This window comes from Dioscorea cayenensis, chromosome 17, assembly GCF_009730915.1.
Source record: "Dioscorea cayenensis subsp. rotundata cultivar TDr96_F1 chromosome 17, TDr96_F1_v2_PseudoChromosome.rev07_lg8_w22 25.fasta, whole genome shotgun sequence".
NCBI classification, from domain to species: domain Eukaryota; kingdom Viridiplantae; phylum Streptophyta; class Magnoliopsida; order Dioscoreales; family Dioscoreaceae; genus Dioscorea; species Dioscorea cayenensis.
This window is the reverse complement of record NC_052487.1, coordinates 1,411,426-1,481,619: the sequence shown is the minus strand read 5'-3', so window position 1 is coordinate 1,481,619 and position 70,194 is coordinate 1,411,426. Positions and strand designations below refer to the sequence as shown.

General features: G+C 33.2%; 9 protein-coding genes across 12 annotated transcripts; 4 read left to right on the top strand and 5 right to left on the bottom strand.

Moving 5' to 3' along the window:
• Positions 1-836: 836 nt before the first annotated feature.
• On the bottom strand, positions 837-5,052 carry LOC120280109 (13-hydroxylupanine O-tigloyltransferase-like). Of its 2 annotated transcripts, XR_005542251.1 has the most exons (3): positions 4,558-5,052; positions 3,493-4,482; positions 837-1,136 (listed from the first exon to the last, which is right to left on the bottom strand). XR_005542251.1 is itself a non-coding variant. In XM_039286846.1 (2 exons), the coding sequence occupies exons 1-2, from the start codon at positions 5,002-5,004 to the stop codon at positions 3,559-3,561; spliced, it is 1,371 nt and encodes a 456-aa protein (XP_039142780.1). In that variant the 5' UTR covers positions 5,005-5,051; the 3' UTR covers positions 3,219-3,558. The 2 variants fall into 2 exon arrangements, 1 of the variants encoding a protein (XP_039142780.1); XM_039286846.1 differs by lacking the exon at positions 837-1,136 and having other exon boundaries at positions 3,219-4,482; positions 4,558-5,051.
• A 10,050-nt stretch (positions 5,053-15,102) lies between these two features.
• LOC120280232 (13-hydroxylupanine O-tigloyltransferase-like) lies at positions 15,103-16,645 on the bottom strand. Its single transcript, XM_039287007.1, has 2 exons — positions 16,179-16,645; positions 15,103-16,103 (listed from the first exon to the last, which is right to left on the bottom strand). Exons 1-2 carry the CDS (start codon positions 16,623-16,625, stop codon positions 15,162-15,164), a joined length of 1,389 nt encoding a protein of 462 aa, XP_039142941.1. The 5' UTR covers positions 16,626-16,645; the 3' UTR covers positions 15,103-15,161.
• Positions 16,646-26,518: 9,873 nt separating this feature from the next.
• On the top strand, positions 26,519-28,153 carry LOC120281401 (uncharacterized GPI-anchored protein At4g28100-like). The gene is made up of 2 exons (XM_039288244.1): positions 26,519-27,187; positions 27,718-28,153. The coding sequence occupies exons 1-2, from the start codon at positions 26,543-26,545 to the stop codon at positions 28,078-28,080; spliced, it is 1,008 nt and encodes a 335-aa protein (XP_039144178.1). The 5' UTR covers positions 26,519-26,542; the 3' UTR covers positions 28,081-28,153.
• A 6,894-nt stretch (positions 28,154-35,047) lies between these two features.
• Positions 35,048-36,437, bottom strand: LOC120281400 (senescence-specific cysteine protease SAG39-like). The gene is made up of 2 exons (XM_039288243.1): positions 35,980-36,437; positions 35,048-35,812 (listed from the first exon to the last, which is right to left on the bottom strand). The coding sequence occupies exons 1-2, from the start codon at positions 36,410-36,412 to the stop codon at positions 35,220-35,222; spliced, it is 1,026 nt and encodes a 341-aa protein (XP_039144177.1). The 5' UTR covers positions 36,413-36,437; the 3' UTR covers positions 35,048-35,219.
• Positions 36,438-38,554: 2,117 nt separating this feature from the next.
• On the top strand, positions 38,555-47,088 carry LOC120280597 (ATP-dependent DNA helicase homolog RECG, chloroplastic). 3 transcript variants are annotated; one of them, XM_039287473.1, is made up of 18 exons: positions 38,555-38,645; positions 39,004-39,089; positions 39,190-39,272; positions 39,362-39,497; positions 39,909-40,451; positions 40,536-40,648; positions 40,821-41,055; positions 41,420-41,583; positions 41,816-41,897; positions 42,714-42,803; positions 43,003-43,236; positions 43,498-43,569; positions 43,697-43,849; positions 43,937-44,080; positions 44,472-44,630; positions 44,807-44,890; positions 45,559-46,131; positions 46,898-47,088. In XM_039287473.1, the coding sequence occupies exons 2-18, from the start codon at positions 39,051-39,053 to the stop codon at positions 46,988-46,990; spliced, it is 2,997 nt and encodes a 998-aa protein (XP_039143407.1). In that variant the 5' UTR covers positions 38,555-38,645; positions 39,004-39,050; the 3' UTR covers positions 46,991-47,088. The 3 variants fall into 3 exon arrangements, with proteins under 3 accessions (XP_039143407.1, XP_039143409.1, XP_039143408.1); XM_039287475.1 differs by lacking the exons at positions 38,555-38,645; positions 39,004-39,089; positions 39,190-39,272 and having other exon boundaries at positions 39,476-39,497; positions 40,264-40,451; XM_039287474.1 differs by lacking the exons at positions 38,555-38,645; positions 39,004-39,089; positions 39,190-39,272; positions 39,362-39,497 and having other exon boundaries at positions 39,907-39,992; positions 40,264-40,451.
• Positions 47,089-47,454: 366 nt separating this feature from the next.
• Positions 47,455-48,673, top strand: LOC120280933 (protein MOTHER of FT and TFL1 homolog 1). The gene is made up of 4 exons (XM_039287903.1): positions 47,455-47,649; positions 47,748-47,809; positions 47,899-47,939; positions 48,236-48,673. Exons 1-4 carry the CDS (start codon positions 47,455-47,457, stop codon positions 48,454-48,456), a joined length of 519 nt encoding a protein of 172 aa, XP_039143837.1. The 3' UTR covers positions 48,457-48,673.
• Positions 48,674-50,716: 2,043 nt separating this feature from the next.
• LOC120280390 (heat shock 70 kDa protein 17) lies at positions 50,717-57,623 on the top strand. The gene is made up of 14 exons (XM_039287233.1): positions 50,717-51,681; positions 51,752-51,984; positions 52,513-52,672; positions 53,377-53,622; positions 53,720-53,856; positions 53,982-54,318; positions 54,439-54,600; positions 54,867-54,941; positions 55,032-55,132; positions 55,223-55,292; positions 56,180-56,236; positions 56,345-56,406; positions 56,867-56,939; positions 57,032-57,623. The coding sequence occupies exons 1-14, from the start codon at positions 50,914-50,916 to the stop codon at positions 57,257-57,259; spliced, it is 2,709 nt and encodes a 902-aa protein (XP_039143167.1). The 5' UTR covers positions 50,717-50,913; the 3' UTR covers positions 57,260-57,623.
• A 2,299-nt stretch (positions 57,624-59,922) lies between these two features.
• LOC120280460 (transcription factor RHD6-like) lies at positions 59,923-60,575 on the bottom strand (the record flags this gene model as incomplete). Its single annotated transcript, XM_039287313.1, has 4 exons — positions 59,923-60,051; positions 60,158-60,223; positions 60,327-60,392; positions 60,513-60,575. Coding segments are annotated over 4 exons (324 nt in total), but the record flags the coding sequence as incomplete, so codon positions are not given.
• Positions 60,576-62,478: 1,903 nt separating this feature from the next.
• LOC120280736 lies at positions 62,479-64,352 on the bottom strand. The gene is made up of 4 exons (XM_039287680.1): positions 64,096-64,352; positions 63,894-64,012; positions 63,005-63,130; positions 62,479-62,905 (listed from the first exon to the last, which is right to left on the bottom strand). Exons 1-4 carry the CDS (start codon positions 64,309-64,311, stop codon positions 62,803-62,805), a joined length of 564 nt encoding a protein of 187 aa, XP_039143614.1. The 5' UTR covers positions 64,312-64,352; the 3' UTR covers positions 62,479-62,802.
• Between the last annotated feature and the right edge of the window lie 5,842 nt (positions 64,353-70,194).

Here is a 70,194-nt window from a genome sequence, read left to right as displayed (position 1 = left end):
CAACAAAAAAAAAATAATGAAAGATATAAAAAATTAAAATGATAAAAAAAATCAGTGGAGCACATTAATGAAATCTCGTAAACAACTAGAACCGTAGAAAATAAAAATAATAAATAATAATATGAGCCCCGGTTGAGGAAAAAAATATATTTTTTTAAATATCATTGTATTTTAATCCCAAGTTAAATAATAATATCATTGATTAATTTAAACCTAATTAGTTTTCAATTTACTTGTTGAGTTTCCAACCATTTTTAGTTTTTGTTTCTCATACATTAACCACAAGAACATCAGAAGTTTAACCAAATGAGAGGAGATGGTCTTAACCATGAGTATGAGTGAAAAAGAGTGCAACTCAATTTATAATGAAAAACATCACAAAATGGCATGACACCTCCAATTATATATTTTTTTTTCTAATAGCTTTAATATCATTTTAAAAAAACACATATATTTGGTTCAATTAAGCTTCACAGCTTAAAAACATCACAAACTTAAAATAAATAAATATTATGAGCCTAGTTACCTTCCTCAGTTTTCACTAATCTCATAGTTTATTGATACAGGTTCTCTTAAAGTATTCATTTTAAAAAGATCCGAGATTGAACTTCATATCCATAGAAGATGAAAAAACATATGTTTACTGAACTTGCTCCACGCCTGTGTTGGAATAGAACAAAAACAAAGATTCAACTCACTGAATTGGCCTTGAAGCTCTTGACCTGCAGAGATTGGAACCCTTGCTACTTGAGTTGAAGCTTCCTTCAATGAAGCAAATCTGCAGGAAAACTAGAGATCCACACAAGAACTCCAATTGCTTAATTGAGAGAAAAGAGAAGACGAAGGAGATGAAGGAGAAGAGAAGAAGTTTCCATTGATTTCATGATTAAGAGTAACAATGAAAAGAGAGCTTTATATAGCTTCTCTCTGATTGTACAAAGCTGATGATTCAGTTATAACAACTTGTGCTGATGTGGCATAATGTAACGGTTTAGATGCCCATGTGAGTTGCACGTGGGAATGAAATGAGAAGGCTTTCAAACAGAACAAGATCTCTTCTTTCTTTACTTCAGTAAAAACTGTGAATTACTTCTTCATTCTTCTCCTCTTTTTATTTGTTTTGAAATAAGCTTAATGTCTTCAACATCATCATCTCCAACAACCCCCCTCAAGTTGGAGGGTTTGTTAATTTAAGACACTCCCAACTTGGACAAAATTTTGTGATGATGAGGGCCAGACAAAGCTTTGGTAAATATATCTGCTAACTGTTGCTAACTTGGAACATAATGCAAAGATATTAAACCTGCCCGTAATTACTCACGAACAAAATGGCAATCCAATTCAATATGTTTAGTTCTTTCATGATATCATTTGGGTTTTTTTAGCTATGTGGATTGCAGCTTGACTGTCGCATTTCAAAGGAACTAGAGCAATGGAAGATACAGTCAATTTATTGAGTAATCTTGTGAGCCAAGAGAGTTCTGCACAGACTCTTCTCATTGATCTATATTCAAACCTGCGAAGAGAGTGCTATAGTTGTTTACTTTTTTTGGATTTCCGGGGATATGGGTGAATCTCCCAACATAACAAAAAAACCCACTCACTAGGTGTCTTGTTTGAGGACAAGATGCCCAATCGAGTCACAAAAAGGCTTGAAGTCGAGTAGAAGAAGTAGAATTCATCAAAATACCTTGATCAGGTTTGGACTTCAAATATTGTAATACATGTACTGTTGCTTCCATGTGTGCTTTGCACGGTGAAGACATGAATTGGCTTAAATGTTGAACAGAATAGGCCAAATCTGGTCTAGTATTTGTTAAGTAGTTCAGTTTTCCTATTAGTCTTCTGTATGTTGTAGGATCAGATAAAAGATCTCCCATATTAGGCTTCAATTTCAGTCCTAGAATTAATGGGCTTGAAACTGTTGAAAGAGAAGTGCAACAGTATGGTGATATCTTGGATATTGAATGCATTAACAAGTGACATTTCTGAAACTGTGGTGTATATGAAGACAGCTAGTGATGTATGGCTTGATTTGGAGGAAAGATACAGTCAATCTAATGGGCCTCAATTTTATCAAATGCAAAAGGAGTTGAGCCAGATCAGTCAAGGTTCTAGTTCTATTATCACCTATTATAACAGGGTTAAGAAGATTTGGGAAGAAATCCAATCTCTTGATGGTTTACCCTATTGCACATGCCCTTGCACATGTGGTCAGAAGCAAGAACAAAGGAAATTGGAGGAAAAACACAGGTTGATGCAACTACTGATGGGTCTGAATGAAAGTTATTCTACTGTAAAAAGCCATATTCTTCTGATGAAGCCTTTGCCTACCGTTAGAGAAGTTTACTCTTTGCTAATTCAGGAGGAAAGACAGGGAAATTTCTTCTGGGATGCAGTTTACCACAAATGTTGTCTCACTGAACGCAGGAATGCCAAGATATACAGCAAATCTTCTTAACCCTGTTATAATAGGTGATAATAGAATTAGAACCTTGACTGATCTAGCTCAACTCTTTTTGCATTTGATAAAATTGAGGCCCATTAGATTGACCGTATCTTTCCTCCAAATCAAGACATACATCACTAGCTGTCTTCATATACACCACATTTTCAGAAATGTCACTTGTTAATGCATTCAATATCCAAGATATCACCATACTGTTGCACTTCTCCCAGCTTTCTAAATCTAGTGAATCAAGCTCCGGTTTCTTACAAGAACCAGTCACAAAACCTATTTTACTCTTGGCAGATAAAGCCAGCTCCATGGCTCTCATACAAGAACCAAATCCATTGCCATCAAAGGGCTTGGAAACCAATAGCATTCCAGGACTATCAGATGATTGCAAAGACAAAGCATGTGATGAAGTTCTTCCAAGAGAACTTCCAGCCATGATATCAATCAACAATCAGAAATTCAAACAACCACTCAAGAAATGGCAGAAAAGAACTTCAAGAGCACAAGATCTTGATGAAATCAATCACAAACCCGAAGAGGAATACGAACCAGCTCTGATACCATGTTGGAATAGAACAAAAACAAAGATTCAACTCACTGAATTGGCCTTGAAGCTCTTGACCTGCAAAGATTGGAACCCTTGCTACTTGAGTTGAAGCTTCCTTCAATGAAGCAAATCTGCAGGAAAACTAGAGATCCACACAAGAACTCCAATTGCTTAATTGAGAGAAAAGAGAAGACGAAGGAGAAGAGAAGAAGTTTCCATTGATTTCATGATTAAGAGTAACAATGAAAAGAAAGCTTTATATAGCTTCTCTCTGATTGTACAAAGCTGATGATTAAGTTATAAGTTATATCAACTTGTGCTGATGTGGCATAATGTAACGGTTTAGATGCCCATGTGAGTTGCACGTGGGAATAAAATGAGAAGGCTTTGAAACAGAATAAGATTTCTTCTTTCTTTGCTTCAGTAAAAACTGTGAATTACTTCTTCATTCTTCTCCTCTTTTTATTTGTTTTGAAATAAGCTTAATGCCTTCAACATCATCATCTCCAACAGCCTGTGCACGGCCTTCCCGAATTAATACTTGTAACCAAATCTAGAGAGAGGATGTGAAGGCATAAGAGCTATCAATCTCACGACGCACCTCCTTTTGAAACACATCCACAGCCTGAGGAGGCAATGAGACAATGGCAAGCAAACCCTCCAACCCATCCTCCTCTCTTTTATACCTCACCAATGGTGCCACCATCAAGCCAGGCACATCCCCTACACCTGCCCTTGCAAACCCACCATACAAACATTGTCCCCATCCCATGTCCACTTTATCAAACCTCAGCTTACTTAGATCCGACACAGCAAACGCCACCTTGTTACAGAACCTAGACCTTCCATTCATCTCAATGAAGTCTATGGCCGAAGACCGGTACTCTTTGTGATCTTGTACTTTGCTTTTCAACTCTGATATCAGCCCCACTGCAAAGCTCAACGGCTGAGACACAAGCTGCTTGGCATGGATAATGGTGCATGGGGTGATCAAGGCCACACCGTAATAGCCAACAGGTAGGACAGGTGTGTGGCTCCTTCTTGTGTCTATTGGGAATACAAGCCTTGTTTCACAATCTAAGGCTAGAAAACATGCCCATGCACGCCAGAGCAACGCTGTTATCACTTCAAAGGTTGTGGTTTTGGGTTTGTTGATCTTGGATTTGAGTGCAAATACATCATGTCCAGTTAAAAAGATTGAGGTTTGTGTTAGTTTCTGTGTTCTCATGAGTTTGGATGTGTCATGTTTGGAGTTTATGTTTAGATGGTACTCTGTGTGGGGGAATAACGGACAAGGAGTGGAGTTTGGGACGAGTAGTTCACGAGACCAAACTGGTGGTTGGGTTGGACTAGACCGGTTGGGTTCACGAACCAATTCAGAGAGATATTTGATGAATTGAAAAGCACCATATGCATCACATATGCAGTGATTTACTCTGTATGCTAGCACAAATCCTCCGCATTTCAACCTTGTCACCTGATTAATATTTAAAATCTCAGTAACTGTGAATTACAACGTAAGAGCTATATATTAACTATATGATACACTTACTTGCATGCACAGCAATGGAGAGTCAGTAATAAAGGCACCACCCTTAACATCATCAACTAAGAACTCACTTAAATATGGGGATGGTGGCCGGAGCCCTCCAGCCACCATCTTCAACTGCTCCAAAGTCACATCAGCTTCAACATCTCGGAAGACAACACCTTCAGCACAACAATCCACAACAAGCTTCCCATTCTCACCATGCCTTAGCCGGCCAGCGAGTGGGTAGTAATGCACCAAAGCCTTAGACAAAGCTCTCCGGATCACTGCTGCAGGGTCACACAGTTCACCTTCATGCCTTGAGTTATAGTAATGAATGAAAGGCATGTGATGGCGAAAGAAGATAAGGTCATCTAAGTTTGATAAGTATTTGAATTCCACCGGAGTTGGAGAATCCGGCAAGATGAGCTCTGCTTCTCCAATCACTACTGGAAATCTTAACTTGGCCATATATGTTTGAATGTGTTCTCTTGTTACTTTAGGGATTGACAACCTCGGACTATGGATAGATATAACGTCATTTTCTATGTTGTTTTGAAAGAAGGATTAATTTATTATTATAATTATTATTATTTAATTGGTCTACATGAATTCATCAGAGAGTATCTGGTTGGATCAAGCTTAGCCAATAACGTGTATGGTGATGAAATGTGGCACGTGAAAGGGCAGGTGACATAAGCATCATTGACGTAACTTTCATGTTTCTTCAATGCAAGAGACGTTCATGTCTTTCCGATTTGGTTTTCAGCCATGAGTTCTTTTTTCTCATGTGTTTTTTGTTTTTGTGGTTCTGGCCGAGAAAAAGATCTCATCGTTTTTGGGTTTTTATGTAAAAGATCTTTTGTTTGGTTTAGGAAAAAATTTATTTTTTTTTTAATTTAATTTTCAATAGTAACAGAGACAAGCGACTGATGGTTGAGTGGCATTGTGACAATAAAGTGATGGGTAAAGCACATAGCATTGTGTAATGTGTTGTTGTAGTATTGTTAATTTATCATTATTTCATGGATTTAAGTATTGTTTATAGTGTTGTTGAAATAAGTCCAAATGCTGAATTTTTTTTTTTAGAGTTGTATGACAGGTATTTATTAGGTTAGTTAAGTTTTTGAAAATTCTCTCGGGTTAATAAATTTTTAAGTAATCATTAAACCATTGTACATGTTTATCTTTTGATAACATTTAATGGGGTGGTACCTGTTACCTTTATTTAAATAATAATAATAATAATAATAACAACAGAAGTCTTTATTGAATATAAGTGATCTAATATAACTAAGATTGTGTTTGAATGAAAATAATAAATAGAATAGGAATCATTATCAATAGTAATTTATATATACCCAAGTTTCATTGCACAACTTTTACAATGAGAATGAAATTGGTAAGAAATAAATAATGATAATGTAAAGGAATTTTTTTTTCTGCTAAAAAATTGAGGGGAATGATACTGTTTAGGGAGGAATGAATAATATTGCTTTTGAAATGACATATTTGCCCATTGAATATTTAATTAAATAAAATTTATAAAATTAAATAATTAATTATAATGATTAAATTAAATAATAATTAAAATAAAAATAGTATATATAATTACAATAATAAAAGTAAAAATGAAATTTTTACCCATAAAAAATATTTAATTAAGTAAAATAATTAAAATTACACTTTTGCCTCTATATATTTAGTTAAATAAAAATTATTGATTAAAATTACTAATTATAATAATTAAAGTGTGGTAACACTTTCTCTTATTGAGATTTAATTATATAAAAATAACTTATTTAAATCAATAATGAAAATAATTAAAACTAAAAATAATTAAAATGAGATATTTAATTTGAATATTTAATTATCATAATTATTTTAATAATAACATTTAAAATATTTTCTAAATAAAAATTTTATATATCATAAATTATATGTAATTAGATTTATGCGTATCATGGGTATAAAAGTAATTTTTTCATACTCCCCTCTTTTTTTCCATTTCTAATAAATATTTATCCAATCAAAAATAATTTTCATTTCCATTTATATTCACACAATGTCATTTCTGCTTTCATCTCATGCTCATCCTATTTTCATTCTGCGAACCAAACACAACCTATGTGTTTTGATATTATTATCAAACACTCCGGTACATGTTATGGAACTATAAGAGTTGATGGAGGATCTTGATATAGAACAAATCACATGCATTGCAGAGGAAAAAGGATCAACACATGCACACACATATATATATATACATATTTCAGAAGTTTGTTGAATTCAGCTCATACATATTTTCTTGTTTACTTATATGTTCCTATTTTTTAGCTGCATTATTTTTAAAGACAAATTCAAAAACAAAGCGGTTTGGTTTAATATAAAAGACAATTTCTTTTTCATTTGGTTATCAACCCACCATTTATATCTTCAGTTTTAGCTACTCTTCCAACATATTGAATGTTAATCTTATTAGTTTCCCCTTTAATATAGTATGAGCGTTTAATAAAATCCACTTGTACGTTTTTAGGCCGACCAGATATTGGACCAAAAGATTAGGAAAAATTTGTAAGTCTCACAAATAGTGCATTAGGAATATTTGATCCTCAACATTTCAATTACATACCATTAAAGCAAGTGACAGTTAAAAAATTAGTTAAAATGAAGAATGCTGCTACTTGCTAGTAATATGTGATCCAATTCATCTACTATGGCAGGATCTTCCTCAACCTCTCTCTATAGTAAAAATCTTGGTTTTTTTTTTGTGTCTTCTAGAATTTTATATGCCTTATACATGCTTTGAGAATTGAGATCTTGCCTTGCTGGGCCTTGTCCTGCGCGCCCAATAATTTATGTTTATGCTTTTGTCCAAAATACACACAATTTTTTAACATGTGACCAAAGACAAAGAGTGCCCAAGTTGTGAAAAAAAATTTTGGGTGGAATCGTACTATAATTATTTTTTATTTTGAATATTGAACTTCAATCGTATAATTTTAGTTACTCATGTTTAATTTGTGTTCATCTAGAAGTTACAAAATTGATTCTAGAGAGAATTTGATGGCATATATGCCAAATTTGCCATGCCAACACCAGTTCACGAGTCATCTACATACATAGATATGTCTCACATCAAGGAGAACCACATATATGGTCATTCTTATTGATTAGTTTGTCGGGTTGACAAGATATGTACTGTGTTAAGAAGAGTGACCATGTGGCCTTCTTTTATGCCATGTCATGTCCGTGAATTAAGATGGTGCAATGATATAGGGATGTCAATACGCCCCGGCCTCGACTGGGAATCCGAATCTCCCCGCCCCGTGGGGGCCGGGGTCGGGGAATTTTTTTGGGGATTGGGGCCGGGTTCGGGTCCGGGCCCGGAGCCCGTCGGGGTCGTGGCCGGGGTCGGGGAATATCCTCCATCAATAATAAAACTAATAAAAACTAAAACTAATGTCTATTTAAATTTATTTCATCGCTAGGGCATTATAGCAAAGATAATAAAATAAAAAAACGACAACTAAAAAAATTAATAAAATAATTTAAAATAATTTTCACTTTCATATTATTTAATCATTTAATTAATTTTAATATAATAATTTAAATAATAAGAAATAAAAAAATAGTGGGAGAGGTTGATAACCCCGCCATCGGTTACTATCTCCCATTATTATTTAATTATTTTATTAATTTTAATATAAAAAATTAAATAAGAAATAAAAAAATATATAGTGGGAGAGGTTAATAATCTTGGCATCGTGGTTATATTGGGGTTAGTAACCCCAATGCCGGCGTTATATCTCCCATTAAAAAAATATATTATTTAATTATATAGTTGGAGCGATTGATAGTAACCCCGATGCCAGGGTTACTATCTCCCATTAAACCAAATATATTATTTAAAATTATTTTCACTCTCATAATAATAATATTTAAAATATTAATAAAATAATTTAAAATAAGTTTTAATAATTAACAATAATAATTATAATTTAAAATAATATTTTATATTTAAATAATAATTTTTTTTAAAAAAATTGTCTTAAAAAGATCAAAATCAAAATTGTCACTCTCATAATAATAAAAATTGTCAAGTAGCGTTGTTGAATTTTCATTGAGTTATGGAAAATTTATAATATAATATAAAATTTATATTAAATAATAATAATATTTTAATTTATTAATCGGGGCGGGGAATCCCCAAACCAAAAAATCCCCACGGGGACGGGGACGGGGAAAAAATATTCATGTTTTCGGGTTCGGGGCCTGGGTCGAGGATGGGAGTGGAAAATCAGGGCCGGGGCCGGGGAATGTGCCCCCCTGTGAATCCCCACCCTGTTGACATCCCTATGCAATGAATTGGTATTAACATAGTAAATCAAGCTTAAATACAATTAAATTCTCCCTGAAATCCCTTCGGTACTCTCCCGGTGAAGACAAATTAAAATTGAGTGACCAAAATTATACAAATTGAAGTTCGATGCTCAAATTAAAAAATGACCATATTATAGTACCCACTCAAAATATTTTCCCACGCAAATCCTTTGATATTTAATCTTTTTAATAAAATAATTATTAAAATTTATTTAAAAATAAAGTTTAGACTATTTAAAATATAAATTCAATAACAAATTAAATTGGAGTTTTGATAAAAAAAATTAATTGTACTAAATTTTACAAGTTTAAATTAAAACAGACAAATAAATTGTTTAACTTTATTTTAAATAATTATAAATAACATATTTATTTATTTTAAATAATTCGGCCGACCTAGTCCTAAAACATTATAAGCTAGGCTTGGCCCATTCTTTTAAACAAAGTGTGTTTTTGTTTGTACAAGTTATGAAAACAGGGCTTAATGTCATTGTCCAAATCCTTCTATTTTTTGAGTGGGCCTTTAGGCTTGTATGGGTATAAGCCTGTCCCTTTGATAGATCTATAGGCACCTCTACTTCTGTTTTTTGAGTGATATTTGATAAATAATAGAGCAACTTGGGATATTTTGATTGAGCTATTCCTTGGTGCTATCTTCCCAAATATCTTTATTTGCGGGTTACACCTTGCTCTCGCTTCCAATACCTCTCTTCTCTGCAATATACCTTTCTTTAATCTCGATAAATTGCATGAAAATTGTCAAATTTTTTTTTCCATTTGGTTGACTTTAAAATAATAAATTTTGGCAGAAATAAAAATTTCTCAATTTGATTTTTCTATTGTTCCCTCAACAATTGAGGTTTTAAACACAAATAATATTTGCATTTTCGAAGTCACTTGTTCACTCAACATTAAAAATTTTATTGGCTTGTATAAAATTACAAAATTTTAACCTTAGCTAATCAAATGAAGTTTAGCCAAATTAATGAAGGGATGCAATGATTCCATGACCATAACATGGGTATTTTGTTTTAGTACTACATAAATAGTAGACTATTCATTATCCTAACGCTTTTACATTAATAGCATATTTTGAATATATATTCAACTTCCCGGCTATCCCACTTTAATAGTCAAGATTTTTGTCATACAAACAACCCAGATAATCTTGAAAATATAGAATTTTTTTTATTTAAGATAATTTTTTAGGATATTTAATTATACAATAATAGTTTGCTTTCCTCCTAATATGATTATCATTGGAAATAATCACATGTTACTTATTAAGAAAAATTATAAGGAAGATGATAATATTAAAACTTGAATAGGTTTTCAATGGATGGAGCTTCACACCTGCCTTATGTGCTACAACAAATGGATAATCTTCATTAACTAATTTTCTTAGAATTTTTCACACCTGAAATCTATGACATTGGTAAAAAGGGGCATTGGGCTGGCTTGCAGGAACAGCTCTAGCAAAATTAGAGAGTTCAGAAACTGGTGTTCCCTTTGCGACTTCATCTCTCTCGACTGAAAGACCCAGTTAACAACTCAATTTCCAACAACTAAAGAACAGATTGAAACAACAGATAATCAAAACAAAAACAAAAATCAAACCTTTGCAACGAGTTGAAGTAGCCTGTTTGGAGGGGCATCAGTGTCATTGTAGCCGAAGCCACCACGCTCGCAGCCTAAAACAAGATTGACCACATAAATTAACATGATATGATTAATTTGAAGCCAAAAAAAAAAAGAAAGAGAATATCAAGAGACAAGAGGAATGCCTGATTGAGATTGTAATCATGATGAGCAACGATCAAAGTGTTGACCTGCCGAATTAGCTTCCCTTCCTGAAGGATTGGCTCCAAATTGCATCCATTGATAAGAATCATGAGTTTCAAACTTCAAAGGTAAGAATTCAATTTTTTTTTTTCCTTTCAAAACCACTGCTAATATCACGCTAGAAAGAATTCCTTTTCTTGGTTATTGGATTAACTAGTCATAATTTTGACAATTATGAACAGGTAAGACAAGTATATAAAAGCAAAAGAATTAGTGTCTTATCACACGCCAATTAGTATACAAAAATTCAATCACATCTTAAATATACTAACAGATAATAGAAAATATTACACATCATTTGTTACAAATGGTTAGATGAATTTCAAATCAAACTTGCAGTTAAGAATCAGTGTCTTATCATATACCAGTTAGTATACAAGAATTCAGTCACAAGTCTTAAATATTGTTTTCAGTGTTTGCTTAATTTTACATAAAACAAATATTCCATGTATCAACAAAGGTAATGAATTCCTAACTCATCCAAAGCACGCATAAATGGTGATTGGCATTTTATATTTTTCATTTTATTCTCAATAAAATTTTATCACGTTGTATTCATTTTATTATCAAATGAAACCCAATTTGAAATTAATTCAACTTTAAGCCCTATCCCTAACATTTGCAAGTTGCAACTATTGCTCCCTCATGTAATTAAAACAAAGAGGCAGATCTCACTCAACTTAATTTTCTAGATTGCTACATATATACCAATAGTCATCCGAGGTGGTTGTAATAATTCATTTAGCAACCAGAAATAAGAATAGCTTCTAGCGATCTCCATCCATGGCTAAGACATCTTGTGAGTTATGAGATTGATTATTCTAATCAATGAATTGTCAACAAAAAAAAAAATAATGAAAGATATAAAAAATTAAAATGATAAAAAATCGGGTGGAGCACATTAATGAAATCTAGTAAACAACTAGAACCGTAGAAAAATAAAAAAATAATAAATAATAATATGAGCCCCGGTTGAGGAAAAAAATATATTTTTTTTAAATATCATTGTATTTTAATCCCAAGTTAAATAATAATATCATTGATTAATTTAAACCTAATTAGTTTTCAATTTACTTGTTGAGTTTCCAACCATTTTTAGTTTTTGTTTCTCATACATTAACCACAAGAACATCAGAAGTTTAACCAAATGAGAGGAGATGGTCTTAACCATGAGTATGAGTGAAAAAGAGTGCAACTCAATTTATAATGAAAAACATCACAAAATGGCATGACACCTCCAATTATATATTTTTTTTCTAATAGCTTTAATATCATTTTAAAAAAACACATATATTTGGTTCAAATAAGCTTCACAGCTTAAAAACATCACAAACTTAAAATAAATAAATATTATGAGCCTAGTTACCTTCCTCAGTTTTCACTAATCTCATAGTTTATTGATACAGGTTCTCTTAAAGTATTCATTTTAAAAAGATCCGAGATTGAACTTCATATCCATAGAAGATGAAAAAACATATGTTTACTGAACTTGCTCCACTCTGTGTTGGAATAGAACAAAAAAACAAAGATTCAACTCATCGAATTGGCCTTGAAGCTCTTGACTGCAGAGATTGGAACCCTTGCTACTTGAGTTGAAGCTTCCTTCAATGAAACAAATCTGCAGGAAAACTAGAGATCCACACAAGAACTCCAATTGCTTAATTGAGAGAAAAAGAGAGACGAAGGAGATGAAGGAGAAGAGAAGAAGTTTCCATTGATTTCATGATTAAGAGTAACAATGAAAAGAGAGCTTTATATAGCTTCTCTCACGATTGTACAAAAGTCGATGATTCGATTATAACAACTTGTCTTGATGTGGCATAATGTAGCGGTTTAGATGCCCATGTGAGTTGCACGTGGGAATGAAATGAGAAGGCTTTCAAAGCAGAACAAGATCTCTTCTTTCTTTACTTGATGAAAAAGCGTGAATTACTTCTTCATTCTTCTCCTCTTTTTATTTGTTTTGAAATAAGCTTAATGTCTTCAACATCATCATCTCCAACAACCCCCCTCAAGTTGGAGGGTTTGTTAATTTAAGACACTCCCAACTTGGACAAAATTTTGTGATGATGAGGGCCAGACAAAGCTTTGGTAAATATATCTGCTAACTGTTGCTAACTTGGAACATAATGCAAAGATATTAAACCTGCCCGTAATTACTCACGAACAAAATGGCAATCCAATTCAATATGTTTAGTTCTTTCATGATATACTGGGTTTTTAGCTATGTGGATTGCAGCTTGACTGTCGCATTTCAAAGGAACTAGAGCAATGGAAGATACAGTCAATTTCATTGAGTAATCTTGTGAGCCAAGAGAGTTCTGCACAGACTCTTCTCATTGATCTATATTCAGCTTCTGCTGAAGAGAGTGCTATAGTTGTTTACTTTTTGGATTTCCAGGATATGGGTGAATCTCCCAACATAACAAAAAACCCACTCACTAGGTGTCTTGTTTGAGGACAAGATGCCCAATCAGAGTCACAAAAGGCTTGAAGCTGAGTAGAAGAAGTAGAATTCATCAAAATACCTTGATCAGGTTTGGACTTCAAATATTGTAATACATGTACTGTTGCTTCCATGTGTGCTTTGCACGGTGAAGACATGAATTGGCTTAAATGTTGAACAGAATAGGCCAAATCTGGTCTAGTATTTGTTAAGTAGTTCAGTTTTCCTATTAGTCTTCTGTATGTTGTAGGATCAGATAAAAGATCTCCCATATTAGGCTTCAATTTCAGTCCTAGAATTAATGGGCTTGAAACTGTTGAAAGAGAAGTGCAACAGTATGGTGATATCTTGGATATTGAATGCATTAACAAGTGACATTTACAAAGCTGTGGTGTATATGAAGGCGACTAGTGATGTATGAGCTTGATTTGGAGGAAAGATACGGTCAATCTAATGGGCCTCAATTTTATCAAATGCAAAAGGAGTTGAGCCAGATCAGTCAAGGTTCTAGTTCTATTATCACCTATTATAACAGGGTTAAGAAGATTTGGGAAGAAATCCAATCTCTTGATGGTTTACCCTATTGCACATGCCCTTGCACATGTGGTCGGGAAGCAAGAACAAAGGAAATTGGAGGAAAAAAACACGAGGTTGATGCAACTCATCGATGGAGTGCGAATGAAAGTTATTCTACTGTAAAAAGCCATATTCTTCTGATGAAGCCTTTTGCCTACCGTTAGAGAAGTTTACTCTTTGCTAATTCGGGGAGGAAAGGCAGGAAATTTCTTACGGGATGCGAGTTTTACCACAAATGTTGTCTCACTCGAGCAGGGAATGCCAAGATATACTGACAAATCTTCTTAACCTCGTTATAATAGGTGATAATAGAATTAGAACCTTGACTGATCTAGCTCAACTCTTTTTGCATTTGATAAAATTGAGGCCCATTAGATTGATCAGTATCTTTCCTCCAAATCAAGACATACATCACTAGCTGTCTTCATATACACCACATTTTCAGAAATGTCACTTGTTAATGCATTCAATATCCAAGATATCACCATCTTTGTTGCACTTCTCCCAGACTTTCTAAATCTAGTGAATCAAGCTCCGGGTTTCTTACAAGAACCGAGTCCACAAAAACCTATTTTACTCTTGGCGGATAAAAGCTGACTCCATGGCTCTCATACAAGAACCAAATCCATTGCCATCAAAAGGGCTTGGAAACCAATAGCATTCCAGGACTATCGGATGATTGCAAAAGACAAAGCATGTGATGAAGTTCTTCCAAGAGAACTTCGACCATGATATCAATCAACAATCAGAAATTCAAACAACCACTCAAGAAATGGCAGAAAAGAACTTCAAGAGCACAAGATCTTGATGAAATCAATCACAAACCCGAAGAGGAATACTGAACCAGCTCGATACCATGTTGGAATAGAACAAAAACAAAGATTCAACTCACTGAATTGGCCTTGAAGCTCTTGACCTGCAAAGATTGGAACCCTTGCTACTTGAGTTGAAGCTTCCTTCAATGAAGCAAATCTGCAGGAAAACTAGAGATCCACACAAGAACTCCAATTGCTTAATTGAGAGAAAAGAGAAGACGAAGGAGAAGAGAAGAAGTTTCCATTGATTTCATGATTAAGAGTAACAATGAAAAGAAAGCTTTATATAGCTTCTCTCTGATTGTACAAAGCTGATGATTAAGTTATAAGTTATATCAACTTGTGCTGATGTGGCATAATGTAACGGTTTAGATGCCCATGTGAGTTGCACGTGGGAATAAAATGAGAAGGCTTTGAAACAGAATAAGATTTCTTCTTTCTTTTGCTTCAGTAAAAAAACTGTGAATTACTTCTTCATTCTTCTCCTCTTTTTTTATTTGTTTTTGAAATAAGCTTAATGCCTTCAACATCATCATCTCCAACAGCCTGTGCACGGCCTTCCCGAATTAATACTTGTAACCAAATCTAGAGAGAGGATGTGAAGGCATAAGAGCTATCAATCTCACGACGCACCTCCTTTTGAAACACATCCACAGCCTGAGGAGGCAATGAGACAATGGCAAGCAAACCCTCCAACCCATCCTCCTCTCTTTATACCTCACCAATGGTGCCACCATCAAGCCAGGCACATCCCCTACACCTGCCCTTGCAAACCCACCATACAAACATTGTCCCCATCCCATGTCCACTTTATCAAACCTCAGCTTACTTAGATCCGACACAGCAAACGCCACCTTGTTACAGAACCTAGACCTTCCATTCATCTCAATGAAGTCTATGGCCGAAGACCGGTACTCTTTGTGATCTTGTACTTTGCTTTTCAACTCTGATATCAGCCCCACTGCAAAGCTCAACGGCTGAGACACAAGCTGCTTGGCATGGATAATGGTGCATGGGGTGATCAAGGCCACACCGTAATAGCCAACAGGTAGGACAGGTGTGTGGCTCCTTCTTGTGTCTATTGGGAATACAAGCCTTGTTTCACAATCTAAGGCTAGAAAACATGCCCATGCACGCCAGAGCAACGCTGTTATCACTTCAAAGGTTGTGGTTTTGGGTTTGTTGATCTTGGATTTGAGTGCAAATACATCATGTCCAGTTAAAAAGATTGAGGTTTGTGTTAGTTTCTGTGTTCTCATGAGTTTGGATGTGTCATGTTTGGAGTTTATGTTTAGATGGTACTCTGTGTGGGGGAATAACGGACAAGGAGTGGAGTTTGGGACGAGTAGTTCACGAGACCAAACTGGTGGTTGGGTTGGACTAGACCGGTTGGGTTCACGAACCAATTCAGAGAGATATTTGATGAATTGAAAAGCACCATATGCATCACATATGCAGTGATTTACTCTGTATGCTAGCACAAATCCTCCGCATTTCAACCTTGTCACCTGATTAATATTTAAAATCTCAGTAACTGTGAATTACAACGTAAGAGCTATATATTAACTATATGATACACTTACTTGCATGCACAGCAATGGAGAGTCAGTAATAAAGGCACCACCCTTAACATCATCAACTAAGAACTCACTTAAATATGGGGATGGTGGCCGGAGCCCTCCAGCCACCATCTTCAACTGCTCCAAAGTCACATCAGCTTCAACATCTCGGAAGACAACACCTTCAGCACAACAATCCACAACAAGCTTCCCATTCTCACCATGCCTTAGCCGGCCAGCGAGTGGGTAGTAATGCACCAAAGCCTTAGACAAAGCTCTCCGGATCACTGCTGCAGGGTCACACAGTTCACCTTCATGCCTTGAGTTATAGTAATGAATGAAAGGCATGTGATGGCGAAAGAAGACAAGGTCATCTAAGTTTGATAAGTATTTGAATTCCACCGGAGTTGGAGACTCCGGCAAGATGAGCTCTGCTTCTCCTATCACTACTGGAAATCTTAACTTGGCCATATATGTTTGAATGTGTTCTCTTGTTACTATAAGGATTGACAACCGCGGACTCTATAATATGGATAGATTTATAGATATGGAGTAATTTTCTATGTTGTTTTCAAAGAAGGATTAATTTATTATTATAAATGTTATTATTTAAATGGTCTATATGAATTCATCAGAAAATATCTGGTTGGATCAAACTGAGACTATAAACTTGTATGGTGATGAAATGTGGCACATGAAAGGGAAGGTGACGTTAACTTTCATGTTTCTTCAATAAGGGACGCACAAATCTCTCCGATTTGTTTTCAGCCATGAGTTCTTTTTTCTCATGTGTTTTTTGTTTATGTGGTCGGGTTGTTTTTGTCTTCCGGGTGGACAAAAGATCTCATGGTTTTTTCTTTTTTATGCAAAATATCTTTTGTTTGGTTTGGGAAAAAATTTAGTTTTTAATTTAATTTTCAATGGTAAGAGAGATAAGCGACTGATGGTTGAGTAGCATTGTGACAACAAAGTGATGGGTAAAGCACTGTGTCAAATTACTATAGCATTAGTGTAATGTGTTGTTGTAGTATTGTTAATTTATCATTATTTCCTGGATTTAAGTATTGTTTATGGTGTTGTTGAAATAAGTCCAAATGCTGAATCTTTTTATTTTAGAGTTTTTTTCTTTTAGAGTTGTATGAGAGAGGTATTTATTAGGTTAGTTAAGTTTTTGAAAATTCTCTTGACAATCGATTTAATAAATTTTTAAGTGATCATTAAACCTATTGTATATGTTTATCTTTTGATAACTTTTAATGGGGTGGTACCTGTTACTTTTATTAAAATAATAATAATAATAATAATAATAATAATAATAATAATAACAACAGAAGTCTTTATTGAATATAAGTGATCTAATATAATTAAGATTGTGTTTGGATGGAAATAATAAATACTATTAGAATAGAAATCATTATCAATATTAATTTATATATACCAATGTTTTATTGTACAACTTTTACAATGAGATTGGAATTGGTAAGAAATAAATAGTGATAATGTAGAGAATTTTTTTCCGCCAAAAATTGGGGGGAGTGAATAATTTAGGGGGGAATGAATAATATTGCCTTTGAAATGACACATCTTCCCATTGAATATTTAATTAAATAAAATTTATAAAATTAAATAATTAATTATAATAATTAAATTAAATAATAATTAAAATAAAAAAATAGTATATATAATTATAATAATAAAAATAAAAATGAAAATTTTAACCATAAAAAAGATTGAATTAAGTAAAATTATTAAAATTACACTTTTGCCTCTATATATTTAGTTAAATAAAAATTATTGATTAAAATTATTAATTATAATAATTAAAGTGTGGTAACACTTTCTCTTATTGAGATTTAATTATATAAAAATTACTTATTTAAATAGATAATTAAAATTATTAAAAATAATAATAATTAAAATGAGATATTTAATTTGAATATTTAATTATCAAAATTATTTTAATAATAATATTTAAAATATTTTCTAAATAAAAATTTTATTTATCATAAATTATATGTAATTGGATTTATGTGTATCATGGGTATAAAAGTAATTTTTTCATGCTCCCCTCATTTTTTCCCATTTCTGATGAATATTTATCCAATCAAGAACAATTTTCATTTCCATTCATATTCACAAAATGTCATTTCCATTTCTATCTCATTCTCAACTCATTCCCATTCTGCGAACCAAACACAATCTATGTGTTATGATATTATTATTATACACTCTGGTAGATGTTATAGATCTATAAGAGTTGATGGAGGATCTTGATATAGAACAAATCACATGCATTGCAGAGGAAAAGGGATCAACACATGCACACACACACACATGTTTATATATATATATATTTCAGAAGCTTGTTGAATTCAGCTCATACATATTTTCTTGTTTACTTATATGTTCCTATTTTTTAGCTGCATTATTTTCAAAGACAAATTCAAAAACAAAGCGGTTTGGTTTAATATAAAAGACCATTTCTTTTTCATTTGGTTATCAACTCACCATTTGTATCTTTAGTTTTAGCTACTCTTCCAACATATTGAATGTTAATCTTAATATTTTCCACTTTAATATAGTATGAGCGTTCAATAAAATCCACCAGTACATTTTTAGGCCGACTAGATATTGGACCAAAAGATTAGAAAAAAATTGTAAATCTCACAAATAGTGCATTAGGAATCTTTGATCCTCAACATTTCAATTACATACCATTAAGCAAGTGATAGTTAAAAAATTAGTTAAAATGAAGAATCCTGCTACTTGCTAGTAACATGTGATCCAATTCTTCTACTATGGTAGGATCTTCCTCAACCTCTCTCTATAGTAGAAATCTTTGGTTTTTTCTTTGTGTCTTCTAGAATTTTATATGCCTTATACATGCTTTGAGATCTTGCCTTGTTGGGCCTTGTCCTGCCCAATAATTTTTGTTTATGCTTTTGTCCAAAATACACACAATTTTTTAACATGTGACCAAAGAGTGCCCAAGTTGATAACTTAAAAGAAGAGATGAAGAAAACTGCACATTTTATTCAAAATCATTGAAGCCTTTATAAAGGCAAAATTCTAAAAAGATAATCTCTACTAATTTGAGTTTTAATCAACACACAACTAACTTAAATATTTAAATCAAAGATATCCTAACCAAACTAAAATAAACATCAATATCTAAACACCCTCCCTTAAACTTATGTTTATCTCATAAGTTTAAAGTTATCTCTCTTGCATGAATGCTTTCATTTTTGAATTGAAGTTCTTCAATAATATTTCTCAACCACCCTAGCTACTTGAGAGGCACATGTTGTTGTTGCTACAAATTCAACCTCAGTAGTTGAAGAAATACCAATATGTTGCTTCTTTGATGACCATGAGATAGCTCCAAAACTCATCATAAATACATAACTAGATGCGCTTTTCCGATCATCTAAATCTCCTGCATAATTAGTATATGTAAATCTAATCAAATCTGATATCTCTCCTTTCTTGTTTAATTTTGTTTTGTATACCCACTTTAAAACAATTGTTTTTGCCCTTTGGGAAGTTCAGTCAATTCCCATGTTTTATTTTTTTTAATGGATGCAATTTCATTATCCATAGCTTTTTTCCACTTTGAATGTTGGATAACTTCTTCAAAAGATAAAGAATCACAATCTGAAAATAAAGCAAAGTGAGTAGCAAGGTCTTCAGATTGTTTGAAATCTGTTACTTCATAATCTGCCATCCAAGCCCGTTTTTTTCGGACACGAGTAATAGGGGATTTAGTTAATGTCTATGCCGTTGTTTGTGAAAGTTTAGTAGTAATTGAGGCTTCATTAGTTGAAACTTCTTGATGTTGGATCTGCTCTCCTTCTTCTTCAGCTTCATCAGTAATTATAATTGAAGTAGGCTGCTGCTCACTCCAATTCCAAGTGCTTTCCTCATCAAAAATAACATCCCTACTCACTACAATTTTCTTTGTTAATGGATCATACAATTTAAAAGCTTTGGATATTTCACTAATCCCAAGAAAAACACATTTTTGCCCCTTATCATCAAACTTATTTCTTTTCTCATCTAAAATATGTGCATATGCAATGCAACCAAAAATTCTGAAGTGATCTACTGCTGGTCTTCTTCCACTCAATGATTCTTCTGGTGTTTTGTTTTGAACAGCAAACGTATTTAATTTTTTTAATAAAATAATTATTAAAATTTATTTAAAAATAAAGTTTAGACTATTTAAAATGTAAATTTAATAACAAATTAAATTGAAGAGAGTTTTGATAAAAAAAAAAAATTAATTGTACTGAATTTTACAGGTTTAAATTGAAACATACAGATAAATTGTTTAACTTTATTTTCAATAATTATAAATAACATATTTATTTATTTATTTTACATAATTCGGGCCGGCCTAGTTCTAAAACATTATAAGCAAGGCTTGGCCAGTTGGCCCATTCTTTTAAACAATGTGTTTTTGTTTGTCCAAGGTATGAAAAAAGGGTTGTCCAAATCCTTCTATTTTTTGAGTGGGCCTTTAGGCTTAGACGTGCAAAGTCTGTCCCTTTAAGAGATCTATAGGCACCTCTACTTCTTTGTTTGAGTGATGTTTGATAAATAACAGGGCACCTCAAGATACTTTGATTGAGCTATTCCTTAATGTTATTTTCCCAAATATTTTCATTTGTGGGCTATACTCTCTCTTTCAATACCTCTCTTCTCCGCAATGCAACTTTCTTTAACCTCGATTAACTAGATGAAATTGTCATTTTTTCCTCATTTGGTTGACTGTAAAAAAATAAATTTGACAGAAATAGAAATTTTTCAATTAGATTTTTCTATTGTTGTCTCAATGATTGGGGTTTTAAACACATAGTAATATTTGCATTTTTGAAGAATTCACTTGTTCACTCAAAATTAAAAATTTTATTAGATTATATATGATCACAAAATTTTAAACTTAACTAATCAAATGAAGTTTAGCTAATTAAATGAAGGGATTCAATGACTTTTTGACTATAACATTGGTATATTATTATGTTATTGTATAAATAGTGGATTATTCATTATCGTAGTGCTCTTACATTAGAACATAGAATATTTTGAATACACCTTCAACTTCCCGGCTATCCCACTTTAATGATCAAGATTTTGTCATTTAGACAAACAACCTGGGTAATCTTGAAAATGTAGAGTTTTTTTTATTTAAGATAACTTTTTAGGACATTTGATTATATAATAATAATTTATTTTTCTCCTACTAATTCGATTATCATTGGAAATAATCATATGTTACCTATTAAGAAAAATTATAAGGAAGATGATAATATTAAAACTTGAATAGGTTTTTATTGGATGGAGCTTCACACCTGGATTATGTGGTACAACAAATGGATAATCTTCATTAGCTAATTTTCTTAGAATTTTTTTTCTTTTATATTATATTAATATGCATTAAGTACTTTTGGTATGTAATTTGGAGCCTTTTTTTGTATTACTGTTGTTAATATTGATGACGACAATAATATTATTATTACTATTGTTTTTGTCTTTTTTTTTATAGCAAATTTCTTTTAAAAAAAAAAATACATTTTTGTATTACTGTTGTTATTATTGATGACGAGGGGGTCCTTCTATGGTTTTTTACACTAATTTGTCCACTTTTATTTTTTTCTATCCAGCTTGGTGACACGGTGATGCTATGCCAAGTAACATCACAGTAAACATTATCAACCACCTTACCACATAAGCCAATGTACTTTTTTTAAAATACATATTTTATTTTTAAAATTATACATTATGAATGATGTGGTCCACTGCGATACTACGATTTTAACAAATTGATTTTCATATAAAAATTACAAATGACATTGCCAAATTTTTTTTGTTTTTTTTGGGTGCATTCTACATTTTCTATTTTTTTTAAATAGATAAATCACAACTTTATTATTACAATAAGTAAAAAAACACCGTTTTAATTTAACTCACTGTCACATATTTTAATTTTTTTAAATATTTATCCTAAAAGAAATATATATATATTACAAAAAAAAATGAATTATAAATTTTTGACATTTTCAAAACATCCCAGACAAACTCTCTGACATTTGAATTTATCAGACATACCCTCCTTTTTCAGTACACTTCATATTTCAACACTGCAGTTTACTCCGTTAATTTATTGTATCTTACAGCATGTACTCATCGCTTAATATTTATAGTTCTCGTTTAATATTGCGTGTTTTGTGTAGCCACATAAATTTTCACTTAATATTTATATTTTTCCATTTAATATTATGAGTTTTCACTTAAAATCTGGCGTTTCCGTTTAAAATTATGTGTTTTTGTTTAAAAAACTGAGAGCCAATCATATCAGCATCACTACCTTTATATTAATATCAGCCACCTTCATGTCAAAAAATCTGAAAAATAACTATTAAAAAAAGATAAGACTCTCTAAAAATCCTCAAAATCATGGGTTTTTTTTTATAAATATCTTAACTTAGGGACTATTTGTTCATAATCAATATTAAAAAATAGGATGGTTTTTTTTATTTTTCAAATAATTGTTGATGTCCATTGAAAAAAAAAAAAACCATCTTTACTTTACTTATCCATGCTGTTAACATGACATATATTGCCACGTCAACCGCTTCAAATGGTGACATGCAAGAAAAGCGCTATTTATGGAGAAACTAAAGTGGCCACGAAGGAGTACCTCAATAACTCTACTTAAAATATTTCGATTACAATTCCTTTCCATTCTTATTCATTCCTTTCCAATTCCAATCCCAATCTAACAACTAAACACCCCCTATATGCAATGCATCTTACAATTAATCCTGATTGGCCTCTTTGTGGTGTAAGTTTTGCTTAAGATAACATAATTCTTACTAATTCATCATTACTGTTGTTGATTCCAATTTACAAGCAGAGCTCATTGCTATGCAGAAAAAAATCATTTGAATTCAGATATACAGTATTAATAATAACTACTCAGCTGCTCTGGAACTTATTGGTGGCAATGACCCTTGCCACAATTGGGATGCAGAAGAGAAGTCCAATATGTTCATCGCCTCCTTAACTGCTACCTAATGATGGACCTGCTTTACTGCCCCGGGAGTTTAATAACCTTGCATACTTAGCAAATTGACTAGTAGAGATGTCTTAAAGATGCTGCCGTTTTAGCTGGATTGTCTTTTTGAGTCTCTAACATACATTTAAAAGAATAAATATTTTTTAATATATAAATATTTAATATTAAAAAAAAACATTCATGACACAATAAAAATATTTAATAATCCTCTCTATCGTTATTTAAAAAATAAAATAGATAATTGGTATTTAGTCTTATTACATAATAGTACTGAGGGTAAAACTATAAAAAAATCTCGTTTTCATTAAAAAATTAAAAAATAAAAATAACTTACTAGCATAGTATTGATATATCCGCATCGTGTCAATACAATATTACAAAATCAAACTAAAAAATTAAAAGTGGACACATGAGTATGCTTGGAGGACCAAAATGCATCATTTTCGGATAAAAATTACATTTTTACTTTCTATATATATTTCGGATTTTACCATTTCATCCTGTTGGTTTGGAGGACTTCAGTGATGAGAAACTTTGCTTGATTTGTTAAAAAACAACGGCCATTCCATAGGACTCTGGCGATCAAATTATGACCGGGACCAAACCTATATATCTCCAAGATTTCATCAATGAGAACATGACAAAGGCTTCAACGGTCTTGATTCTTCTTGCCTATGCTTGATGGAAAAAAAGATTCATGCCAGGTGAAAATACACTTCTTGATTCTTCTTTTTTGGATGCTAGTTACTTGATAGTGTCCAAGTATGTAAATATTCTTTCTAAATATTTTTAAAATACTATAGTGTTGTTATTTTATTATAATTTTATAACTTAACGACTAGCAACAATTTTTTTTAAAAAAGAAGATAACCATGTTCATTATAAAAAAACAGCAGACTCAACCAGAATGGAGCACACACAACAAGGTAGTTCACTAGAGGTGGAGACTAACAAAACTACGACTACAATAAAATAAAAAACAAAAAGAGAAGAAAAAACGAAGTAACCCAGTACAATAAACACAAACTCTGGATAGCCTAGGGAAATAATGATTAAAAATGCTCCAACATGACTTGTCACCTGCTAAACTGTACTTTAAATTGGATTGGATGGGTCAATCTGTTGTTTAAGAACTCTAAGTTACGTTTTGCTATTGCAGCTTCCAATCTGACCTTCTTTGTTTCGAGTATAAAAATCCATAACAGAAATATATATCTATTTTTCATAATAACCAAAGAATATACAAAATATTTATTATAGAAAATACTCTCCATAAATTTATATATAAGTTATAAAATACATATTATTTATGTCTCAACCATACACAAAGAAGGAGTTAAATTTTAATCTCGTAGGTAATAATTAAATATTTTAACAGCATGGTTTTTATCATATGTATTTCATTGAAATTAGAAAGCGCACCATGTCCTATATATACGTACCTTGACCTTCTTAAATGCATTGTTGTCATTCTCTTTTAACATATATAAAATGTGTGGCCCCATGCATTTCATCTGATTTCCAAGCTTATCTTGATCACCGTTAAGACACAGATACGTACAACAATGTGTTTACTGTGGGCATCCAATGCATGGTTTTTTAAAGCTTGCTCAATTGGGACTAGTGCAATGAAACACAAACACACACACTCACGCGGCACAGCGCATGTTCATAAAAGATAAAAAAATAAAGGCAGTCACAGAGAAAGTGATGAACAGTATGAAGAAAAAAAGAACCAAAAGTCAAAGAAGACCATTCAAAGCTCTTCAAAAAGAGACCACCTTTAAACCTCTCTATAAGTATGGGTTTATTCTTAAACATTTAATCTTTCTTGGTAACACTGTATTAATCTTTGTTTTAGCTTAGTTAATTCACAGTAAAGAAAGGATTCATTTCCCAATAAAAGGTAAAGGGACCCTATAAAGCTACTACTCTTATCTCAAAAGAATGAAATGTGTAAAGATCTCAAGTGCTGCATTAACACTTATTTCTCTTGTTCTTTCTCATGTTTTCTTTCATATATATATACCCCACAACTTTGTAGTAAATTTACAACAATAATGCAAATAGTGGTCTCTTTGTCAGAACAGTTAGTATGATGCCAAGAAATGCAAGCTTGCTTACAATTGTGTGGTCCTTATAGAGCTTTTTAATCCACTTCACTTAATTGGATTTGTTATATTATTAATTATTAATCTTTTTACTAAAAAAAACAGTATCAAGGAAATGGTGAATTTTGGTACAATGACCATCATTTCCATGAATGATGGATAGATAAACAATGATTTGTTTCGGTTGTTCATTATTATGCATGGCTTTTTGTAACCATAGTGCTCTGATGATCAAACATTATTCTAAGACACTTCACATTTTTTTTTCTTCTTCTCTTTTTTCTTTCTCTTTTCAGTCATACATAGTCTTTTCTTTGATTTCTTAATTTTAGTGATAATTAAGTCATATCTTGTAAACTCTGTGATTAAGATTAATTAATCTTTCTCAATTTATATATCAGATATTGTCACAGGGCTATCAACATTCCTTTCGCTCCTTTGGTTTTGCTCTGTTTTAGCTGGTAGTTGTCTTTATTTATTATTTTTGAAAAATCCTTATTATTATTGTTATTATGTGAAGATAATGATAATAAATAATAAATATTCTAAAAAACAAAATCTTTTTTTATAAAATAAATAAATCACTATTTATATTATATATTATATTTATCTTTTATTATTTGACTATATTGTCACTGACAAACAGAGCTTCCAGATGACATGCCAAAAGACTATCAATATGACATTACATGAAAAGCAAATTAATATTTAAATGTCTTCCTTAATAATTATTTTCTATACCATCAACAAATAATAAAGCCAATTCCAATAGAAACATTTAAATTGAAACCAAATTTTACATTTAATAGAGTTTATTTTTGAAGCAACTTGAGAACTACAACTAAATGCGCATCTATCTTTACCAATAATGAATACAGTGATCAATATTCACTAATTTAAAAAAAAAACAAAAAAAAGTTAAAAATATAATAATATTATAATTGTGCAAGAGTGCTCATGTCTCATTAATCAAATAAATTTTCAATAAATAAATAAATAAATAATAATAATAATAACGTACATAATTATTCTCCAAATTTATTTATTTATTTATTTTTTTAAAAAAAAAGCCCCACATCTCCAAATCCCAATAATTTTTCCCATCATGCCCTCCATAAAAGATAAAATTCCAATCCTACCCTTTCAGCCTTTTAAATCCCCTTCAAACTCCATCTCTAGAACCCTCTCCTTCTTCTCCGATGAGCACCACCGCCTCAATGCTCCCACTCCTCCTCCATCTCCTCCTCCTCCTCCGCCTCGCCATCGCCGCCATCCCCAACCCCGATCCGGCACTCATCCATCCCTCCCTCCTCTTCCCCTCCGCATCTGCCCCTCCTTCCACCATCCCCGCATTCCCGGAGCAATCCGACGCCGCCGCTTCCACCACCACCACCTGCCCTCTCGATCTCTCTCCGTCCCTTCTCCACGCCATCTCTCACTCCTGTTCCTCCTCTTCATCCTCTCTCCCCTCCCGCTCTCGCTGCTGCCCTACTCTCGCCGCTTGGCTTCTCTCCGCCTACGCCTCCACCGCTCTCCGCGCCCCTCCTCCCCAACCCCTCTCCGACCTCCCCGTCCTTCCCGATGATTCCGAGTCCTGCGCTGATGGCGCCGAGGCGGCCATTCGCTCTAGAGGCGTTTCCTTACCTCGCGTCAACGGCACCTGCGGCATTGCCTACTGCTACTGCGGCGTTCGTCTTCGCCGCCTCACCTGCCCTTCCGCCTTCTCCGCCTCCGGCGATCAATCGCGCTGGTCTCCAAAGCCCGCCGTCAAGAAGAAGCTCGAGAAGGACTGCAATCGCGCCGGCATCGCCGGCTGCTCCCGCTGCCTCTCCACTCTCAACCAGGTCCGTACTACTTCGAAACGCTTTTCAATCGAAAACGAAAACGAAAACGAAAACCATTTTCATCTTTTTTTTTTTTTAATTTTCCCCTGAATTTTTAATATATATATATATATATATATATATATTTCTTTATTTAAACTCTAATAAATGTCTAATAATCTATTTTAAACTCCAATAAATGTCAAATAATCCATCAGTGCCTTCCACCGACGCTAAAACGTTTTTAAACGGAAACGGAAACTGTTTCCTCTTGGGTTACATCCCTTTTTCTGCAAACGGAAACGCTTTTGAATTCGAAAACGGAAAACGGTTTCCGATCCCATTCTTATTTTTTAATTTTACCCAATTTTTTAATCTCTTATTTATTAATTAATAAAAATTCTCAGGAAACGCGGGAAAAGCTTGACCCGAACCATATCCCAATATCATTCTACTAATTTTCCTGAATTTATAATTCCGCAATATTTTATTTACTATAATATATATAATAATAAATAAATAATTAATGAAGATATTACTATGTTTCTCAGCTAAGTAGCATGGCCGGCGGTGGAAACGCCACCAAGTCCGGCAAGAAGCCGGCGAGCCATGAAGCCAAGCCGGACGACGGAGAGTGCCAGATGATGGGACTGACATGGCTTCTCTCAAGAAACAGAACACTCTACCTCCCAACTGCCACGGCCGTGCTCCGCTCCTTCCTAGCCACCGCTCCCGGCACCGGCGCGCCGACATCATGCTCACTCCCACATGATGACATGCCACTCGCCGTGGACTCTTCCCAGCTTGACGGCTCGAGCTCGTCGGCGCCGTCCCTACCACTATCTCATCACTCACCATTGTTTTCTCCACTAATCAATCTCTTAGTGCTGTTTGGTGTGTTTGTCTTTGCTTGAGCTTTAAGTTCTTCTCACTTCCAGTGCTTAGTTTGTTGTAGAGTAGGAGTGTTTGTTATTAGAGTAGCATTAAGGGTTTTTTTAATTATTTTTTTTTATATTTGATTTTTGGGAATTAATTAAGAAAGTAGTAGGGTGTAATTATTAGTGTGTATGTTTTGGTAGAGTGGGGGTTTGATGGGTGGTATGATGATGGGGGTTGGCGTGAGATGCAATACTAAGAAGGTGGGCTCAAATGCTCTGACTAACATGGGTTGTCTGTCTGTCTCTGTCTTCTAGTTCTATGCATTGTTGTTTGTATTTGTTTTCTTTTTAGGAGTTGCTATCTTTATTTTGTTAGATTAAGACAAGACTTTGCTAGGATATATATTTGACTAATTAAGACTTGTTATGTGAATCTATCTGATTTGGTTCTTTTTTGTTTCAGTGGTGTAATTAATTAGTTTTTATTTTATCTCAAATTAAATAGTTATTATTATTATTATATATATACTACTTACAGAAGGCTAGTGGATGTTTGGAGTAGGGTTTTAAACGAGCCGAGCCGAGCTTTGTTCAAGCTTGGTTTGTTACTATTTTCATCGAGATTGAGCTCGAGCCGAGTTTTTTTTGAGCTTTATTTGTTAGGCTTAAATTTGGCTTGTTACCATTTTAACCGAGCTTATTTTGAGCTTCATGCTTGAATTCAACTTGTTCAGAAAATTCAAAGCTTAGACTTGGCTCTTTAGTTTTATTAAATCTTGATTATTTTTTTATTTTTTTATTTAGTAAAGTATTCTTTAAAGCTTATTTAATTATTAAGTGTGATTCAAATCCATTTGATATTGAGGATCATTTTAGTTTAGTAAAAGAATCATTTAAATTTGTTTATGGAATCATTAAAGCTTATTTAAACTTATTAAAATCTTCATTAAATAAGTTAACAAATAATTACAATAAACATATATATATATTAATGTTTTAAGAACACTTGACCTTACCCCTTCTATTGAGCCATGTCTAGTTCGTGAGCTGTGTACGTGAGCCAAAACGAGCTGAGCTTTCGGCTGCTCAAGCTTGGCTCATTTATTAATTGAGCTTAAAAATGAAGCTCAAGTTTGACCCGTTTGTAGTATGAGCTGAATACGAATGATTCTTTATCGAGTTGAACACCGAGCTGCTCACGAACAACTCGGGTCAAATACACCTCTAGTTAGGAGTCAAGATGAGTGAAGAAACTTTGGAGAGAAAAAAGGATTAGTAAATGTTTTATTTTTAAATATTATATAATTGAGTCAAATGAGTAGTTTATTTCTCGTTAATGATCATATTCATTTTTTATGCTCTATTAAAGTGTCATAATTGAGTTGAAAAATTATTATGAAAAGTGGACGGGGTTCATGTACTAATATAACATTCCACAAAAAAATGTTGTGGAAGTTGGGAGTCAAGATGAGTGAAGTAATTATAGTTTTTGGTAAGTTGGAGGGTGTGTTTGAAAGTCCACAAATATCTTGGATTGATTGCATTTATAAAATCATGACTGTAAAATTGGATAAATTATTCAATGTTGAAATGAAATAAGTTTTGCATCCTGATACAGGATAATGGTTGACCAATTGTTATGTTTATTCCCATCTTTTGTAATCATGTTTGTCTAATCATCTTAAATAATATTAATAAAATCTTTTTTTTTCAGTATTTTTCTATTTATGGAGCATTATTTCCGAAACTTAAAATGCTCATTTTGGTCTTCCAATCCAAAAACATCATGGTTTCTCCTAAATTAGATAAAATATAATTTTACATTATTAAATTATATTAAATTGATTACATGGTTAAATGGAGTTGTAATGTGTTTAATAAAAAAAAAAAATTCATTAAATCATATGATGGTTAGTAATAAACATTTGGCTTGAGCATAAAAAACTCAAAAAATTTGATCATAAACTCAAAACTATCTTCTTTAATCAAAGTTATCAATTTATTACTATTTTAAACATATTATTATTATTATTATTACTATTTAACGAAAAATAACAAATCATTGTTAGAAACATGTACAGGCGTGGAGCAAATTCAACAAACACATGTATTCTTATCTTAAGTGAGCTTTAGGGTTCAATCTGGATCCTCCCAAAATAAATATCATACACGAAAAATTCAATATTAATAGGGCAAAATACAACTTGTTTTAAATCATATTAATGTAGTTACTGACCATAAATAAAAAAAACCATATATATATATATATATATATATATATATATATATATATATATATATATATATATATATATATATATTAACTAGTAATTATGAAGTCAAATGTCAATTTATATGTAGTAAGAGATGAAAAACAAAAACAAAAGAAAAACATTAATATGGTATATATATTCTAGTTTTCACTTAAAATAAAACCTTCATATTTCATTTTAAAGATGTTATATATGTGTTATATTATTTATAGGTGGTGTTAAGATCCAAAATAAAATTAAGTAATTAATAGGTTATTACTTTTGAATATATATATATATATATAGCCAAGTTAATTAATTAAAATGGTGTCACTTGTTTGGTGACAATGAAGGAGTAGCAAATGGTGAGCCATCAATTTATTTTCATAATAAGGTATCTAATATTTGAAGGATTATATGCCTCCAAGAAAGAGAGAGTAGTATAATAATCCAGCTCCCACAAAGAAACAAAGAAGACAGAATACTCTTTGGGAGAAGGAAGAAGTTGAAGGATCAATGAAAACAAAAGTAGATAATTATAATTATAAATATAATAGAAAAGAGCAAGATGAGGGTATTTAGATGTGTTGCAATCAATAGAGGTGTACAATTTATTGAAAATGAAGTGTGGCATTGGGAAGATAAAGTAGTACCTGAAAGAAAGATTATTCTGAAGGAAGTGAGCAATAGTAGTTCAGGTAATTTCAGCAGTGGTGAGCATTATACAGTTTCAGGTATTAACAGTGCAGGTGAAAGAAGTGATAGCAGTATTGTATCACCAATTAGATAACCAACACCAGAAGGTGAAAGCAGTGTTGATCAATCTCCTATTCAAAAAGTAAGGACATTAAGAGATATCTATGATATTTGTTCATTTGTGTTAGCAGTTATAGATCCAGTAAGTTTTGATGAAGCTCAACAGCATGAAGAGTGGAGAACTGCAATGATGGAAGAAATACAAGCAATTGAAAAAAATAAAACTTGGAAATTAAGTGAATTGCCACCGGAAAAAAATTGATTGGAGTGAAACGGGTGTTTGGAACAAAATATAAACTTAATGGTGATGTGTCCAAATATAAAGCTAGGGTAGTTGCTAAGGGCTATTCACATGAGTATGGCTTGGATTATGAGGAAATTTTTGCACTTGTTCCATTGTATAGTTGCGAAATTCTGAAATCACACACACACATATATATATATATATATATATATATATATATATATAATTTTTTTCAAGTTTATATTTTAACTAAGGTGTGGGTGTTCAATAAAAGCATGGTTTATTCACATTTTTCAGTGTGGAGTGCGATGCCAGTGAATTTTAACCATTTTTGAATTAAAAACATTTTAAAGAAATCAGATCAAAACCAAATATGAAATTGTTGATTTAAAATTAATTGATTTTTTTTTAATATGTTAGAACCAAAACCAGACCAATGAATTTAATTTTTAAATTAATTATGTTGTAATATATATATATATATATATATATATATATATATATATATATATATATATATATATATATATATATATATATATATAAGCACATTGGTACAATACAAAAACCAGTTTTGATCTAAAAATTAAACTATTGAAGCGTTAACTTAGAAAATCAAAATCATTTAATTATAAAATTAATTAAAAAAATCCACAATCTAATAAATAGTCATGGCATCATAAATTAAAATAAACTAAAAAAATTATTTTGAGGTCATTCCTACAATATAAATAAAAATTTCACATGAAATCAAAACATCTGCCATAGGCATATCAATAGAATTGTATTATATTACCCTGCATATCAATATAATTGTATTCTATTTTATTATTATCGTTCCCACTTGGTTAATCAAATTTTTTTATTATTTTTTTTAGCAATCCCACAGGAATTATCGAGTTCTAGTAAGATTTTGATGATCATCCTTAATTTTGACATGTTTACCTTTTACCAAATCATTACTTGCCTTTATTTTCACTATAATTAACAATATTTCAGAAGATCGCATCCTTTAATTAACTTGAAAGAAAAACTTTATATCTTTATTAGCAAAATACTACGCCAATAGGTTTAGGTTTTCGTTTTCTTTGTCATTAGTAGGGGGCGGGATCAGGGAATTGGCAATTTTTAATATACATGTGTAATTAAGAACCATAGTTAGTTATATACCTCCACAAGTGAAGTGCTATTATATCAATTCTAAGGCTATAATTGGGCCAAGCTTAGCTGCCTTTTCTTATGATTAAGCTTGGTTGGACACTATTTTTTGCTGAGTCCGAGTCTAAGCTGAGCCCACTTCAAACTTCATTTGTCATATTCGGACTTGTCTCATCAACAAAAATTATAAACTCGAACTCAACTCGTTTAATTACAGTAGCATATCTGCATTAATTTAATTACAATAGCACAAGTATGGTAGTGATGAGATAATCAAATTGCTATAGTAAATAACATACTACAATGACGGAGTTTCTCACTAGCTTAATGTGTCGAATTGAGCATCCACAATTGAAGTGTTGTTATTATACCCATTCTAGGGTTGTAATTGAGCCTGGCTCAGCCGTCTTTTCTTATGATTGTGCTTGGTTGGGTTCTATTTTAATCGAGTTTGAGTCTAAGAAGAGTCGACTTCAAACTTTATTTGTCATACTCAGACTAGTGTCATTAAGAAAAATTATAAAGCTTGGACTCAGCTTGTTTAGCTACAATAATGTAAATGTATTAATTTAATTACAGCAACACAAGTATATAGCAATGAGATGTTCAAATTGCTATAGTAAATAACATACTACAATAACTGAGCTGCTCAGGAGGCATAATGCGTCTAATCTCCACAAGTGTAAGTGTTATTATACCCATTCAAGTCTAATTATATTTTGTCAAGTGTGGTAATTTACCTGCCGTAGCACTACTAAGTCCTTTGCTAAGCTGAATTTACCTCTAGGCTAAGTACTTCACCAGTGTTGGCTGATAATGGCTCAAGCGAGTGCTCAAAAAGGCCAACAATCAAAAGCATAACATCTCACGCACAAACACTGTAACTGATGCATTAAATATCGTGTGTGTGTGTATATATATATATATATATTTATGTATACATTTGAAATATTTCTCGGTATATTTTTTCTCCTTCTATAATTCTCCAAGCCAAAGGCCTTCATGCAGGAGATTATAAGTAGCTATCCAAATCATGGAACCGCGCGTGTGACACCAACGCAACGGCCATTCGCATTTTGTCTTGTATGAGTGAGTTTGCACGTGGTCTCCACGACTTGGTGATGGAGGTTTATTATATATTGTTTATGTTCTAGAGCTTTGGCCAAGTCAAACCTCTGGTTAATTTGTCAACAAGTCTGTCAAGGTCAAACTGCTTTATTCAACACCTTTGATCGAACAAATTAAAACTTTGTTTTGATCACTACTTACTATTCAAGTTTGATTTTGTTTGGCCAAGATTCATGGTTGACTCATACTCAGCTTTGATTAATTTGGTGATGCCAAAGACAGAGATTTTGTTTGGTCAAGATTCTTGGTCTACATTGATCAAGACTTGGGGCCAACACAAATTCTGTTTAGTCAACATCCATGGCGTAAGTGATAAGGAAGAAGAACTCGGCTATTGCTTGAGACTTGACGTCAATACCGACTCTATTCAGTTCAGACACATGGCCAAGCAAAACGTACTCAATGACGATCAAAACTCAATGCCAATGATCAAATGGTCTATTGGTATACGGGTCGTCGATAGAGCTCTTCACCAAGTAGTGAGAGTTCGATTTTCGGCTGATGGCACATTTCTGGGAGATGTGAGCGGTGGTTGTGTGCATAGGCCCTGCCCCCACTTGCACTAGTGAGGCTTGTGCGCATCCCTGAACTTTTCTTAATTTGGTGGAGTGCAAGGTGCATGACGGTAGACTTTGGTTAGAAACTGAGTGCCAAAGGTTAGGTTATTTTCGTCAAGGCTCAAAGTCGATCACCGAAGACTGAGTTTCCATCAACATTAATAATGGTCAAGATAATTTTGGTTAAATCTTCAAGTTTTATATAGCTAGCAAACAGCCCTTAATTTGGACAAGAGAGATTGTCAAGTTTATCTGGTTAAGAGTCAAAATCACGGCAAACACAAACACCGCAACCTTCACTTTGTTCTAGAGTGATGGCCGAGCAAGCGTTGAGCTCAAGTCAAGTTTGCATATGCGCTCGCCAGGCACACCAACTCATTACTCCTGTTGAAGTTGATTGAAGATGATGAATCGGTGGCATCCAACGTGGAGGTAGTTATCATGGTTACATGCAGTTCGTGGTTACCTTGTTTTATTAATTGGTAGTTATTGTTACGTGTCACATTGTTGTAAGTTTCATTCTTTGCATGAAACGGTGTCATCTTCATTATATATATGTTGTTGTATTCAGTGAAAAAAAGTATCTGCTATCAATTCAAAGAAGTCTTTGCATTCCTCTTATAATCTGTGTACTTTTTTTTTCTTTACTCTAACAACTCCAGCCTTCCTGCTGCAACTGATACTTTGGAAGGCTTTGGTTAAGGGTAACTTACATTCAATTTTTTTTTTTTTTTAAATAATGTTTCCACTCAATACTATCAATATTAATTTATATGTTTTATCTTCCACCAATAAAACTGATTGCTAAAATGGATACAATAAAAAATAAAAATAATAAAAACAAAAAAAGTTAACATGAAACACCTGCATTGCTAGCTTTATTGATTTAGAAGCCAATTGTGAGTATATTGAATGCGTGTGTGTGTGCCTACATATACTTTCGGCATACACCACATATATGCTTATTGAACATCACAGTCTCAATATTATGCCTATGACTACAATACGAACACAACTCAAAAATTAAAAGAACACAACTCAAAGATAAAATTAAAAGAGACTCGGAACTTGTTAATGTCTTCAAGCAGTAGGGTACGATGCGTGCATGGCAATGCCACAAAGACCTTGATCATATCCAACATCCCTTTCCATCCTTATGTATCCATTCTCACCCCATGATTCTCCCCATGAGTTTTTGACCAACCAATACTTTGTCCCATCACTATCTTGCCCATAGCCAACTGCGGTGACAGCGTGATCTAGTTTAAATCCACAAGGACCGGAGAATACACCGTTGGAGTATAACTGGAAGGCATAGCCACCGCCATTAATGGCAACAGAGACTGGCTGATTAGCTACGGCCATAAGGAGTGCCGCCTCATTGTTTGCAGGCACATCCTCATAGCCGCTAATTTGGGCTGCATGTGAAGTTGCTTTCTCTATGTTGCAGGTGCCTTGAGTTTCTGTATAAGGATAGTTTGTTTCAGTAGTGAGTCCACCATTCTTAATGATGAACTTAAAGGCACCACTCGGCCAGCCACCATGGCATCCGTTGTCCTCCTCATCGACATCACAATCGACAACCTCTTGTTCAGAAAGGGAGATCAAGTTATCTGTACTGAGCTTTGTGACTCCTTCCATGGCAGCCACAGCAGAGAATGCCCAACAACAACCTATATACATAAAATACAATTGAATGAGGATGTATGACAATTAAAAGAAATTTTTATTTGATACAATGCGTTGTACTAGACATGTTAGTATAATATTTCAGCATAGTTATGCTTTAATTAATGACTCTAATTTGTTCTCTTAAACAAGTGCATCTATTGGAACCTACCGCATTGGCCTTGGTTCTTAACATGAGTGACAGCTCCTTTGGTCCTCCAATCCATAGACTCAGGCACATCAGTGGAGTTCTCATACTTAAAAGAACTCTTTGCCTTGCTGCTATCAGTGGAAGAAAGTCTAAAGCCATTGTACATGGCTCTAAACTCCTCATTGGTTAGGTCGGCAAACAGGTTTGGGCCAAGCTTAAACTTGTGATCCCCGGCGTTAAATGAGTCAATAAACTCAACGTTCTTCTTGAATATCTCGAAGCGATGCTGCGTCTCAGCGACGTCTTTGTATGTCCGACCATGCTCAAGCATCCACTGCTTATGTTTATCAGACATAGATGCCTCATTCAGCGCCCGAGATGCGGTCACCGAAACATAAACACCAAGAACTAACAAGGCCAACAATGAGAACTTGTTGGATTCCATGAATGCCATGTGCTTCTTGATTAAAAGAGGTAATGGCTTACTGAACTGAAAGGCTATGAGCTTCGCTAATGGAAACACCAAGGTATATATAGAGATAGTCCAATGGTTTGTTGGGGGGAACCTCAAGCGTGTCGCGCAGTTTGGATTGATGTTTTCAATGAAGAATGAGAGATTGGTCTTCGTACGTAGTCTATGAACTTACATAATACGCAGACGTGAGCGAGGAACAAGGTAACACCTGGTTACTTGTTTATAATTTTTAAAATAAATTTTATGCACCAGTTACAAATTTCAAAATATTAGCCAACGACTATTTGGTGTATTGGCATTGGGTCCTTTGCATAGGGTGTTCGTCTCGAGTGTCGAGCGTGGCTCCCCGAGTTCAATCCCCATCTCGCGTAAGGTGAGGACACGGTTCGATGGTAAGCGCGGCTCCCACACATGTTCGTCCCTGAGTATCCGCGCTTGTCCCCTTTCTCAAAAAAAAAAAATCAAAATATTATAAAGTGTTTGGGTTCAATAAAAATCCAAAATATGGTTTTTTTAAACAATAATTATACCCTATAAAATCTAAAAAATGGGTTACAGTGTATAGTTGCGAAATTCTGAAATCATATATATATATATATATAATTTTTCAAGTTTATATTTTAACTAAGGGATGGGTGCGCTCGAAGTAATGACCTATGCCCATGAATTTTAATCATTTTTGAATTAAAAACATTTTAAAAAAACCGGATCAAGACCAGACCTGAAACTTTGATTTACAAATTAATTGATTTTTTCTAATACGTTAGAACCAAAACCAGACCAATGAATTTAATTTTTAAATTAATTATGTTGTAATATATATATATATATATAACCAATTTATGTTTTGCTCTCCGTGACTTCCCGATGAAAATGGCAATCTTGATAGTTTAATTTCCAAAGATGCAAGCTTCACAATTTTGTAATTTTTTCATACTAGCTTGGAAGACCAACAACTATATTTTGTCCATGAAGAATTTGCAAACCTTGAAAATTCAAGTGACCAAACCATCTATGCCAAAATAAAGATAATTCTGTTATATGTATATATGTTATGTATGTTATCATCAACTAACATTGCCACATTAATTTGCTCATCTTTAGAAAACTTCACAGAAAATAAATTGTTCTAATTCCTCTGAACATGTAACACCTGCACATCTGTTTATGCATTTTCTATACCGCATCCACAATTGCTAAAGTTCATATTGAACCAATTGTCAATCAACTGTCCCACACTCAATAAATTATGTGCCGACTTTGGTACATATTTAACCCCATGGATTAATTTAATCCCTTCTCCTTGAAAATTTACTGCAACAAATCCACTACCACATACATCAATTTCTTTATCATTCCTAAGCCTAATTTATGTTTGCACATACATCAATTTTTTTTCTTGTTGTGGTCTTGCTGTGTCCTGTGTTTTGTTTTGCTTCTCCCACTTCTGGTGTGTTTGACTGTTGGCACTCCTCTCTGGTGTTTTGTTTTGTTGACACTCCTTTTTTAATGTATGTGGTTTATTCATTTAAAAAAAAAAAAACTTATGTTGGACATTTCCATCTAACTGATAAACAACTCTCTATTTCCTGTCATGACTTGAGGTTCCACTATCTAAAACCCACACAGAAGAATTGTTTTTTTTTTTAATCTCATTTTGCACCATAAACAAAGTACTATAATCACTTACATTTTCACTACCTCAAAATTTTATTATTATTATTTTATTAATTTTTTTTTAAAAAGGTGGATAAACCACTTCAAATTAATGAAAAAAACCAGAAATAACAAATCTCCCCCGATGGGTGAAGAAAACAGAAAATGAAAAACTACTAGATGTGATACCCCAGCTCAAAATCAAAACAACAAAACACTACAACAGACAACAAGAGGAACAACGGCCTCCTCCCAGGCCACAACAGAGAGAGAACCCTAGCCCCTGATTATCTGAATTTTGGTTACATGAAGAACTAATAAATCAAATTTCTGGTGTTTGCATCGGACGGTTGAAATCTAGCGTGCGAATCACAAAGAACAACTGGCAGCTCTAGGTTTCTCATCAAACAGTCCTTTTAATCAACCGTCCATAATGCATCAAGATCATCACTCGTTCAACTGAGAATTCGAGATAAGAGCTCTTGCTTCCCAGAAATACTTCCCCGCGATTCAACAAGCTCGGCTCTTTCTTCATCTACGAGCAATCCTTAGCTCGGTAATTCCGTGAATGCTCTCTTCTCTTCTTTCGATTCGATTTGTACTTCTTTTGATACTTCCTGCATTGAACTACTTGGGTTTTTGATGCATTTCTTGTTTTTCTTTGATTTTTGTAATTTTTTTTCGATGCATTAGATGAATATATTGTGTTATTAGTGGTTTTTGTATCCTAGGGTTTAAGGTATGATGTGTGTTCCTTCATGAATATTGTGTACAATTCTTGTTTTTCTTGATTTTTTATGAACTTTTTGATTCCCTTTTTGAGGTTTTTTTTTTTAAAATATATTTTTTTGAACTACTTTGGATGCCTGAGGTGAATATTACATTTTTTCCTTTTTTTTATTTGTGATTCACAGGCTCTAGGGTTTAAGGCATGGTATGAATTCCATGAAAGTTTTCCCTAATGGCACGGGCCTTCTCACTGGTGTGTTCGTGCTATCAGGTATTGCCCTTCTTGGTCTGATAAGCTCTATTTTCTGAAAAATTTTCCTTAATTTTTTTTTAAGAGTTGTTGGTTTTGAAAAATGTCTTTTTTTTTTTAGGGTTTAAATGAGAGTCATCTAAGAAGTGCGATTTATAGTGAAGTTGAGAAAGGATACAGCAACACATTCTTTAGAACAATGAGGTAATAGTGCAGCTAATGCTAGCATATTTGTTGTTCTGCTGGACATTTAGGTTTGGAGTTTTGTATTGTACATTGAGCTCTGCTTGCAGGTTCAGTAACCTTCTCCACTCCCAACTGCTGAAATGGTGTTCCAAGTCAAATTGTTCATCTGCTCAAAAGCTGTTGGAGGAAGTTGGTGGTTATAGCACAGCAAGTGTGTCTGAGAGGACAAAATTTTTGAACAAGGTAGGGGCATATGTATAGATTCTAATTTTCTGTCTGGGAATATGTGTTTATCTTTCTTATTTTTATCAGAACATATAAAGTGGTATTATATGATCTAGTTGATCAGACTGATCAGATATTACTACTGTAGTTTTGTGCTTGACCACGTGATTTTAGAAAGCAATTAGTGGAGTTACTCATTTTATTTTTGCTCATCAGCAATATGCCAAATGGTTGTAATTTTTTATTTATTAACATCTATAAGATTTTCAATATCTTATTATGATGGTGCAAAGAGTATTATTATATTTTGTTAAGAAGCATTTGACTATCCATGCTAACATGACAAATTTTGCAAAGTTTGTATATGTGGGCATTTATCACTTTGGAATGAAGTTTATATAAATTTATTTTATTGTTGCTAACTTTCAGGTTTTAGCTTTAATGGGATACAATAACATTCAGGATTTGATTGAACAAGATCTTAAGAGAGAATCTGATATTGATCTAGAAGATGTAAGTGGTGAATTGGATCTTAGACTGGCTTGTGCTAGATTTCCTTCTATCATGTTGGGTGATTCCTCCCTGGTTGAATTGTATAATGAGGTTCCGGCTCAGCATGAAAATTTTAGTCCTTTACTACCTGAAATTCCTGATTCTCTGGGCACGGTGGGGACAAACTATGATCAAATTAATGAAACATGGCAGTTCTTTTCCTCATCATCTGAAAATAGAGCATCCCAATCCAACGTAAAGGGTTCTTATAAGTTTTCTTATAATTCTCCAGCAGAACATTCAAATGGTGATGTGAAACTAGAAAACAGAGTTGCTACTGAGAAATCTCTCATGATGACTGTGGGCAGTGAATCATTGCAAGGATTGTCTACTGAGATAACATTAGACAAAACTGTTAAATCTATACCTGGTACAACCAGTAAGCAGTGCCGCCAACTTGAAGATTGTGGTTTCCACACGGTGGGATACCTATAAAATTGCAGAGAAGATTGTTTATTGATTTTATCAAAAAGATAGAAATACCATGATTTTATTTCTGTATAGGTGCGGAAGTTGCTTCATCACTTTCCCCGAAACTATGCTGATTTACAAAATGCCTATGGTGCTGTAGATGATAATGCCTATCTAATTTTTGTTGGCAGGATTATATCATCCAGGTAATCACCAGTCTTTTATGGATATGGTTACGATTGTAGGGCTATGATCCAATTTTTGTTTGTTTGTTTCTTTCTGGCAAGCAATTTCTTTCCGAAGTCATTTGAACAGAATGTGTGTGTGACTTTTTTTAATTAATGTTGTGAGTTAACTTGAGACACTGCTGTCTCTCAGGGCAATCAGAGCTGGTTATTCATTCTCATTCCTGGAGGTGGTTGTACAATGTGAGTTTGTAAACAATGAAACAAATTCTGAATTTATGTGCAATGATTGTGACAATGGAGGAAAAAAGATTATTTATTTACATTTGAAGAAGTTCTTCCGTGGTACCCGTTTTACATATCAACCTTTTCTTATGAGCATACAGTCAAAGTATGAAGAGGGAGATTGTGTATGTGTCAGTGGTAAGGTGCGTGCATTTGTTTTGTTTTTCCCCAGGTGCTCCACTTTCTCCGCATTAGTCATTGCACAGAACTTTGATATACATACAATAACGAATCTGAAGTGAATCTAGCCTAACACTTAATGGGCTATTATGATATATTTTTGTGACGCTTGTATGTTTTACTATAATTTGTCTCTGATTCGCTTGGTCGGTTAACATTGAATCTACATATTGTTGCTACAAACATCTATAAATATATTAGAGTATTTTAGCTTATTAGATGTTAGTTTGCAGTTTATCTCTTGATGTAGTTTGTAGTTTAGGGGCTAGTGTTGAATGCATTTATCTGCCATATGGAATGTTGATTTTATTGTGATTAATGTTGCAGGTCAAGAAAATGAAATTGAAAAACCATTATGAAATGAGGGAGTACAATATTGACATTCTTGAAGATGAAGAAGAAAAGCATGCCCATTTGGAGTGCAGGCCTTATCCTCTTTATCCTTCTAAAGCCGGGTTGAAGCCGGACTTTTTTAGGGACATCATAGTGAGGTTAGAACACATTTTTGTAGTTTTTCTTGAAATCTGCAGCTTTCCTTTTTTATTCATTTTTTTGTTGATCTTTAATATCTGTTTTTACCTTTTTATTCATTTTTTATTGATCTTTAATATCTGTTTTTATTACTTCTGATTTTTTCTCAGTCCTCAACTAAATAATTTTTGAAGAAAAATATGGTTATCTAATGTGGTAAATACCTAATGGATTTTGGTTTTCAATGCACAGAGCTTTGAAGATATTGCCTGCCAATATTGATCCTATACCTGATGAGATTCTTAAAGAATTCAACTTGTTAAAGCTTCATGATGTGAGTGAATATATTGATGTTCACTGCCTTTTACTTGAAATATCTCTTAATTTTCTAGTTTTTAACAGGTGCTTTTCCAATCTTTGTTTCATGATTGAACACTTGCCAAGAGAATTTTCAATTCTAGATGGGCCCTTAACTCTAATAGAGCCTTCAATGAAATAAACCACAGCTGATTGTTAAATGACCTCCATGATCCATTATGATTGGGCACATCATATAAGAACGGACTAGCACAAATATAATGATATCAATGTTTTATCCCATAGTTATAATTGTAGAGCAGTCTTTACAGCTGGGCTTACATTAACAAATTCAGATGGGATTAGGCTGTGCATACTTGAACACTCTCTTGTGAACATTTTTGGGTCATATTAGACAAAGTTGGGAAACATTAAGCCAAGCCAAATCGATTCAGTTGAGAAATATTAAGCCAAGACAAATTGACTCAGTTGTACCATAAACCATTGTACAGGAACATAGCATGGATCGGATTGATTATGTGCTGGTCCACCCAATTGCCCATATTTTAGTTTTTGGTTCTCAAGTTTACATTGTTTGCTTGAATGAATGTTTCCTTGATGATAGTAGCAATTATATTTTGTGTGACAGGTTTCTCCTGGAGTGATATTTTATTTTGGGAATAGTAGTTTTGTTTTAAGTCACATGAATACTTCATGGGCCTCACCTACAAGGTTGTGGTCATCTTAAAGATTTGCTCTTGGTGAACTTATTCCTAAGGAATCTTTGGAACTTAGCTTATCTATTGTTGTCATTAGATACTGCTGTCTTAGTATTCTGTTATGGCTAATACAGGCGTATATGCAAATTCACTCCCCTAAGACATTGGATGAAGCTGACCTAGCTCGCAGAAGATTAATATTTGATGAATTCTTCTACCTACAGGTAATCTTGTATAACAATTTCATGGAACATCATTTGGAACTTCTTGTTTATTGACTTTTGCCTCTTGAGTATATAGGGGAAAAAATAGTTGACATAATGCAAGGCTCATTGTGACATACACACTGACATATTCTTCCTTTTTTTCTTTTCCCTTTCTCTTAACCTACAAATTGATAATACTCATTGATCATTGTTACAGCTGGCCAGACTATATCAAATGCTTGAAGCACTTGGCAGTCATATCGAAAAGGAAGAGTTATTGAATAAGTACAAAAACCAGGAACTTCATGCTGTTTCTGTTGAGGAATGGTTCCCTCTTACAAAGACGTTGTTGAAGGCTCTTCCATATTCTCTTACTCCTAGTCAATTAAATGCTGTTTCAGAAATAATTTGGGACCTTAAAAGACCAGTTCCAATGAATAGACTCCTGCAGGTGCATGCATCAAATATTAGTTTATGTTGAATAATTTGTTGATTATTTATGTCTATTTCCACTTCAATATAAATCTTCTTGCTGACATAAGTTCTAATTCTTGCTCATTTAAGTTATCTGAATTTTAATGTCTGAAGTTGCATTTGGATGTAAATAATCTAGAGATCAGCAATTATAAGCGGAAGCTAATAATATTTATTTTTACTCAAGCTTCTTTGTTCTGACTAGGTTCAGCCATAATGGTTTTTATGTTCTTTTCAGGGTGATGTTGGCTGTGGTAAAACAGTGGTTGCTTTCCTTGCTTGTATGGAGGTCATTGCATCAGGTTATCAGGTTGGCTAAGTTTAGAAGTCATTCTGGTGTAAATTTTGTTCTTAAAATTAGAAGAGTACAATATATACTCTACTACATGCAAGTACCATACCACTTACCTTGTGCTAACGTATTTTGTCAAAACCAGGCTGCTTTCATGGTTCCAACTGAGCTGCTTGCTATCCAGCACTATGAGCATGTGCTTTCTTTATTGCAAGCTTTGGCGGATGGTGTCTGTAAGCCTTCTGTTGCCCTGCTTACCGGTTCGACCCCAACAAAGCAATCACGTGCTGTTTTGGAGGCATGTTATCTATTTTATAATTTTGGATATGTTGTTTCAATATCTTTTAATGATCCTGTTATGAATCTTTATTTTATCTAAAGGCAGGGTATTAAGACTGGAGACATCTCATTTGTAATTGGAACTCACAGTCTAATTGCTGAGAAAGTTGAATTTTCAAATCTTCGTATTGCTGTGATAGATGAACAGCATCGATTTGGGGTTATCCAAAGAGGAAGATTTAATAGTAAGGTACTTGTTATTTCTATTGTTATTAATTTAATTCCTTGGATTCATTATTTAATTCAGGTGTATTACCATAGAGGCATGAGTTGCTCATCTCTTGGCATGCAACTGCTTGCTTTTCTATAGAATTTATTTAAAATTTTGGTTCATCATCTTTATAAGTGTCTGGGCATATCTTGGACCTGTATATTGTGTCACCATTCAGCCTCCATCAAACAATCATCCTAGATCAAACTCCACTATAGTATTTGATTGATAATTGAACTTTGACCTTTTTCTATTTCGTCAATGTTTGAACTTTGTACCTTTCTCTATTTTCTTCTAAAATTTTAATCCTGCGAGTTCTTCAGGTGACACAATATACTTTGGAAGTTAATTGAAATACTTACTGTTTCAGTTGTATTCTATTCCCACAAACCTAAGGGTTGATGCTGCAAGTTCGGGTCAATCAAGTGAAGAGACTACTTACATGGCTCCTCATGTTCTTGCCATGTCAGCAACTCCCATTCCGAGGACATTGGCTTTGGCCTTGTATGGTGATATGTCTATAACTCAGGTATAAGAATCTTCATTTTCAACAAATTTTCTGTTTACAGCCGGCAAAACATTTGGAGCCATCACTATCTGATATTTTTGTGCGAGCTTCCTTGCTAAATTTCTTGTGTGCACTAGTTATAAAATGCCAATTTGGGTTTTATGCTGTCCTGATGGTTTGGTATTTGTGTCCCTCAGATAACAGATTTGCCTCCTGGAAGGACACCTGTAGAAACAATTGTTCTTGAAGGAAATGATGTTGGTTTTGAGAGCGTCTTCCAGGTAATGATGTAGTTACTCCTCTACCTCCATCTTGCACAAAATTCTACACCCCAACCCCTCTATTAGTTCCTTACTGCCCCCTAAGCTGTCTCTGGAGATCTTTAAAACGTATCTAATCTTCGGTCATTTTCATAATGGTAGTGTGCCATGCCTTATTCATTAATTTTCATGTCACATGCGTGGTTTATATTCTGCTAGTTGCTCTTTCTTATGGATTGTTTTTAATGTGTTTTCCGGACTCTCTCAACATCAGTCTTTAGCTTTGTAGCCCCCACCACAACATTGTGAAATTGTTTTGGCATTCAGATCTTGATGTCCATGTGCTAACAAATAATGCTAGCAAAAGGAGCAGTCATTTGCTTCCAAATCCTAGTGGCATTGCTTGGGCTTTGGATGTTACTATCAGTGTTGACTAGCCCCCATATTTGATATACCTTAAGCTTGAATGTCTGTTTGTGATTGGAACTTGGAAGGACTATGCTGACTTTATTGAATTGCTCATAATTCATGAATCTATCTTCAAGGATTTCTTGTTTTTGCAGTTATCGACTAGTTTCTCTTTTTGATGTATCTAAGCTTGAGGTTTCTAGATAATCGGTAGGAATTTTCTGATTAGATCAAAGTGCTCATATCTGTGAACTATCTTTAACACGACCTTTTGTTTGCAGATGATGCGAGATGAATTAGTGGCTGGTGGAAAGGTTTATCTTGTATACCCAGTTATTGAAGAATCTGAACAGTTGCCCCAACTTCGTGCTGCTACCTGTGAATTTGATTCCATATCAAAGAAGTTCGAAGAGTACAAGTGTGGGCTTTTGCATGGGCGTATGAAGAGTGAACAGAAGGATGAAGCACTAAGAAAATTCAGAACCGGAGAGACTTGCATTCTACTTGCAACTCAAGTGATTGAGATCGGTGTTGATGTTCCTGATGCATCAATGATGGTTGTTATGAACGCTGAGAGATTTGGTATAGCTCAACTTCATCAACTAAGAGGTCGAGTAGGACGAGGAACAAAGAAGTCTAGATGTGTTTTCTTGTCTTCTACATCGGGAACTCTTGAGCGATTGAAGGTGCTCGAAAAATCATCTGATGGATTTTATCTAGCTCAGGCTGATCTTCTTCTTCGTGGACCGGGGAATTTGCTTGGAAAGAAGCAGTCTGGACATCTTCCAGAATTCCCAATAGCTAGACTGGAGATTGATGGAAACATGCTACAAGAAGCTCATCTGGCAGCTTTGGTACATATTCTCTCATGACTGCTTTTCTTCTCAATTACTTATTAGACTTTCACATGCATTCAACTTGTCGGAGTATTTTTCCCTTTATGTTATATAAATTAATTTTACACACTTATACTTGCATATTCTAAACCTGTTTGACTAGATAAATTAGGTAGATTGTACACCCAATTTTAAGTTCACACAATTTTCTGCACACAGTTGGCATGCTGTCTGATAAATTGATAATGAACTATGCTTGTCTTGATCTTTGGATATGGACAGTTTGATGAGCCTCAAATCTCAAATTTTCACTCTCTAAGCAAGTATAAAGCTTGAATTATTATTATTATTATTCCATATCAAATAGCCCAAGTATATTCTGGATGATTTGTGGCTTACATGGAAGATAGCAACTTTTTTTTTAATCGAGTATGCTATTGTGTACAACACCATGAATATTTCCATATTCATGATATAATTTGATGACATATATATTACATTTCATTGTGTGTTGTCTCTTACAAGAACCTGAACAGATTACAGTAATTGACTTGCTTTTTACAACTTCAATGATGCATCATCTCTTGAACTTGTTAAGGGACATATATACTTTCTATTGCCAGTTTTTTGTTTGTTTGTTTTCTTTGAGAGACTTTCAATTATAAGATAAATTATGATTAAATTTTCTTCCAAAGCTCTTCAAATAACTCCTGTGAAGCTCATGACATACTTGAGTTTGTAATTTATGCAACTGATTGATCAAATTACTACTTTTGAAATGCAGAAAGTTTTGGCTACCAGCAATGATTTAGAGTGCTTTCCAGGTCTCAAGGCAGAGCTCAGCATGAGACAACCTCTATGCATCCTTGGAGATTAATTGATGATGATTTACCTCTCAATCCTTTTTACTTGTCATCTTTTAACCATATGTTAATTGAAGTATAAATATTGTATTATAAACCAGGAATTTATTTACATGAGGAGATGTTAAAAATAAAGTTGAAAAATGATATAAGTGATAAAACTGATAGATGCCAAGGAAAGTCCAAAAGAAGAAAAGCTGACACGTGTTAAGGCAACCATGAGCTTAACCCTCACGCCCACACAGTCAGCCACGTGTTGCCCTCTCCTCCTCCCACACTTCATTACCTCAAATAATACCAAAATACCGCCCCATTTTCATGCAATATTATTATTTAATTTACAACATTATATATGATCATATATATCATCATTATGTCCTCCTCCTCCTCTTCCTCTTATTTATACCAGTGTTATCATCACCATCACTGCCACCTTCCATCTCTTCTTCTTCTTCTTCTTCTGGTCCTTATAATAATCATGGCCTGCAGTGTAGATCCTTTAGTTGTGGGAAGAGTGATAGGAGAGGTGGTTGATATGTTCATGCCAACAGCTAGCATGTCTGTCAACTATGGTTCCAAACATGTCAGCAATGGCTGTGAACTCAAACCCTCCCTCACCACCGTCCCTCCCTCCGTCCACATCTCCGGCCGCCCCACCGACCTCTTCACTCTTGTATGTCATGCATGCATGGATGCATATATATATATATAGATGGTTTCATTAATCATATATCTTTTGTAATTTGATCTCTTGAGGATATGATCTTGTAGGTCATGACTGACCCTGATGCTCCTAGCCCTAGTGATCCTACCATGAGAGAATGGGTTCACTGGTACAGTCCCTATCTTTCTCTTTCTCTTTCCTTTTAAGTTTTCCATTAATTTTTTTTTTAACTTGGTTTATATATTTGTGTGGTTCCAGGGTGGTTGTTAATGTTCCAGGAGGAACAGATGTCTCTCAAGGTAATTAAACACAGTTACACAAAGCATTCATGCATGCATTGCATAACAACACTATATATATATATATATTAATTGGTGGAGAATTAAATTAAGAGAAGCCATGCATGATCATGCATGCATGCTCATTTGTCATGATATGGCTGCAGCCTTTGTTGGTTTACACGTGTGAAGCATACTACTTGTATAACTTATCCTTCCGACACGTGTTACTCAACACGTGTCAAGCTCTAATTACAAAGTTAATTTTGATATTAATCTAATCATGGTGTACGTGTGCATGTGATCATATGTTGCAGGTGAGGTGGTGGTACCGTACATGGGTCCACGGCCACCGGTGGGGATTCACAGGTACGTGTTTGTGCTTTTCCATCAGAAGTCACCGTTTCCGGCGGTGGCGCCGCCGGAGTCCAGGGCTAACTTTTGTACACGTGCCTTTGCTGCTCTGTATCAACTTGGCCTTCCGGTCTCTGCTGTCTACTTTAATGCCCAGAAAGAACCTGCCAACAAGAGACGCTAATAAGTTTTTCATGCATGGTTTTAGATTTATATAATAATTAGTGTTTCCTTAATAATTTTTACTTGTTGGGTTTTCATAGAGTTTGCTGTTATTGGCTTTGTAGGTTTGTGGGATTGTGATGGGGTTTCTATACTCTCTTAAATTCTCTCTCTCTCTCTCTCTCTCTCTCTCTCTGTTGTGTTTACATATATGTATGCATCTATAAAATTAAATCTAGCTTTATCATACCTGATGCTAGCTTGTTGTTCTTTGGTTGTGTTTAATTATGTGATACATTGAGTGCTCTCTCTAAGTATATTTCATATAATAATAATATTATCTATATATGTGTGTACATGCATATGCATGTACTACATGTGTTTGAATATCACCGAGTTTTATTATAGTTTCTTATCCTTCAGGTGAGTTTTTGAGCTCTTTAGTTAATTTGTTTTCTAGCTAGTGGTCTCTCCTTATATGATACAGTGCTCTCTCTCTTTTAATTTATATATATATATATATATATGCAAATAAATGAATTTATCCTGGAAGTTTTATACTAAAAAGTCTCAAAATTTAATGGCTCAATCTCTATATTTATATATAAATTTATTACACTTTTATTATTCTCTATATTTATATATAAATTCCCATTATACTTTTATCATAAAACTATCAACTGTATATATAGCTGAGTTTTAGTTTTCTTGTTATTTAGTAGGGTTTTATGTTCCTAATTAGTACTTGTTCTTCTCTTTAGTAAGATGTTTGTGCTCTTGTGGGGTTTTCTTTAAAGATATGTATGCATATATAGTATAATTAAAAAGATGGTGGAGTGCTAACGTTGAGCTTTACATAGTGGATGGTATTTGGATTCCAACTTGTTTATCAAATGATTAAATGGGTAGTTAGTTTTCATCTTCTTTGATTTCATGGAAGCTTTTTTATCAAAGAAAAGGATTCTGAATGACAAAAAAAGAAAAGAACAAAAATAAGTTAGGTATACATATACATCTCTGTTTAATATATTGGATTGTGTTTACATTTCTCTTGATCCTTAGTGTCAAAAGGGATATCAAAGTGTAAATATATTTGAGAATTATAGGAAAAAAATTAGTACAACTTCATACTTTTCAATTAATTCCACATTGTTTGGAACCACAATGAAGGATATATATATATATATATATATATATAAAAATAAAGCAAAGAAAGAACATGAACCAATCTTGCAAATACTAAGATCCTTCTTTCTTTTTTTTTAATTTTTTTTTTTTTATTGTTTGGGCAACTTTAACCAAACATGGCTTGTATTGATATGCAAACAAAGAGCATAACAAATAATAAAATGAAGTGCATACTTTTAAAGTGGGAAAAGATGACACACTGGGAAGATAAACATAGGATTTGTTTCTGATTATCTATTAGTATACGATTAGCAATAATACATGCTTTGTGGATTATTAAAATTATCTTTGATTGGTGCTATACTATAAAAAGAGTAGAAAAAAAAATTTAATATCCTTCATACCATCTTTTTAGGTAGCCCAATCAAAGGTTGCCCAATCTTATTAATTAGGAATGAAGGTGATAATAACAGATAGTAATTTATATTTGGTTGGTGCTATTAAAGCTTCAGAAGAACTTTTTTTTTTTAAAAAAAAATTATATATATATATATATATGTTAAAAAAACAAAAAGAAATATTTATTATAATTAAATCCTTTCCTAATCCAAAGGATAAACTTGAATAACATATGTTAATTGTTATGTTCTTAAATAAACAAGAGTTTTATATATGGGCTTTATCTGGGCTGGTTGGATAAGCAAAGAGTTTTATATATGGGCTTTGTCTGGGCTGGTTGGATAAACAAAGAGCTCTAGATTTGGGCTTTGTCTGCGCTGTTTGGATAAAGGGCTTTACACATGGGCTTGAGTTGGGCTCGGATGGGCTGGGCTAGAGTTTTGATCTCGAGGCATATCTACGGTGGATCTTCAGTCAAAAATTCAACCAAGCCTCAGCTTATGAAACCACCATCCGACCGTCTATTAAGAAAACTCAAACATTTTAACGGTCAGGATCATCCTCTCGACGTGGAATATGAACTAATGGGCCCTACAATCCCCGGTTTCCAAACTCCAACACATCAAACGAATCATATATCGCCACGTGAATGTTAATACACGTGGCATATTTCTATTGGGTTACAGTACATACCTGGAGTTTAAAATTTTAAAATAAATCCAAATAAATAAAACTAAACTTAAAAATAAAAAATAAATAAATAAAAAAGACTTTGAGGGATTCCTCTTCGTTTCCCTCCTTTTTCTCGAGCTTTCGATCTTCTCCTTCTTCGATGCATTCAAAACCCTAGCTCCATTGACGGAATTCTCATTCCTGGCTGCTGAAATCCCTAATTATCGCTAGTTTTTGGCGAAATTTTCGTGCTGGAAGAGCCCCAGATCTTCTTTTCAAAATGGGATTTGGAGCGAAGCTTGGATTGCTGTTCATCGCCGTCGCTGTCGGGTTTTTCTTTGCTCCGATCGCTGAATCGGCGGTGGCGAGCATAGATCTTGGATCGGAATCGCTGAAGGTCGCCGTTGTCAACTTGAAGCCTGGCCAGAGCCCGATCTCCATCGCTATCAACGAGATGTCGAAGAGGAAATCGCCGTCGATTGTTGCGTTCCACTCCGGGAACCGGCTTCTCGGAGAGGAAGCCGCTGGAATCGCCGCTCGTTACCCTGACAAGGTCTTCTCCCAAGTCCGTGACATGATTGGGAAGCCTTACGGTCATGTGAAGTCTTTCCTTGATTCTCAGTACCTTCCTTTTGATCTCGTTGAGGACGCGCGGGGATCGGTCGGGATCCGGGTAGACAGTGGAGGGCCGGTGTATTCGCCGGAGGAATTGCTGGCGATGGTGCTGAGTTACGCGATGGGGCTGGCGGAATCGCACGCTAAGGTGCCTGTGAAGGATGTAGTGATCTCTGTGCCACCTTATTTCGGGCAAGCGGAGAGGAAGGGCGTGGTGCAAGCGGCGCAGCTTGCCGGAATCAATGTGCTCGCTTTAATTAATGAGCACGCTGGCGCAGCCTTGCAGTATGGCATTGATAAGGATTTCTCGAATGAATCACGGCATGTGATCATCTATGACATGGGCGCTAGCAGTACTTATGCTGCTTTGGTTTACTTCTCGGCTTATAACACCAAGGAATTTGGAAAGACTGTTTCTGTCAATCAATTTCAGGTTTTTATAAAGTTTTTTGGTTTTTGGGCTGTCTTTGGAGTTGGTGTTGCTAAAACTTTGATTTTCTCAGGTTAAGGACGTTAGATGGAGTCCGGAGCTTGGCGGCCAAACTATGGAGTTTCGATTGGTGGAGTACTTTGCTGATGAGTTCAACAAACAATTGGGGAATGGTGTTGATGTGAGGAAGTCTCCGAAAGCCATGGCTAAATTGAAGAAGCAGGTTAAACGAACCAAAGAAATTCTTAGTGCAAACACAGTTGCTCCAATATCAGTTGAATCTTTGTATGATGATGTTGATTTCAGGTAGGAAGGAAGTAGCCACCTTTGAACCCATTGAATACAACATGCTATGTTTTGTTTGACTACGGTACCCAATACTTTTATTGATGCATTGAATTTTTGTGGCCTCTGCTCATTTTTGCAGTATAAATATTTTGTTTTATAGCTTCTGATGGTTCCCTGTAGGTTGCTGTAATTAGTTAACTTACCTTTTCAGCCATACTGACAACTCTGTAATTTGTTAGATGTTCACTGCTTTAGACATTTAAAGCTGTTTGATTTTAAATTCCCTTATCAATGTGATGTATTTCTATTTCTTAACTTTGCAAATAATTAGTGTTAGAATTATCTTGTTGGGTTTTATTATGCTCTCCTCATTTCTGTTTTACATTTCTAATTATCTTATCATTTAACCGAAACTTTTGGTATTTTTGTCTCATCTTTATATAAGTGTGTCTGACAGTCTAGTCTCTTACTGTTTTCTTCATTTTCTTTTTGACTTCTTTGTAAAGCAAGTTCTTATATGTCTTCTTTAATTATATCCTATTTCAGAAGCACTATATCTCGTGAGAAATTTGAAGAACTCTGTGCGGATTTGTGGGAGCAGTCCCTTGTTCCTGTCAAAGAAGTGCTTAAGCATTCTGGTTTGAAAATGGATGAAATTTATGCAGTGGAACTCATAGGTGGTGCCACTCGTGTGCCAAAATTGCAGGTCACTTAAAGCTTGCTTCATTTACTCAAGATTTTCCAGGACGTTATTGTTTATTGAAAGCAATGCTCTCTAGTCTCTAGCCAGCTCCCTTAATCTTGATGTGGTAGTAGTTGAACATTTTCTTTTATAGAGGATTCGCCTTTTTCTTCGTATTCGTGTGAGCACATGCTAAGTTGGCAGCAAGATGAATCCTGCTAGTTAGTCGGGTTAGCGTTTAGAGTTTAACAGTGGTTTTTCTTGGCCCCTAAATTTGGGATGCAAACATTATCCTGTGGCAGACTTGGATTCGTAAGTTGGGTCTTCAAGATCTGTGGGACTGCAAAGTAACTAATTTACATTAAGACTTTTTTTTTGGGTGTTCATATGTTAGCTTAACATGAATATGCATACTCTGAAATTTTTTTTGAGATCATATGGTTTTCTCTAGTATTTATGTTCTTTGCAATGCATGAAAAATATTTGATTGTGGAACCATTCAAAGATATCTGTCAAATGGGCTGAATGCGATTTCATGCATATATTTATTGAAGCCCAATTACTATGGGGTCGTATGATCAAAGATCTTATGCATAACTATGTGTATGCTATGCTCTTTTGATTTTTATTTTTTTATAAGTTCTTAAAGGTCATGTTTTAGTTGATAGTATACCGGATTCCACATACATGACACATGCAAAAGCTAATGATCCATGATGTTCTTGCAGGCAATGTTGCAAGAATTTCTTGGAAGGAAAGATTTAGACAAGCATCTTGATGCTGATGAAGCAATAGCACTTGGGGCATCACTGCATGCTGCAAATTTAAGTGATGGAATTAAACTGAACCGTAAATTGGGAATGGTTGATGGTTCTTCATATGGTTTTCTTCTTGAGTTTGATGGTCCAGAGTTTTCAAATGATGAGAAGATTGATCTGCAACTTGTACCAAGGATGAAGAAACTCCCCAGCAAGGTAAATCTATAAAAATTCTTTTTAAATAAGCGAGCAAGCTTTACATGGTTAATAGTTCTTATGTCGTCTTGCTGACAGAATGTACTGTCTTTCACAGATGTTCAGATCTATCAAGCACAGCAAAGATTTTGAAGTTTCACTGAGTTATGAGAATGCTAATGATTTACCTCTGGGAACTTCTTCAACTAAATTTGCTCAATTTTTCATATCTGGTCTTACTGAAGCCAGTGAGAAGTAAGATACTAAGAAATTCCATCTTGAATTGTTCTTCTGCCATGTTGGGCTGTGCCTTTGTCTGAAGTACATAACCAACATACTTTCTGAGATGTGTGGTTCTCAGTCAATATTTTAAATTGCAGGTATTCAACCCGCAATATTTCTGCCCCCATAAAAGCAAGTCTGCATTTCTCCCTAAGTAGAAGTGCTATTATTTCTCTTGATCGAGCTGAGGCAGTTATTGAGATAACTGAGTGGGTGGAAGTTCCAAAGAAGAATGTAACAGTGGATACAAATAGTACGAATACTCTTAATTCATCTTCTGAGGCGAGCCCTGAGAGTAGCTCTTTTGATAGCAATGGAAACTCGTCTGCTGAAGGTGATGCTAAGAATTCCAAATCCGCTGCAGAGGAGCAGCCAAATACAGAAGTTACTACAGAAAAAGTTCTGAAGAAGAAAACATTTAGGGTTCCCTTAAAGGTGCTGATGCAAAATTTTTAATTTTTTAATTTATTTTTTTACAGTATGATAATTTCATATTTCAAATGTGCATTATGATGCTTAGTGACTATTGCCTCTATTTACTCTGCCTTGGTGTAGGTGGTGGATAAATTCACCGGTTCTGGAAAGGTTCTTTCAAAGGATTCGTTTTCTGAAGCCAAACTTAGACTTGAGGTACTTGATAAGAAGGATGCTGAGAGGAGAAGAACTGCAGAACTCAAAAATAATCTTGAAGAATATATCTACTCTACGAGAGAAAAGGTATCCAAGTAGTTTTGTGCAATAAGCAGTACCTTACATTTGTACATTTGTACATGTGCTGCTTGTGCCTTTTGCCTTTCCAGTTACACTACTTTAAGTGGTTTCACATTTGTCCCTATTGAAGTACTAGACTGAAATGCCTACTTTAAATCATGGTGGCACTCTCAGAGAGAAGTTGTTTATGCACAATTGCTTGTTCTTCAAAATTGTAACAAGTGTAAATATTATGATCTTCTCCTGGATCTTACCAATTCTGTCTTGAACAGCTAGAAGACTCCTCAGAGCTTGCTACAGTTTCAACTGAACAAGAGATGCAATCTTTTGGTGAGAAACTCAGTGAGGTGGGTTTCATTGACAAGTTGTTATCCTGGTCTGATCATTTTGCTTGTAGTAGGTTGAATTGTTTATACTCATTATTGTTGTTTCCCCAGGCACAAGACTGGCTGTATACCGATGGTGAGGATGCCAGTGCTAGTGAATTTAAGGAACGGCTGGACTCACTAAAAGCCATTGGTGACCCAATATTTTTCAGGTTAAATAGATGACTTCAGATTTGAGCAATTCCCTCCCCAGTTAATTGAATAAAAATCTAAATACTTTGGTGTTTACTTCATTTGTGCAGACTGAGTGAGTTAAAAGAGAGGCCAGTTGCTTGTGAATATGCTCGAATATACCTTGATGAGCTGCAGAAGGTGTGTATTCTAAAGTAGTACTTTAAAGTCAATGCCTAGTGCATGCAATTTTGCGAAACCCTCCTGCTTTGTTAAGGTTTGAATCAGTGACGATCATATTATCTTGGAGTAGTTACCAAAATGCATTTAGTGGGAATATAAGCTGATCTTCCTAGACCTTTTTAGGAATGGTTAGATCTGTTAGGAGTGACCTGTAACTTAGATGTAGTATGAAGAATTGCATTCTTACACTATGCTCCTTTGTTTTGTTTTTTTTTTTTTGGACAAAAGGAGCCATATTAAAAGCTAGAGTAACAATACAAATACAGGTTTAAGGCTTAGAAATTACAACCTCATTCTTCAGCAACTTCAAACAGACACCTAGGAAGATTCAGTCCCTTATGATACAAAGAAAGAGCAGGAATATGATGAGCAAAAACAGCCAAAGCATTAGCTAACATGTTGTTATGGTCCTTTGAAATAACTTCAAGCTTCACATGCTGACAATAGTTCAAGGCTTGTCGAAGGCTCGAAATGGCATCAGAAAGTCTTAAAGAAGAAACACAATCATCTTTATACAATATTAAACCCACTAAACCAGCACAATCTGTCTTACGCTATGCTTTTGCGCTGATTCAATTTGAAACAATATTTGATCATGCTTGAAGTAGATCCTCCAGTCATGAACACTCTTCTTAGGTAAAAGAGTTGTATGAATATATGCCTCTGGAAAATGAATATTTGATCTGATGTATGTATAGATTTCATCTGTTTTATGAAGTGTTTCTTACTCATTTGTTGATTTTATCACTGGGTGAGGCTTGGATTTTTTTTTTTTTTTTAATATATTTATAAGATTGCTCATGTATAATTCTGCTATTGACTTTCTATTTGTGAAATTATTCCAGATTGTTAGTAATTGGGAGAAAAATAAATCTTGGCTTCCAAAAGATAGAATAGATGAGGTAAGCAATTAGGTTACCAAGTAGCATCAAATCTAGATGCAACATTTTTGTTGCCTATCATGGTTTGTGGCAATCATGATGAAAATTTGAGCTAATCATCGGTTTCAGGTTCTAATGGAAGCTGAAAAAGTCAAAACCTGGTTGGATGAAAAGGAGACCTTACAAAAAGGGTATGCTGCATCCTTAGTCTCTTTAAATGATCAATTTCATTGATCTCATACCACTGATAAAATTACTTACCCAAAACGATTTTACTTTATCTTGATTTATTTGAGTAAGTTTAAATTTCGTTTATCTCTTTCCCATTCCATTCTCCATTTCAGCTTTTTTCCTTTTCATTAATCGTCTTTTTAAACTTCATGTCTTTAAATATTTTCCTTCTATAATTGATTTTTATTTTTTAATATTTTTAATAGTGATTCTACAATTTTAAAAAAACCCTATTTATTTTAAGTTTTAATTGGGATATGATATAAATTTATTGTCTTAAATCTATTTCTTTAGAAACAACTTATTCTATGGCAACATTTTCCCTTTTTCTTAAAACAATATGATATCTACATGCATGTATATCCAAAAACATGTATATATAAATTGGTTCTTTCTCTGCTTTGCTTGATTTCTACACAGCACTCCAAGCACAGATGCACCAGCCTTCACATCATCAGAAGTATATGTCAAAGTATCAAAGCTTCAAGATAAGGTAAGTGGAGTAATTCAGCTATCAGTCAGTTAGAACTTCTGTATTTTTCGTGTTTTCCTGAGTTCTAACAATGATAACATTCACAAATGCAGGTTGCAAGTGTTAACAGGATTCCAAAACCAAAGCCGAAAATTGAGAAACCTCCCAAGGAAGAATCACAGAACAAAGAAAACACAACCGATTCCTCAAACTCCACATCTGAAAAGGAATCCGCGTCTGAAGAACAGTCCACTTCTCAATCAGATCAGTCTACCAAGGAAGCAGAAGCCAAACCAAACAATACAGGAGACGAAATCGCTGACTCTCACGATGAGCTGTGATTTGTTTTATCGTCGGCTACTACTACTGAGTATCTAGTATCATATCTAGATGGATTCCGACCACACTTCAGAAGTGTCGTTGCTTATATTGCCAATCTCTTATCGATTTTTGATAGGTAATTGCATATGGCTTCCCCCCAAGAAGTTTTGGTAGCAAGAGAAGTTGTAGACTGGACCTGAGAAGGCCTGACTGAGTTCATCCTTTTGGCTCTTTATTTACCATTTTCAATGTCAAAGTCATCAAATCATCCTTTTATAGTTACACCAGACTCTACTTATCTTATTTAACCAGTTATGGTTATTCTGTACTTCTAACACTGATTTAAGTATACAAAGCTCAAATTACCAGATCTTTTCCTCACCATTCTTGTGCCTTTCAATCCAATCTTTGTGTGCAGTATCTATAATAAACTAGTGTTTTTCTTTTAAAAAAAAAAAAAATCTCTGTGCTGCATTTGATGTGTGATATGGCTTCTGATTTACAAGACAAACTCTAATCCCCAACTCTGACATCACTTTCCAAAAAGTTTGAGGAAGTACACAAGCTTATTAAGTACATTGTAACAACCTCACATGAACCCTAATGCTAATGTGACAAGAATAATAGAAACAACTACCATTAATTCTCTTACCCCTAAAAAAAACTACAACTAAGATTACCAAGCAAGAAACCAATCATTGTCCTTAAAGAAATACACCAGTGGAGGGAGACATCAAAGAGTCAAATGAGGATTTTATAATAACTGGGCAGTAGTAATGAGGTGCAATTTAAAGCTTTGATCCTCATGTCTAGATGAAGATCAAGAAGCCATGTTTCTTTATTATATATATATATATATATAGCCAATGTCATGCATATACGCTTAGGGAGTCATAGAGCTCCATTAATGGCATACTTTGAGTTTGGTGTGGTCCTTATGGTCTTTGGGAATGTGCTTCCATGTGGTTGTGCCCATGTGAAATAAATACAACGTGCATGGTTAGGTTGGTGGTTCAAATGAACTAAGCCAATCACTTTGTGAAGCTTCCCTTGTCTTTCCTTGTTCAGTGTAAGTCAGCCATGCATATGAGCTCTTGCATGAACATCTACAGTGTGTTTAATTCTGTCTTTGATTGTTAGAAATAGTTTTTTTATTTTTTTATTTTCAACAGCTGATTCAAAGAATAAGAAATAATAGTTTAAACTAAAATATTAGAATTCATGTTTTAGATATTAGTTCTTTTAATGTAATTTTATTTTTCGTTTATCAACTTGTGGTAATAACATTAATTGTCATTTCCCGGAGTGAATTTGGAATTATTTTGGTCATATTTTTTGCCTAACCAACTACGGTCTCTACTTGACCATTGAATCTTTTGAAGGTACAATCTCGCTCAAAGTGTAGTTCAAAAAGATGCGGAGTTTGTTAGCAAGAACTTTAATTTAGAACATCTTGATAGAAAGAAATAACTGCATATTTAATTCCAAGTCACTTTTAATCGGCATTATCATAACCAAAATTAATCATGTTTTTCTTCTATATATGTGTTGCAGCGGGTAGAAGTGTAACCTCCTTTTTGTGGTCTCTGTCTAGTAGACCCTCTTTGTGTTTTTGTTCATTGTGTTGTAATCTCTATTGTATTACAACTCTAGTCTATCCACTCATAGTGAATTTATCTTGTGTTATCCCTTATTTATATGTGTATCTTCCTTATTATATAATTTGCTTATTTGTAACTACTTTCTTATCTCTTAATAAAGTTGCAGTATATATATATATATATATATAAAATTAATAGTAATCACAAACATGTCTAATTTCAATCAAAGATTTTATATTTATTTTATATTTATTTATCTTTTTACATTTTTGGCCAAGTTATCTATCATAACCAATGTGTGCCATGAGAGGGAGTTGATCCTATGATTCTCACATGAGAATGAGAGATTTACCATCTTTTTAATATGGACATAGTTAATCAAGTATCTTTGGAAAAATATACAAACCATCACTATTTATTTTTATGTGTCTTATTGGTTTTGTTGTTACTTTATATTTTAAAACAATTTCCCATCAATCTTAACATTTTATTTTATTTTGATAAAAATGGTTTATTCAGTTTAGTGAAAATAATATAAATAATGAACTTATTTTGAATATAGATTAACTTGAACTATCTTGTTCCCATACAGTCATGCATGACCCCAAATATCTCAGACTAGCAAAGAGATGTCATCCCATCAAATAACATGGATGAGAGACACATTTACAACTATTTTACATGCACTTGTGCTTTTATATTACTAAGAACCTTTTGACTATTGACTTTTGTATTTTTTTTTTTAATTTTATGTTAAATTTCCTTTCATTAATGAATGTCATTTATTCTTCTTTTATTTTTCATTCAAACAAAAAATCTTGCTTGATAATATTTCTCAAGAACATTACATTTATAAGGCCAATTAAGACCCTAAAACTCAATAATATAAAATAAAATAAAAATAAAATAAAGGCCACAAAAGTGATCTTATCTGTTCGGTTAAATTAATTAGCTTAAAATCAAGATTACAAAAGTCAAAGGACAACAAGTACAACAAACTTTCATTTCACTTCTCCTCTGCTTTATTTCTTTCTTAATTTCCTATCCTTCTTCTTCATCCATGGAGTTCTTCTACTTCTTAATTAATTAGACTTATAAGAGTCCTTTTCCTTTTGAGAAGAAGATAATATTGCATCAATGGCTTCCTTCACTTGTCCAATCTCTGGTGCCTTTCCTCCTTCAGTTGGCCAAAACTCATCAGTTGCCAAAACCTACATGAAAATTTTCATCATAATAATTATTTAAGAATTAACTAACATCCTCATTAATTCACACAATGTTTAATTTGGTCTAATTAATTTGTTATCATATACATACCTTCACTTGCAGTTGAAGAAACTTTACATAGCTAATGGCTTTGTCTAACATGGTCACCAAATCAACCTACATTTATGAAACCAAATTAAAAAAAAAAAAAAGAATTAATGAATAGTTAGTTAATTATCCATGCATGGTGAATCAATAATAATTATACAGTTTTGTTTACCTTGTTTCCATTTGGCACCAAATCTTGTAAAATTTTGAGTCTCTCACTGATCCTCTCCCTTCGATTCTGTAAAACAATTCAAGTGATATGAACTATATTTGACTGAAATATATATATATATATATATATATGATTCATAGTATATTTTACATAAATATATATACTTATTAAAAAACACACACACACCTTTGCTGCTATACTTTGAGGATCCTTTGATGAAGTAGTAGTAATACTAGTAGTAGTTGAAGAAGAAGAAGGCTTAGACTTTGTCTTCCTTGAATTAGCACATTGTTTCTTAGTAACTTGCAGTTCACCATCCTGCACCATCAATTAATTACCACAAAATACTACACATAAGATCACAAAGATATATATATATATATATATATATAGTTTGTCATTTTTCATGCTTAAATATATACATTACCATGAGAAGTCTCTTCTGTGAAACTCTATCTTGATTTCCATGATTCTCTTTCTCAACATCAAGAACATCAACACTTGAAGGGTATAAAAACCCAAACCTCTCTTCACTCTTGTTCTCCTTCATCCCACCATGCATCAATCCTGCAACTTTAGTACTGTCACCATCCATGGCTTCAATCCAACTATCACATTCTTCTTCTTGATCATGCTTTGCATTAATCCTATGCCCAAAACTCAGCACTGAATTGCCTGAATAAGCCCAATGATCATGCAATGAAGAACTCACTGATCCATACATGAAACCTGCAGTGCTAGATGAAGTAGTACTAGGATCAACAAGATTAGGAAGACAATATCCCATAGGTTGATAATACCCCAATGCTTCTGAAGTACTCCCTCCTTCTTCAACCATCAACTGACTACTTTTAAAACCAAGAAGCTCAAGAGAAGAAGGATCAAACACTTGGATTGATGGTGTGTGTGTTTGCACCGGTGAGTCCCGTACTTTCGCTCTCTCCTTCGCATAGGCCATCGAAGATCTAGCTATCTTTCCATACAACTACAGAATAAACACACACATATATGTATATCTATACATATATATATAAAACTTGCAAACAATAAGTCCAAGAAGATGGCTGAAGGTTTGGTTTACTTGTTGGGCTATATATATATGTATATATGTATATATATGTATATATGGAGATGATCGAAGGAGCTGGCATGAATGAATGAAGAGAACTAAGAGAGAGAGAGAGAGAGAGAGAGAGCAATGCAGCACAAGGCTCGGCGCTTCTCTCGCTTCCCCACGTCTGAGATTCCCACCATTGGACTCCCGCTCTCTCTCTTTCTCTCTGGTTCTATGTAACTACGTAAATGTATAACCACGTGGGAGTTTGATGCTCATTTGAAATCTCATGAGCATCTCTGCTTATCTTAATAGCAGGAAAAAATAAAAAACAAGTTCTTGAGAAGATACTGTTCAAGCATTTGATCTGGTTCTCATTGGTTTAATAACAATATGAAATGTTGCAGAGAATGATGAAAGATGAATAGGTCCAAAAGAGAGAGGATTTAAGTATTATGTGGGAGAGAACTCAACTAGAGATCCACCAACCTTGGACTCTCTCTATATTTGTTTCACTTAAGAGCAGGTACACTAATTGCCAGGCTAAACTCATAACAACTTGGAGAGTTTCCAACAAGGATGATGATCAGCAGACAATCTCATATGCTTTACAGCTTTGTTATTGACTAATTTATTGTTTGTTTTAGCTTAACTTGAGATTAATAATTTAATCAATATTCTTCAATTGATTTGTTGAATTAAAATAAGTGGAATTGTTCTTGGTTCATCACAGTATTGGTGTGCAAATATTGCAGAGAATGACAGCTGGTTTTGCATGATTAATTCCTGTTCTGGATCATTTCTTTCATACAAACACAGCAGAGAAAGAAGGCAGATTAAGTATTAAGTGTTGATAATAGTTTTGATTCTAATTAAACCATGTCAATCACTGAAGAGTTTATACTTAATCAAATGGTGGAAATTTCTGACATAATAAACAGCTCGGCTTTAATCACCGTTTGAATTAGTTACTGCTCATTGTTTTCTTACTGAAAATTATCACACAATTGGAAGTACAATTATTTAGTCAATTGACTTCTCCATGTAATACACAGAGTCACAAGTATGCATTTTGATTTGATGCCACAGTACCAAGTGTTTTACCTAATGGTACACATAATTTGTTCTCAATCTCATTCAATTAACTGGTTTATATACCACTGTACATACAGATAACAATTAGATACAACTGCTTACAAATATAGTTGAAATGAGACATATCAAGATGACTTTTCAAATTTCCAAGCCCAGGACTTCATTTTCATTTTCATTTTCTTATGAATTACCTTCTCTTTAAGTAAGTGATCCTCCTTTGTATTCTCCTTTTTTTTGTTTACATTTTCCATTAGTATAATTATCAGGTGTTGCCTATGAAACATGATGATAGCTCTCATTAAAGTAGTCCTAAGAAGCAGCACCTCATCAATAAGTTTCATCATCCTTTTTTCTTCTCTTTGTTCTCCTCCATATCATTCCAAGAGAAAGAGGTAAGAAGCGAATTGAGCAATTTCTAGATTTCCTTTTGCTGCACATACGAAGTTATATCGATAGAAGAAAATCAGAAGAATTACAAAACAAAATATACAAGCATAGTCATATATTCAAATGGCAAAGGATAACTCACTGAAGCCTTCTAATTTCAATTTGAGAAAACTCTGTGTTTATCAAAACATCATGAGCCTTTGGATGTTGCTTGATGGCAAGAACTCGACATTTTAAATTGTTTTCACTGAGAATCAACTCATTCACTCTGTAATTCAGGTAGTTTTTTGCTTGATTAGACATTTTTACATGTGTACTAATGCCAACAAATAAGACTTCGAAACAGAGTAGTTCAGACAGAAAGATTGAGTGAAAACCAATTGTAAATGAATACATTCAATTAGCAGTAAATTCAAACACGTTTTAGATTGAAAGATTATCATGTGGGCGGAAATTTAAAAGCCAAAAAAAAAATTACAAGGAATGAAGAGAAAATAATTGTTGGTGAATTCTAAAATTAACAGTAATTTCAAACAGATAAGGTTGAGAAAACACCGATGCTAATCATTAAACATTCATCACCTTTTAATGTTAATTTATTAAAAAGAAGTCTATTTTCAAGTGTTGTTCTCTCTTCATCAAATAAATGAAAGGAGAGGGACAACAGCATTCAATGCTATTGAGACAACATGAAGGCCATCCATTTCACTGTTGCTACAAAAAAAATAGCTACAGGAGCAGCTCAGTAAATGTTTGGCTAGAATCAGAAAAAAACTCATATAACACATTGCCTTCACTGTTGCTATTAAAACAAGAATTCAATCACTAGTGCCAAACAATTCAATCCAAACTTCATCAAAGCTAATAACTGATTAGAACTAGATAAATCAAACTAGATAATACCAAAAAAATTGAACACATAGAACTCTAATGAATTATTGATTAAAACCAGCAAACTAAGCTTCCCAGCAATTAGCAATAAAGAAATCAATCAGTAACACAGAGAGAGACAATAAAAAAGAAAACTTTACCTGTAGAGGAAGCTATGTTCATGGAGTCCTACAACAAGAGTAGAAGCCCCAATTTGATTCACCAGAGACAACACAGAAGCCCCCTGCTCACCTTCAGTCACAATGATCTCCACTTTTGCCTGCAATCCAATCCACAAGTGACAAAGATACCAACTTTAACATCAATCCCCACCTTTGAGATTAAAATCAATGGAGTTCTCACCTCAGCGATCCCATTGCACAAGTCCTTGAAGGAGAGGGCAAGGTGAAAGCCTCTCAGCCTTAGATTCCTCTGCTTCTTCCTGGAGCGCGCCGCCGGGCAAACATAGAGCAAGGTTATGGAGTCACCGCCACGGACGTAGTTGCGCACCGCCCACTGGAGCGCCGTGCGCGCCGCCGCGGCCTCCTCCACGACCACCACCACCTTCTGGTTTTCCATCAATGGCGCTTTCCTTCCTTTTTTTAGCTTCTCTTTTTTCCCTCTTCATTCATAACATATGATATGATACCTATTAATTTATTGCTATCTTTTCTCTTTATTATCCCTAATAAGTCTCTTTTAGTTCCACTTAATTATAAAAAAATAAAATTTGTTGTAAACTTGGTTATTTATTTTAATATTCATTTTAATTAGTTTAAAATTTTCAATTTGGACTATGTATTCATTTTTATCTTAAAATTTTAAATTATATATATATTAATTAGAAAATATCATCTGACAATAGATGTCTCAGTGAGTGGAGGCGAGAAGAGAGCTATTGGATTAGCATCTAATAACTCGAAGGATGTTCGTAGATAAATTATCTAAAAAAATCTTTTGAAAACGGAGTCTCTCCCCCTGTATTTATAGTTTCAATCTTTTAATGAATAAATTTGGATAATATAATAATTAAAATAAATATATTTTTTTTACGCTTTAAATAAACAATGACACAAAATGTTAATAAAAAATAAATAATATTTATTGGTTTAAGTCTCCGTCTCATGTCATAGGTAATATATACAATACTAATATTCGCAATATGTAAGTGTCAATGTGTCATAAATATTATTTAAATAAATAATGTATGAGGTTAGGGAGGAGGTCATCAATCTCATGACTAAACTAATAACATGGGTTATTAATTGAAGTCTGGTATGTGTTCCCTTGTTATAAGGACCTAACAGATAAACCCACACATGGCACACCTTTATCTCTTAAAAAAAAAAATAATTCTTTAATTGTTATTTTTATAAATAGGACTTTAAATTTCACCTGGGTGTTGGCAAAGGAGTCCCTTTTTTGGGTGCGCTTCGTGCTAAATTTTCTTTTTGTGTGAGTGCATTGAGCTGCTTACCTATGTTGGCAGTTGGGCTTTTCCCACAACTGGCCCACTGAATTACCAATGAAGCCCGTGTTTCTGTAAGAAAATGACCATTGTATCCTCTGTTGTACATCATACAATCAATGCCGTTGTTGTTTCCAAGACATCTCATTTGATTTTAGCCGTTCAAAAGCTCACGACCGGCCGGCAGCCCCACGATTATGCAAGGCTAAAAAATCTCTTTTCCACCGTCCAAAGTGGACCATGATGTCATCTGTACACGAATCTCAAAGCCGATTACACAAATATTTTTTTTTAACTTGTGGACAGTAATTATTAAGTCCCCATATATTTTTCAATTTTTATTAAGAAAACACTTACCAAATCCATTATGTGTTCCTTAAATAAGCCTTGTATTTTTCAACTTTTATTTAAAAAAAAAACTTCTTTTTACCAAATCCATAACAATTCTTCTTTGCTTTTTTTTTCCTCTAGACTTACTTGTTGATCATGATGTATTTTTTTGCTACAAGGATTTTTAAAAAAATTATTCTTTAAAAGCAATTTTAATGAGAATTCAATGAGAGTTTATTGAGGGGATAAGCAAGAGGATTTCAATGGGCGAGTCCCATCTACTTTTTTTATTTTTTGATTTAAAAAGTGATGAGACTCACTTCTTTAAATGATTTGTTTTAAAATTTATTTTATTTTTAATTTTTATTTATGACAAATTAATTATTTTTTTAAAAATAATATAATAATTTAGTATTATTCATATATTTTAATTATTTTAAATATTATTTTTAAAAATATATTATTTAATTATTTTATTAACAATATTTAAAATTTTATTAAATAATTATAGTATGAGAGATAGTTTAATAGTTAAAAATTTAATGAATTAATGAAGTGGTATGGACATCAAATTATAGTCTAACCATTAATGTTGTCTTAATTATAGGATTGATTATATTAAAAATATAACGTGGGAGAAATTATGGTAGTTCAATATAAATTAAATGATATAACACTGTTCACTCAGAAATGGCACAATTAATTTATGTCACCCTTATTTTTATGTAGAGAATCCAATAAGTTGGGAAGTTTTTGGTATCTTTTATTTTATTTTATATTTTTTGAAAAAGTGGATAAACCACAATAGATTAAGATAAAGCGACAAGATACGGTATCTTTTATTACATATAGATTTATTTTTATTCTCACTCTTAATTAACATGAAATTTGTATCATTGTATGGTTAGCTTGTGCATTTTCAAAACATCCATTCATATACCAAACTCAGTGTACGTAAAGTTGGATTCAACTATTTGTAAGATATTGTTTTAAATTGAAGATAAATCCATTGCATGTGTGTATATGTGTCTAGTTATACATGTACTACTACAAACTAGATTTATTTCAATCATGGACGGGGCATGGTGACCAAGGGAGGAACATGAGGGACGAGACTCTTGATATGTGCCTTATTATTATTATTATTATTATTATTATTATTATTATTATTGAATAAAATTAAAATTAAAATTAAAATTTTATGGGTGCTAAATATAATGTTGTAATTGACACATATATGGGTGATTTTCAAATTTCAAGGTCTATCACATGAGAAAAAACTACTAAGGGATGATGGGAAAAATTCATATATGTCCGTCCCTTTGTAATTGGTATATGATTTTAAAATTTTTTTTTTTAAATATCAATTCTCGTGACTATTGTACATGTTCACTTCTCTTATGAACTTGGGAAAATAATAGAATTATACTTATTTATTTATGTAATAAATGTCTATAAGATTTTTGAAATCTAATGTATACAACAATTTCAATTGTATGAATTATTTAATTATATTATTTTTTATAATCTGCCAAGTATTTTAAAGAATAAATTTAAATATTTTTTTATTATATTTAAGTTTTGATTTATATTACTTATGATATTAATAATTGAAAAAATATTAATTGTACTTATTTATTTATACAAAATTTTTAAAGGGGCTGGGAAGAATGTTTTTTTTTTTAATTAAAAAAATAACATGCTTTAATGTTAATTACTGCAGAAAAACTCTATTTTTTTAATAAAAATTAATAAAAAGAACTGGTTTACCTTGTGCGTTTTCAAAAAATCCATTCATATAGAATATACCAGATATTGCTTTAAATTGAAGATAAATCTATTGCATTTGTTTATGTGTGTCTACATATATACACTTACGCCTACAAAGCTTGATATGTGCCTTATCTTATTATTATTATTATTATTATTATTATTATTATTATTTAAAAAATTGATTAATAAAAAATTTATGGTTGTTAAATATAATTTTGTAATTGGTATATGGGCGATTTGCAAGGTCTATCACATGGGAAAATTTCACTGACTTTTTAAATAAAAATTTTTATACATAATTCTGTAAATAATATATATATATATATATTTCAAACTAGGTGCAAGATGAAATTGTATTTTAAAGATGATTTTAATAAATGACTAAAGTTTACATCACTCTACGGCTCTACCAGCACAGTGTACATTGTATCTCAAGAACAGTACATAAGAAAATAATTTTGAAATAATTTTTATAAAACTCATTGTTTTGCTCATTCAAATTAAATAAAAGAGATTTATTTATTCATTTGAATTACATAAATTTTTTAAAAATTTTATTTATAGATAACGACTTTTTAAAAATTATCCTTGAATTAGTTTTGAATCTCCTAGATTTCAATAACAGTGACTAATTATAAAAATAAATATTTTTAAAAATAAAAATAAATTTTGATTCCTGTCAAGTGCAAAAGTATTGGTTAATAATTTTGGGGAATTTAATAAAAAAATATTTTTTTATTGTAAAAACATTCTTTAATTTTTGCATGTTTAACATGAAATTATATAATATTTTTATTAAGCAGCGAAATTATTAAATAATTCTAAAAATATTTTCATTCGCACTTAAATTACTTGAAATTTGTAACTTGTAAATATTTCTTAAATATATATTGTTTTTCTAAAGGTGTAAAAATGTCCGAAACATTATTTTCACTTATACAACCCTATATTTAATCAAATTTATGATCCATGAAAAACCCATAGTTTATAGGCACACATCAATTTTCTTAATTTTCACTTATTGCACATAAGCTCCATATATTTTTGAGTATTTAAATTAACTAAAAATGACAAAAAGAAATTCAAAGATGCCATTTATTATTGATATTTTTTCCTAAACTAAAAGATTGGTTGTGATGTAAATAGGGTATAGTTTGTCCACATCATAAATAAATAAATAAATAAAATACAAATTATTCATTATAATAAGAAAAATCTACTAAATGCATTGGATAGACAACTTTGTAATTTTTTTTTTACTTTTAATCTAATGTAAAGTTACATGGTTGACATCTATAAATATTGGTTTTTGTGCCGGATTGTAAATTTTACTCAAAGGGAATAATGTGACGCTTTTGTCTCTTATGTTGTAAGCACCTGAATCGACATATCCATACTCGTGGCTTCCATAAAAATAATCATCACTGAAATAAATGATATTGTCAATTGTCTTATCAACCAAATCGATTGTTGGAATCAACACAACTTGATTGGAGCCTAAAATCAAAATATAACCATTTATGTCCTTTAACTCAATGAATTTTTTGTCCTGTCGATCTAGCTTAAACAATACGAAATATCCTGTGTGATAACCATTATCATTATTGTCTTCATTTGAATCATCTTTCGTGTCATTCTCATTGTTATAAAAATGACGCCTAAAAACAAGTAGCAAATCTCACATAAAATCTACCAAATACTTTTCCGTACAGCTAGTAAAAGTTGTCTTGGGAACTTTATTTGAACTTCAACTTGTTATCCAGGCTCAAGTTCAATCTAGACATACTTGATTACCCCTCTCAACAATATAAAATGCTCCACTATACCATACGATATCTTCAAGATAAAAATCACTAATTATCATACCCACGTCAAATCACTCCGCCTTCAAATGCTAGGTCAGAAAAGCTGTTATAACAATCATTGCTAATATAGTTCGAACCCGTAGACAAGGATCTCATTGACAATACCCTTTATAAATAAATTCAAGACGTTTTTTCGCATGAAACAAAAGATTCATAATTTTTAGACTGAAAGCATTAGATGGTATCACATTGGTTGAGGTAACTTGACTTGAGCTTTAGAGAAATGATTCAAATAAATTTGGGACGAGATTCAAATCTAAAGGTAATGAGCCGTACCCATGTGAAGAACCACACGCATAATGCCTTCCCTTGTAACTCGTATTTCTATTTGCAAACTTTCTCTCTCTAGTCGTAACAATTTTGGAGAATTAGTATCAAAAGAAAAGAACCAAGTAAGCTTGTTTCGAAATGGCTCTTCTTTCACACATGTCATACCACCCAACATACCGCACTAAATTTAATGTAGTCCGAAACGAGAGAAACTGCTATCTCGCAATACGTCTTCTACATTGAAGCATAATCCGCTATAACCTCGTAGGCTCTATATGATGGGAAAAGAAAATTATGTTTCCATATTTTAATAGAAAGAAACATTCATCAAAAATCATTGAATTTAGACTTTCAGTCCAACTATGATATTTTATTTCTAATTTATTCAACTAGCTTATTCAATTTGAATGTTTTTTATATTTCATTCGGTCTTTTTTAAAAAAATGGATTATGATTAACACTTATATTTCACTTATTAGAAAAACATAATAAATTTATCCGAAATAGAAAATATAATTACAAATTGAAAAATTTAAACACATCTTGTAAAACTGCCAAACATACCGGAAATTTATATTGTTTTTATTTTTAAAATAAATAATTATAATTAATAAAGACCACTTAATATTTCAATGACTTATTCTATAAAGAATAAGTGGTGCATGTGTTTAGTTATAATATAATAAAATATTATGAATTAACAGATCTTTGTTGAGAAAAACATTAAATAAAAAATAGATAAAGAACAGCGTACCT

Bases quoted from the DNA above. Each gene is read 5' to 3' on its own strand.
- LOC120280232 (XM_039287007.1), bottom strand. From the start codon at position 16,625: ATGGCCAAGTTAAGATTTCCAGTAGTGATAGGAGAAGCAGAGCTCATC. The intron at 16,104-16,178 runs GTAAGTGTATCA...AATATTAATCAG, and splicing joins CTCCATTGCTGTGCATGCAA to GTGACAAGGTTGAAATGCGG.
- LOC120280736 (XM_039287680.1), bottom strand. From the start codon at position 64,311: ATGGAAAACCAGAAGGTGGTGGTGGTCGTGGAGGAGGCCGCGGCGGCG. The intron at 64,013-64,095 runs GTGAGAACTCCA...ATTGGATTGCAG, and splicing joins TGTGCAATGGGATCGCTGAG to GCAAAAGTGGAGATCATTGT. The intron at 62,906-63,004 runs GTGAGTTATCCT...TCGTATGTGCAG, and splicing joins ATTGAAATTAGAAGGCTTCA to CAAAAGGAAATCTAGAAATT.
- LOC120281401 (XM_039288244.1), top strand. From the start codon at position 26,543: ATGAGCACCACCGCCTCAATGCTCCCACTCCTCCTCCATCTCCTCCTC. The intron at 27,188-27,717 runs GTCCGTACTACT...TATGTTTCTCAG, and splicing joins GCCTCTCCACTCTCAACCAG to CTAAGTAGCATGGCCGGCGG.
- LOC120280390 (XM_039287233.1), top strand. From the start codon at position 50,914: ATGGGATTTGGAGCGAAGCTTGGATTGCTGTTCATCGCCGTCGCTGTC. The intron at 51,682-51,751 runs GTTTTTATAAAG...TGATTTTCTCAG, and splicing joins TTTCTGTCAATCAATTTCAG to GTTAAGGACGTTAGATGGAG. The intron at 54,601-54,866 runs GTATCCAAGTAG...TGTCTTGAACAG, and splicing joins TCTACTCTACGAGAGAAAAG to CTAGAAGACTCCTCAGAGCT.
- LOC120280109 (XM_039286846.1), bottom strand. From the start codon at position 5,004: ATGGCCAAGTTAAGATTTCCAGTAGTGATTGGAGAAGCAGAGCTCATC. The intron at 4,483-4,557 runs GTAAGTGTATCA...AATATTAATCAG, and splicing joins CTCCATTGCTGTGCATGCAA to GTGACAAGGTTGAAATGCGG.
- LOC120280597 (XM_039287473.1), top strand. From the start codon at position 39,051: ATGGCACGGGCCTTCTCACTGGTGTGTTCGTGCTATCAG. The intron at 39,090-39,189 runs GTATTGCCCTTC...TTTTTTTTTTAG, and splicing joins TGGTGTGTTCGTGCTATCAG to GGTTTAAATGAGAGTCATCT. The intron at 40,452-40,535 runs GTGGGATACCTA...ATTTCTGTATAG, and splicing joins AAGATTGTGGTTTCCACACG to GTGCGGAAGTTGCTTCATCA.
- LOC120281400 (XM_039288243.1), bottom strand. From the start codon at position 36,412: ATGGCATTCATGGAATCCAACAAGTTCTCATTGTTGGCCTTGTTAGTT. The intron at 35,813-35,979 runs GTAGGTTCCAAT...TTATGTATATAG, and splicing joins TAAGAACCAAGGCCAATGCG to GTTGTTGTTGGGCATTCTCT.
- LOC120280933 (XM_039287903.1), top strand. From the start codon at position 47,455: ATGGCCTGCAGTGTAGATCCTTTAGTTGTGGGAAGAGTGATAGGAGAG. The intron at 47,650-47,747 runs GTATGTCATGCA...ATGATCTTGTAG, and splicing joins CCACCGACCTCTTCACTCTT to GTCATGACTGACCCTGATGC. The intron at 47,810-47,898 runs GTACAGTCCCTA...GTGTGGTTCCAG, and splicing joins ATGAGAGAATGGGTTCACTG to GGTGGTTGTTAATGTTCCAG.